Source organism: Suricata suricatta, chromosome 1 (genome assembly GCF_006229205.1).
Source record: "Suricata suricatta isolate VVHF042 chromosome 1, meerkat_22Aug2017_6uvM2_HiC, whole genome shotgun sequence".
Lineage (NCBI taxonomy): Eukaryota > Metazoa > Chordata > Mammalia > Carnivora > Herpestidae > Suricata > Suricata suricatta.
This window is the reverse complement of record NC_043700.1, coordinates 94,160,570-94,232,658: the sequence shown is the minus strand read 5'-3', so window position 1 is coordinate 94,232,658 and position 72,089 is coordinate 94,160,570. Positions and strand designations below refer to the sequence as shown.

At 37.3% G+C, this 72,089-nt stretch overlaps 1 protein-coding gene across 1 annotated transcript; it reads right to left on the bottom strand.

Annotated features, from left to right (window-relative positions):
* Window positions 1–27,154: 27,154 nt before the first annotated feature.
* On the bottom strand, window positions 27,155–59,494 carry ANKRD50 (ankyrin repeat domain 50). The gene is made up of 5 exons (XM_029941209.1): window positions 59,264–59,494; window positions 56,820–57,765; window positions 37,250–37,479; window positions 31,794–35,341; window positions 27,155–30,256 (listed from the first exon to the last, which is right to left on the bottom strand). Exons 2-4 carry the CDS (start codon window positions 57,329–57,331, stop codon window positions 31,797–31,799), a joined length of 4,287 nt encoding a protein of 1,428 aa, XP_029797069.1. The 5' UTR covers window positions 57,332–57,765; window positions 59,264–59,494; the 3' UTR covers window positions 27,155–30,256; window positions 31,794–31,796.
* Window positions 59,495–72,089: the final 12,595 nt, after the last annotated feature.

The following is a 72,089-nucleotide window of genomic DNA, read 5'->3' as shown; positions in this document are numbered from 1 at the left end:
ATTGACTACACTTGAACTAAAATTCTTAAAATGACACACATAAACGTGGTTAACGTTTCTTTTGAGGTCACATATTGCATTAAAGTCAGTGGTTAAATAACCAATCCATGAAAAAAATGACAGTTTTCTCTTGCCAAGTTTATTTTAATTGTGAGTTCCAATTTCTTCAGCATTTTTTTGTTTGCTGATTTGTAACCAACTTACGTAGCACCTTGGTTTGCTGTTCCAGGTACTGTGTTGGTTTTCCCTCTTGCCCATAATTAAATTCAAGTAAGTACAGCCCCCAACTTACCTCTTATAATAAGTAGTTAAGTTTTTGAAATTTTCCATTAGTTATTTTTCTATGTTTTTAAAATTTTAATGTAAAGTATTGGGTTAACAGTCCATATCTTAAAAGTCTAATTTATCACATGGCATATGTAATGTGAATTCAAATCTTTTTATCAATTGTTACATCTTTCACTTTATGTCGTATAAGTAATTTCAGCTCCAGGAAGAAAAATTTCATCCCGGTTTTCTTTTACATAAATGCAACTTACATCTTCCAAGTTCTCTTTTACTCTGCTCAATATAGACCAAATCCCCATGTATTTAAACAAACAGCGGTTAAGGAAACTGTTTTGAGTTTCTCTTTATTTGATTCTGCTGTGGGTAAAATATGCCTTACTAAGGAAGAATAGTTTTCTCTGCAAGTGAAATGAGTCATTCATTAAACAGTGACATAAAACTATAGATTGTTTAGTTAGCATATGTGACATGGCTGAGGCCAATGACACAGGAGGACAGCTCCCTGGAAAAGATCTATTTCCTGGTGCTGGGTCAGGTTGCTTATTCCTTGGCGCCATATGGAAATAAAAACTCCCACAGAGGGGTTGGTATATGTACCAAATAACCAGTCATTTGGCATGCTGGTTATACTTGTAAAATCACAGACCTCACCTCTAGAGTTTCTGGCTAGAATACCTGGAGTAAGGTGCAGTTAACACCACTTTCATGTCTTTGTTACTTCCCACGACATCTACTGCATTTAATTCTGAAGCAGATGATGCACGGGCCAGACCCTGAGAAAAAAATACAGTAGACCCCATGCTTCTGTGTTGCAATCTTTTTCTGCCATTCTGGTTACAATTGTCAACTAGTACCAATTTCATACAATTCAAGCTAATATTTTGCCTGTCTTATTTATTATTTCAAAGCAAAAAGTTGGATAACCCAAAGGTTGGAGAATTCAGTGCTGTGGTGAAATAATATCTTCAAGTATTAATCAACATGTGTCCCCTATATTTTATGCTACCCTGTGACCCTCTGGCATTAGAGAAGCTAAATTATAGAGCGTCTATCGACTGCTGGAAGAAATGTACTCAGAGAATCAAAGAACAGCCTGCTGAGGATCAAAAGCCGACATTTTTATGGGCAAAATCCAGCCAACATGGGAAATTCAGGGAGAAAAAATACTAGAGTATGCAAGTGAAATTTCACTGCTTCCAGTCCCTCTCTCTCATCTTTCCCAACCCCAAGATGAAAACGAACTCCAAAAAACTGGGGGGAAGAAACGAGTGAGAAAGAGTTGTAGGCATGAGTAGATACGGTGTGGTCTGAGGTAGAGATATCCATGCTCTGTTAAAGTCTTGAGGAACTTCTGTCTTGAGGGACAGAGAATTCCAGATATTTTGTGGGAAACAAGTGCAGAAGGAAACTTTGCCTCATTTTTCCTCGTGGAGATAAAGAAGAGGAAAAGTTATCAGAGGAGGACTGGATTCAAATATGTCCAGAAAGCCTCTCACATTTTCTTTCCACTAGGAGTAGATGGTTTCCTTTTTCCCTAGTAACCAGGAAGGGTGAAGAGGTGTATGAAGCCTCAGGGAGGTTCTGTGGTCTCAGCCTAGACAGGAATCATGGTGTGGTTCCTGTGCACCAAGAGGGGCCCAAGCATTAACCTGAGTCCTCACATGACCCATGGAACCTCTGGCCGAGATTCGGTGTCACAGAAGCAGCCTGCATGGGCAAACACACACCCACCAGACTGGACAAGGCTGCTTCAGACGATGCCAGGCTGGGGAGAGGGCAGCTATCGGGAACAGATGCCATCCTTGGAAGTTTGGCACTCGGCAAGCTCCTTGTAATATTACAGATACAATGGAGAAAAGAGGGAGAGGTCATTTTTTTGGGTGGGTGGAAGGATAGCCACCTAGTGAAATTAGAGTTTGTGTTGGACATACCAGTTGGGGAAAATATTTCAAAAATTTATTTCTTAAACATCTGAGTTTCAGGCTGAAAGGAAGACTTGTTCTAAAAATCCAAATTATACCCATGACAGTACATTTTAAACAAAGACAGATGATTAAAGCCTTTAACTAGCCCCCCTTCAACCCAGAGGAGCAACGCTTTCAGTCCATAAGCCTCCCTATGGGAAGAGCAGTTGTACGCGATGAGCTTTCCCTACAAGTCTGTCTTCCAGGCCAGGACTCTATGTATGGCTCGGCCACATTAGGAGCTAGAGAAATAGGTTCTCTGCTTGGCTTTGGATGACACACTCTTTCCCTCACTACTTCTGTTAGTGTCACCAAGTGCTGGTGCTCAAGAACCTGTTTAATTTCCTCCTATTGTTAGGTCTTTCTCAAAGACATTTTTATGAGCCTTTAATTCATTCCTGACTCTCTTTGTTCTGACTTTTTGTTCTGTAATAACCAGATGGTAAAATCTGCTTTGCCCTCACATTTTCACCAGAGCTTTCTGCCATCTCTCATCATTCCCTTTCTTTCCAAGCAGCATGCTTGTTTACGTTACTCTTCAATCTAAAAGTTATTGTGGCTAACATATATATTTATGTGTATATCACATTATATTTTCTAAAAGTGACTGTAACAAGAACTCCTGTCTTCTACACTCTCCTGTAATGTGATTTTTCTACATATCCATGGAGAAGTAGAGTGCATTCCTGTACCCTTTAAATCCTGGAACTGCTTTGACTAATAGAATGTCGGAGAAGTGACATCGCTTCTCTTCTGGGAGCAGACTTTAACTGGCATGACAGGTTCTGCTTCTTGCTTCTCAGAAGCCAGTTGCTTTAAGAAATGAAACTGTCTTTCTGTGCTGTCTCAGCTACCTGGAGATGCCTTGGAGGATAAAACATCATAAGGAAAGACCAAGAGGCCAAGGAGGTTAGAGGCTCCAGAATATGAGCAAAGAAGCCATCTTGGATATCTATCCATCAAACCTTCAGATTGTATTAGAGACTCCCAAAGATACCTGCCCCATTGAGCCCAGGCAACCAACACAACCACTGAGAGATAATTAGACCATGCAACTTTGAGCTGGTTTGTTATGCAGTCATAGATAACAGAAACAAAAGACAACCATCATTTGCCATAAATATTAATTTTTCATTGTGAGTGAGAGTAGGGAAGGCATTCTCTCAGGAAGTGATGATTGAGCTAGCCGTGAAAGAGGAATAGCAGCTTGCTATGAAAGAATAGATTCTCTACCTCAGAGACTCAAGGAGGGAAAAGAATCTCAGATGTGAAGGGGAAGAAAGCCCATTGCCCAGAGGGAAGAGAGCCAGAGCAAACATGGTGAGATGGTAGTTGAGGCCATGGCCCACATGCCCTTCAAAGTCTGGCACTTCCAAGGAGAAACCACCCTATCTCATGGTGTTCGTTTCCTTTCTTCATGGACCACTGTTGTTCCACTCATTTAGAATGTATTTATAGACTTTCTTGGGAAAAGCAGTATGCAGTTCTGTTGCAATCATGTTAACTTAATATCCCGTGTGTGTATATCACACTAAAGTGTAAACTGAAAATTATATTTTCTTGTATAGCAAATGATATATATAATATACGTAATGATATTATTATGGATATATCAGGTTTTCCATAAATACATGTATATTAAATACATACTTTATGAATGTCAATGAAATGAGATATATTTTCTAAACATGATATATATCACTTGTCCCTCAAAGGCTAAATCTTTTTGCATTACAGCAAAACTATTCAAAACTCTCCTTCTTATAGTCAGCAGGGAGCCTAAAAAATATAAAAATGACCCAGATATCATTTGGCAGCTTCAATAAGTTGTGGTGAGTTAGTCATCAAATCTTTAAATCACTCTACTTCTGCCACAATGTGAAGGCTCACATTTTGCAAATTCTGAAAATAGTATAATCAAATTTACCCAAATATACGTCTACTTTGATGACATTTTTTAAAATAAAGCTTCACATATTGGGCATAAGAGACATCAGATCTCCCTCAGTACTGAGGATTAGAATGATGGGGAATGAAGAATTCGTGATAACAATCCAGTGACCAAGAGGTAAAATAATGAACACAGAAATATTTGTCTGTAAATTTTGCTCCATGTGTCCTTGACCAAGTCCTGCTGTTTTGTTTCTCATCCTTGTGATCACTGATGAGAACTTCACAGCAGGAGGGACCCAGGGTGAGCAGAAAAGGGTTTTGACTCCATAGTTCTTCCACATACCTAATAAAAAACTTGACAGATGAAGAAAATAGAACTGGATGAGAATGACAAAAGACTTAAAGGAAGAGACAAAAGGAAAAAAATGTATTATCCACATTTTTTTTCAGTAAGAACTTCATAAACATTCGCCTAGTGACATTTTTGTCACTAACATGTTTCAATCTAGATTACATTCAGTAGGAAAACATAATTAAAGATGAACATAGTTTTGCAAATATTCTAATGGCAAATATATCTAAACCTAATTCTTAGTCTTCTCAGTGTTGGGAGAGCAGAAATAATCAATGGATATGAATAAATTAATAAAAGTATTAGTAAGGTTTTTTTTAAATAGAAGTCTAAACAGTGAGTGGCTCATTCACTTTTGTTACCCAATATACAGATGCATTTTCAGATCTATATCTTTTGGCCAAATTGTTATCATTCCAAAGGATTTAGAAAACATAAAAGCTATTTTATTGACCTAATATTTCTATTTTTCTGAAGTATGACATTCAAAATTACCAGTCTGTTTGGAATTAATAATTTCATCAAGAGATGCTAGAGGACCTTTAGGCAGCAGAAGTTACAGTAGCACTTCAGTATGTGAAAGGTTTATCACAGAAACTTAATTATTGCTTGATAGCGTGGTTCTATATTTAATAAAAAAGAGAACTGACTCATCTTAATTTTATGTCTAACCTCCTAAAATATATAGTATATGAAAATATATACACATATATATACACTTGATTTGCATTTTTCTATATCATATTTCTCTGTACTGCTTTACTTGGTATAAGAACATTTTTTAAAGCTGTGTAAACACAATTAAGAGAGATTCTGATTTTCAGACGAGAATATAAAAAATTCAGTTTACACATGTGTTCTGAAGAAAGTTTATGTGAAATTTTGAGTGACCTTCCTGTTGGTAATACACTGTAAAAGAACCAATTCTTGCCACTCCACTGAAAGTACTCCCCTGCACAGAAAATCATTACCTCTGAGCTTATAAAAAGGAATCCTAAATATTCCTAAAACAACTTGTTTTCTTCTGAGGAGGTACACAGAAGGGTTTTGTTTGCTTTGTTGGTGTTGTTTTAGTGTCCTTAGGAGAGCACAAGGAGCAGGTGTTGGTCGGCTCTACTTAATGCTTGAAGGAACTGGAATTCAACAAAATTAAAGGACTTCTGTTATTATAGAAGAAAAAAAGAGGCACGGAGCCACCTCCTGGAAGTCCTACTTGCTCTGCGTCAGGTCCGATATTAAATTCCACCCCTCTGTAAGACGTGGCTGTCAACACCTCTTAAGTCTATGTGGCATTAAGCTAATTATTCTAACTTCTCAAGTCTCAACTTCTCAACTGCAAAATGATTGCCACCTAGTTCATTTCTCTTTGTACCTTGGTATAGAGGTTCTAGGCTTGGTGAAGGTTTGACCATGACCTCATTTTTTCCAAACCAGAACATTTAGCGTCTAGATTTGCGGTAAGAGCTAGCTATATTGCCTGTTTATGATAGACACACATGAAAATCAAAGAAAATATTCCAAACTGTAAGCAGATCATCGTCCTTCTCACATAAAACTATTTTTAGCAGGTCTTTATAGGTATATATAATTGTCCTTGCATTACTTAAGTATTTTTATCAGGTGTTGCCTAGTGGCAAATAAACTACATGTCTAAATTAGAGCACAGAAATAACTGCACAAGCCTAGAGGGATAGTGCAAGTGCATTTTCAACACAATTAGCTCTCTAATTATAAGGTCCAGCTTAGTCAATGTATCTTGAAACATAATTAATTATGATTTATTTAAACACTGCTTAAAATACATTATTCTTGATTTCCTAAAAGTTGAATAACAGGGAAAAATGTAATTTTAAAACCAGTAGTGTTTATAAACATTATAATTTTTTAAAAGTTAATGCAATAATTAGAAAGTTATCAGCAGTTGCCCAAATGCAATTTTAAAAGGAAAACATAATACAATATAAAGGGGTATAAATTATAGGAAAGAAAAAAATATTTTTGTATCAAATCAACTCATAATAGTAACATTCTCATTTAGATCAATAATATAAATATTTTCACATCGAAAATTCTGGTCATAATTTGCATATTTATTGTGGTAAAAATCATACAATGTAAAATTTAGCATCTTAACCATTTCTAAGACTATAGTTCAGTAGCATAAAGTATGTTCAGATTGTACAATCAATCTCCTCAAGTTGTTCATCTTGCAGAATCAAAATTCTATACCCATTGAACAACTTCCGGTTTCCCTAATCTCCCCTCCCCATTCTGCTCCTGGCGACCATCATTTTCTTTCTGTTTATGAACCTGACTACTCTAGATACCTCATGTAAGTGCAGTCATACAGTATTGGTCTTTCTGTGACTGGTTTATATTACTTAGCAAGATGTCCACAAGGTTAATTCATGTTATAGCATAAGTGAGAATTTCCTTCCTTTTTAAAACTAAATAATATACTACATTTTGTTTAGCCATTCATCCAGCTGATGGCCTCTTGAGTTATTTCTACCCATTGGCTATTGTGACCAGTGCTGCTATGAATATAGATGTACAGATATTTCTTTAGGATTCTACTTTCAATTCTTTTAGATATTTACCCACAAATGGAATTTCTGGATCATAATGGTAATCTTATTTTTAATTATTTCAGGAACCATCAGACGAATTTCCATAGTAACCCTGCCATTTTACATTCCCACCAACACAAAGTTTCCCATGTCTCTGCATCCTCAACAATACTTGTTTTCTGTATTTTTGATAGTAGCCACCACAGGGGGTGTGAAGCGATACCTGATTATGGTCTTGATTTGAATTTCCTTAATGGCTAATGATGTTGAGCATCTTTCCACATACCTGTTGGCAGTACGTACACCACCTTTGGAGAAACGTCTGCTCAAGTCCTTTGGCTGGAGAAAAATTTTTTATCAGCCTCATGTATTTGATGCTTTTTCTAAACAAAAGGTTTGTTTGTTTGTTTGTTTTAAATCAGGGTTAATAAGATTCCATGTTAGAAGACAGGGAATTTGTGAAATAGTTCCCAGGAAATTTTGTTTTGCTTTGCCTTCTAGTTTGTCTTCAGACTTCACCAGTTCATAAGAGAAAAGAAAAAGAATCGTACATTGGTCAATTGAATTTGCTGAAAACAAATTTTGACCTAGGTTTGACTTGATGAGGAAAGTCTAGCACCGTCAGCCAGAAACGGTTACAAAGGTGTTTGAGCAGTGGCAGTAATCCCACAATCTAGAATACTTTTAAGACCCAGCAGAGGGCCCCATTAGCCCTGAGGCTGTGGTCCTTTGAAGACCAGTAGTGGTTTCAGAGGAAGTTCTGAATTTGAAAGCCAGAATCTCTCACTGGCCTTAACTGTATCTTTGTTGCTCTTGACCCCCCCTGCCTGGTAATTGTCTAGGCTTTTGTTCTAGTCACTTGAGCAGGATACTGCCTGATTCTCCTCCATTGGAAATATTAGTTTTGATCTTCTTCCCATATTTTACTTCCTGCTCTTGCTTCCTTTTCCTCAGTCCCTCTAGCCAAGTGTCCTCTGCTGGCTTGAGCATAACGGACCATATTTCTTATTCTCAGGAACATTATCTACATTCAGCTTTCTCTGCTGCACAAAATTAGTCCCTTTTTCTAGGAAGCTCACCCTTTTATTTTCAAAGCTATTATTTTTTTAATTTAACCTTGAATTTTTAATAACTGCTCACGTTGATTGTAGCCTACATTCCTTGTCAAAGTTGGCTTATCCAAGGGTGAGCCAATCTCAAATCTTCCCTGAGAAGAAAAGAAGTCCTTCTTTAGTGACAGCTTTATGTGATTTGAAGATTGCTGACCTCTGAAAGAAGCTGATCTACAAACAGAAGGGGGACAGTTAGGAGAGTGTCAAGTCCCAAGTTTAGCCACCTCTTAGGTCAACGGCATCTTGCAGTTCTATGGTTATGCAACACAGTTTTTCAATGAAGTCCCCTCTTGGCCAGAAATAATTTGAATGGATTTCTATTACTTGCAAACCAAAAGATTCAAAATGAATATATTTATTTCCTGTGCCCCCTGAATTCCCCCTCACTTTATGAGATCCTAAATCTGGCCTGGTCAGGGCTTAGCTTTCCTGTTACTGGCTAGCATGACCTTTCTATAAGACTTTACTGAAACCATATGGAGCAAATATACTACCATTGTACTGTGAGAGTTTCTCTTAGGTAGAAGGTTTTCAAAGATCCTTCAAGATTTAATAATTTTTCCTTTCAGAAGGCATTTATAATTAAAATTGACCCTTTATTAGCCAGGTTAGAAGGACTTATGCCTATTGGTACTTGTGTTTTCTTTCCTGTTTGTTTTTTTGGTTTTTTAAAATGTTTATTTATTTTTGAGAGAGAGAGCACATGAACATGGGGGAAGGGCAGAGAGAGAGAGGGAGACACAGAATGTAAAGTAGGCTCCAGGCTCCAAGCTGTCAGGACAAAGCCGGACAGGGGGCTAGAACGCACAAACTGTGAGATACGACCTGAGCTGAAGTCGGATGCTTAACCGACTGAGCCACCCAAGCACCCCTGTACTTGTATTCTCTGATGAAGGATCTATGAACGTCACCCTTGCCCTCTTGGCCAAACAGCAAGTGCATTTAGGTTTGGTTTGAGTGAGTCTGTCTAACCTTTTCCAGGCCCTACAACGTTGATTTGAATTTGGACTTTGATCAAAGAGGATTTATGTTCAAATGAGCTCAGGGCCTTAAAGGTAAATATACAAGAGCATTCTTAATATAATGGTTTCAGAATTGTAGAATTGGAGTGGGTTTGGGGCACAGCAGTCATTTTGGTTCATTACTAATTTTACGATGAATGTCTATCTGTGAGGGGAAGGTCAGAGTGAAGCCCAGTTCTGTAAATAAGTCATATATGAAAGTAAACCTAAAGTTTGTAATGAGGGGCTTTTAACGCTCACATCACAGAGCTCCAATCTCACAGCCTAGCCCATGCCCTGATTCTGTGTAAGGAGATAGTTCAAATATTCCATGAGAAATACAACTCTGTACATACTGAGAAAATCCTTTGTGTTCTTTGCTCCCATTAAGGGTAATCCAAAACAGATCAAAAAAAGAAAAGAAAAAGAAGAAAAAAAGAAAAAGGAAAAGAAAAAAACAAGGCAACACCTCTATTCATGAACTAATCTTTACTTTACATGTCAGTCTGTTCATGCCTGCTTCAGGCAAATTTCCATGAGAATTCTAAATGTTTTGATTGCTCAATAAACCACTAACAAAATGCAAGGGGCCCCAGCAGCCTTAGCAGGCCTCCCGGAGTATGAATTCCCAAAACCTATGTATGTGTCAGCAGATGCAATCTTCTGATCCCCAAAGTTACATTTGCTTGGAGTCCAGCCTTTGTTTAGATCAATTAAAGTGCCTTGGGCAAAATGCAGGTCTCTTCCTTTAAGTAAGGTTCTGAGTTGCCTGCAATGCATTTATTATAAAGAGATAGTTACCAGTATGAAAAGGCTTATTTGGGAGATTAAAAACAAGGCTATTTGGTTCTAGAAATTCAAGCTTCCTCTCAGGTTTTTATTCACAAATTGGAAGTATCATCCGAACCTTCTTTGGGGGGCAGGGGATATGTTCTTGAGTCCTCTGTCAATTGCTAACTGAAATATACTATTTCATAGTAAAGGAGATACATGTTTTGGAAAAACAAGGCTGTTTAAAGATCCTGGCTGTTCCTATTTTGTCTGAGCTTCTTTAAGGAACTTTTCCAGATTTATCAAAATTAGAGAGGGTTTTGAAACTCTTTGTTGGGGCCTGGTGCAGTGTGAAGGGTAGCTATGGAGCTCAAGTTTAACCTGGAAGAAAACATAGAAGTGACAAGGTTAACCATTGGGATCCAAATTATACATAGCCTTCCAAAAGGTCAAGAAATGTCAAAGTTATGGAACAGAAAATACAGGGCAACATTACCACAGTCTAGCATTATAGAGAGGCTAACCTGAACAAAATGCAGACGGATAGCCAACTACTATTATTAAGTTAAATATCTCTTGCAATATTAGAATATTGATTTCAAATTCTCTCTTTTATTGCAGCCTGCTTGATTTCTTGTTTGTAATTGTTTGAGATTTCCTATGACCTTGTTATTGTGAATATACTGGATTCATGACTACTCGAATTTAATTCTGAAGATTTTAATTTTATCAAAATTTAGAAATATTACATTGAGTCTCCAGCCTTAAAAATTGCCAGGATTTTAAATCTAGATATAATATCTCTTGTAAAATATTTTCATATCATCCTATGAAGAGCTGGAAGAACATGAATTATTATTTCTAATTTACAAATGATAAAGCAGCATCTCAGGAAGCAATATGGTACAAAGAACAGCAAAGCAGAGATAACTTTCAGGTCTCCTGGTAACTCAGTGCTCTTTCCAGCATGACACAAGCCATTAAAAAATTCTCCAAATATCATACTAGCAGTGGAACAGTTTCTATAGAAACCTATGAAACCAAGTTTCATTGTTTTGGTTTTTTGAAGTGTTCTACATACATTATCATTGATGTTAAAGATAAATTTGCCAGGAATAAAGCTTACATGTAGGTGCAAGAGACTTTCTAACTTAACCTTCGAATCCTTACTGGATGGAATTTATGTTTCATGGCAACAGAAAGCTCAATCCCATTAATCCTCAGGTTTTACTCAAAGGTAACTGACAGTACCTTATTTATCCTTGCTAATTGATGGATCTCTGTGACAAGGTAGGAACACATTTTGTTGTTGTCATAGTTTTAATGAATCAGTTGTGGACTGTTTTTTATAGACGATGTTTGTTTTGCTTTCTCAATTTGCTTAGATGAGGGCTTTTAGTTTGTATCAAGACGCTGCTTCAAAATCAATTAATATGTAGGGGCCCCCCGGGTGGCTCAGTCTGTCAAGTGCCTGACTTGGTTTTAGCTCCAGTCATGATCACAGTGGGCTCTGCACTGACAGCATGGAGCTTGCTCAGGATTCTCCCTCTCCCTCTCTCTCTGCTCCTCTTGTGCGCACATGCACTCTCACTCTCTCTCAAAAAGAAATAAATAAACTTAAAAAAAATCAGTCTGGGTACCCGGGTGGCTCAGTCAGTTAAGGGACCTACTTCGGCTCAGATCATGATCTCGTGGTTTGTGGATTTGAGCCCCACATCCCGCTCTGGGCTGACAGCTTCAGAGTCTGTATCTCCCTCTGTCTTTGTCCCTCCCCCATTCACACCTGTCTCTCTCTCTCTCTCTCTCCCTCTCTCTCTCAAAAGTAAATAAACATTAAAATAATTTTTAACAAAAATTTAAAAAATCAGTTTATATATAATAGCTAATCATATTTTCATCTTAGTTCTTTTCTATATTCAAAGGCAACCTAATGCTTATGGCCATGGTTCCTCTCTGTACACATTCAAAGTCACGCTGACAACAGCCACATCCTCACTTTCTGATGCTTGCTGAGAATCTTCCTGGATGATTTCCTGACTCCTGAAAGTCTCTGCATACAAAGTTCAGAAAACAAGAAGAAACTCATATGATCACCTGACCCTTCTTTCTCTCCCACATGCACCATCATGTCTGGCCATCTTTTCCCGTTTCATTAACAAAGAGATAATAAGAGATAATTCAGAGATCAATTCTTTTTAAATCTTCTCTATAGGCAGATCTTTTCCACCAAAATCATGTAACTTTTTATTTTTTAATATTTTCTAAGGACTATTACCCTTAACTTAAATTCTTCCTATTGCAAAGATCATTCATTAATACTAAAGATTGTTTTGAATGTGAGTTATGCCCTTTTTTCGTCCCCTATATGTAAGGTACAGCGTAACTTTTTAGCATTTTCCTGATAACTATATTGGAAATAAAATTTAAATTTTAATAAAAAAACATTTTCTTTATTGATTTCATGAATCGGGAATAATATTGAGTCACCCTTCACCTTCTATTTTCCATATTTTCCAGTCTCAGTTTCTGTGACTCATCCATAGCCTTATTTTGTCACCTATTTTTTCAGCTTTTCCTTCTACTTAATATTAAGTAATGACAAATACAAAGTCTTGGCACTGTGTCTTTACTTATTTTTTGACAGTGGACAGGTTACTTAATCTCCGTAACATGTTCATAATTGGTAAAATATGCACGGTAAAGCTTACTTCATAAAATTTTGTAAGGATTAAATGCAAAGTAATTGTATAGAATGCATTTAGCACAGTGCATATAAGCACATGGTAAGTAGTATACTCTCCATAGCTCCTAGACCGAGGGCAGGAGGGTGGGGAGGGTCTGTACCTTATGAGATATTTCTCTGTAGAAAAGAAGGAAGGAAGGAGGGAAGGAAGGAAGGAAGGAAGGAAGGAAGGGAGGAAGGAAGGGAGGGAGGGAGGGAGGGAGGGAGGAAGGAAGGGAGGGAGGGAGGGAGGAAGGATCGCTAAATTAGTCTTTACCACAATTCATGGATTCCCAGAAAAAGCATCTTCTGCCCACACTGGTCAGTTCCCAAATGCTGTCTGTCTGTTAACTGTCCACTGTGCAGGTGTTAGCAGGGACGGACAGCGTTCTTCGTTTTGCCTACGGCCTCATCTTAAGTAGGCTGTTCCTTTGCAAATGTGTACTATGATTGCTTTACACCCCTATGCCTGCCTGCTGTTCTCATTTCCCCACCTCCAGAGCTGAAGTTACTATCTTCAAGTTGAGGGCACCCTGGGGATGGAAACCTGCAGGGAAGCAGAATGAATTTAATCCCATTGTTAGTTTCTATTCTGAACTGCTCAGCAAGCAAACAGCAACTCCTTACAGAGTGTGTTGCTCTTGGGAGTGAAAGGGTAATGAACAGTAAAACCAAATGGCTCAGTCCCCTAAAGCCATTACAGGGTTAACTTCCCACAAACACAGAGAAGCAAGGGTGCTGCCTTCTGCAGATCAAGGCTGCTCACATCCCCAGTGTAACTACCTGCGTCTTAAAAGTCTCCTTTATTGGGGAAAAAGAAAATGTTCAAATTTGTTAAGATGAACAAGCAGGAACACAACTTCTCAATTCTGTGTTGTAGAAAATTGATAGGGACCCTTTACATATCCTCCCAGTGATTTCAAAGAGCTGATACTTTAATGTGGGAAGGCAGATGGAAGGTTTTGCCTGTATGTTGGGAGAGTACAAATGCAGGTCAGTTGCTCAACAGTGAGCTCTGTGAGAAGCACCGTGCCAAGGTTCCTCTTTTTCTTATGACCTTTCTGTCTATAAGTTGATGTAAAGAATTCACAGGGGCATATGGCTTCTGTAAAAAGCTACTAGCACCTGCATATGCACATCAAGGGAAGATTCTTCTCATGAAAGAAATTAGAGCTTTTACTACAAACGAAAGAATACTGAAATCTGAGCCCTGGTCCTTGTCTTTATCTCTCCATTCTAGTTTTTAAAGAATTCTTTTAGGGACAATTACAGGGGCCACATGTGATATTATTGGTCAATGCAGTTCTATTTTTTTTTAAGTTTATTTATTCTGAGAGAGTGCACAAGTGGGGGAGGAGCTGACAGGGGGTGGAGAGAGAATCCCAAGCTGACTCTTCACTGTCAAGGGGGAGCCCCATGTGGGGCTCGAACTCACTACCTAAGATCATGACCTGAGCTGAAGTCAGATGCTTAACTGACTGAGCCACCCAGGTAGCCCTGATCAATGTAGTTCTAAAGATATCTCTTTTTCTCAAAACTTACTGGAAAGTGCCTTCACCCAATAAAGGTAAGATGAGAAGAAGAGGAAGCCAGATTGTTCATTTGGTCCACTTTACAATTTTTATTGTTCTTTAGCTCTTTTTCAAATTGTAATTCTGTGACAAATCAAACACAACTACAAATCTTACAACACTATTTTTATTATAGATTGTTCTCAACTATAGCTATTTTGCTTATGACATGAAATTTCAGAAAACCCTTTCAGAAATTCATTTGTGGGACCAAATGCCATCCCTTTGATCATTAGTTTCTATAAGGCACACACAGCCTTTAATGGGAAATCCCAAATAAATCATAGGTTCCCACTGAAAGACATAACCCAGTTTAATCTTCCTACATAGAACATTTCAGAGTATTTATTTGCTTTTATCTATTTCTCATTTACCACTGCATATTTTCATTACTAACATGGTAGGCATCAGGTATAAAGTTTTATGCCACAACTAGTGGCTAAATCCAAGCATGTAGCCTTATCCGCTACCCTTAATCCTGATTAGTAAGGGAGAAAAAAGTCTGCACCCAAAAACCCATTTAGCGGTGTTCATGAAATTAATTTGTCCAAGAAATCCATGAGCCAGCAATCAGTCAACATTTATGATGGGATATGCTATTCAGTTAAACTAGCGACCTGCACCAAACACCCATGGGCTGTGCTGTATAGGCTTAGTCATAGTGCCGGAGAAAAGCAGAGCAGCTCCTATGATGCGAGAAGAAGTCGGAACTATTCATGCTAAATCAGATCAATGACCACAGAAGTTCTAAATGAATGAATAAGGGATAGTTATTTGATTGGAGTCAGTTAATGTAGAGTGTCATTTGCTAAACTTAGCAAGTCAGGTGGGAAAAAAAGAAAAAAAAAGGCAACTGGCATTTGTCCCGTGCCTCAACAGGTGTGTTACGTGAGTCAGCTCCTTTAATCTTCACGGCCTTGCATCAGAGGCATTATTATCCTCATTTTATGAAAAGGAAACTGAAGCTAGCAGGGGATAAGTCATTTGCTAGGAAATGGTAGATGCTGGATGTGAAATGAAGTCTGACTAAAAGAGTTTACACCTTATCCGTGGCCTGCTGCCCAGGCAGGAAACTGCCTGGCATCCATCGCTAATTCGTGGGGCGGCACGCAGGGAACGCTCAAGTGGTGCCTCGGGCTCATCGCACGGGAGTTCCAGCCTGCGGACAGATTGGCAAACGTGGCCCACTTCACGTGCAGGGGAGAAGATTGAATGGGCCCCTGATGAATAAATAATATTCTAAAATATTGACCTGGAAAATAAGTATTAAATTATCCCATTTCATTGGCCTTTCTTTTTGAAATGCAAATACATTCACTCGGTAAATAAATAAGAAGTATCCAATGACAAAGTGGACCTCTGCCTTGGCTCCAAGGGCCCAGTGCCCATCCTCTTTCTCTCATGTGTAAACTGTCGTTTATGCAGATCTTATTGCCATAATTCTATTGCAAAGGATAGCAGAAGATACACATTGCTGGGCGCCCAGCTTTTCTCCCATGGCCATGTGCCGTGGGGACCTCAGTGTTAGTGCCCAGGAAACTTCCTCACTTGCACTTCACAGTTGTACTGCTGCGTTGCATACATAAGCAAGAATATATTTAATGAGTCTTTTACTGAAGGCATGCGTTTCAAATTTCTTGCCATTTCAATTTTTGTTTCTTTACTGTACATTCATTTTTGTCTCTTTCAGTGAATTAACTTGTACCTTCTTTATTTCAAACATGTCCGGGCCTATCTGTAGGTAAACTATCAAAGTGGGATTTCTGGATCCAAGAGAAGATGAATTTGCAATTTTATTACATAGTGAGTAAATTGCTTCCTAGGAATTGTAGCAATCTGTATGCCCTTGTGCAGTGTATGAGCATGCCTGGTCTCGTGGGGACTTTGAAAAGAGAAGTTTTTAAACAATCAGATTTGGGGATTTTTGTTATTCTGATAGACCCCAAAAATGTCATTTTTGTATACCTCTCCCGCTCTCTGTTGCCCTTGGTTATCATTTGTATATGTGAAAACTGCTGGAATTACATGTTGATAGTATACTTCTCTGCTTTATTGAAATCTTTATTTGCTTAGGGTGGTTTCTCAAGTGATTCTCTGGGGACTTTTCCAAGTAGATGATGACAGTGTCTGCACAGAGTGAAAGTGTCACCTTCTTTACAAACTTAATCCTTGTTTTTTTTTTCTAATGGTAATGGCTACTAACTTCAGAACAATATCAAATAAAAATGGTGGTAGGGAATTTTCTTGATTTATTCTTGACTTTAGTTGGCTGTATCTCCTATTCTTTATTAAGCAACAAATGATTTTTATGATGAGAAATATACTGTATCCTATTTCTATAGTGTTTTTATCAAGAATTATTGTTGTAATTCACTAAATGTCTTTTGAGAATCCATGAAGGATATATATATATTTCTTTATAGATCTGTAATTGAAAGAAGAACTATATTAATAGCTTTCCCAATATTCAACCATGCTTGAATTCCAGGAATGACCCCACTGGTCATGACAAATATTTTTTAATGTAGTGTTGGCTTCTGGTTGCTGATACTGTTTTCTTTTGCATCAAAAATCATAAGTGAGGTAGGTCAATGGGTCCATTATTTTCTTTTTAATGTCATTTTTGCCGTGTTTTGTTCCAATTTGTACAGGAAGTCCTCATTTGGCACTGTAGTGTGAAACTGTAAATATGACCTTATGACTAAAATGACTAAACCCACACAAAGGGGTCTTAATAACCTTTGAAATCTGGGGGAACATTTCTGAGAAACATCCACAGTTGTGCTGTTTCTCCAGATAACATAATCAATCCATGCCAACTCCTAGGACAATGAAACCAACTTTTACTGGCAGTAAAAATCAGTCTCCTCATAATCACTGGATATAGTTTCAACCATAGTGACTTCCTGTCCTCAGCACATTTTAACAAAAAGATGTTGAAACAACTTTTTTAAAAAAATATCTATGAAACTTGGTTTGCACTGTAACTTCATGGAGGTGTGGATCTCACCCTGTTTCTACTTTTTTTTTAATTTTAGAGAGAAAGAGGCAGGTGCGGGAGGGGTAAAGGGAGAAACAGAGAGAGAGAAAGAGAGAGAGAGAGAATTCTAAACTGCAGAGCCTGATGTGAGGCTCGATCCCATGATCCTGGGTTCATGACCTGAGTGGAAATCAAGCGTCATACTCTCAACTGACTGAGCCATACAGGTACCCCTGTTGCTCCTTTTAAATCTTCTCCTCACATCCAATTCTACTCCAGCATCATCAACTGTCATATCTTTGCTACACTTAAATCTTTGTTGGCCAATTTCCTCTTTCAATATTCCATTCTTATAAAATCATACATGGGATTGTCATTGGAAAAACAAGGAAAAACAACACAATCTCACGTTTTGTTGTCTGTGTGTAAAGTAAGTGGCAGATGCTCAGTGACCTGTGACCAACAAACTTTGAGAGAGGAGATATGATGGACACCGGCCATAACGCACATCTGTTACGTGCGCGCTCATGTGTGGACAGAAAGCCAGCAGTGAAGTGTTTGCTTTATGCAATTACTCATGGTTAATCCATCATGGTTACTGAAATTTGAACCCAGTTGTTGAGGGACTAGTGTTATTTAAACTTGTAATAACAAGTTCATACATTATGAAGATTGCATACAAAGTATTTGAAAAGTGCTTTCCCCCCCCACAGTGTTATAGAGCAGTTTTAAAGACATTGAAGTTTTCAGCCCTATGTCAAGTAGAATTCTCCTGTGGAATTATCTACTCTTGCTTCTTTTGTTGTTTGTTTGTCTTTTTCTCCCCCAAGATAGCTATATTTCTTCTATGGAAATAAGATGTTTAGATCTTTAACAATCTTGGCTGAGGTCAGTAGTGATCATTTTTATTTTCTAAGAAAATTATCTGTTGTCTTCCAGGTTTTCAAATTTATCTGAGTAACGTGAACTAGATCTCGATGTATGCACCAAATACAGGTGGGTTACCTCAGGTTGATCTTTTACCTGAAGAAAGTGTGTTTTTGCTGCGTTCTTTTGTTGTCTGAGTTTTGCAGCTCTGGGGCCATCTTGTTGACCCTCCTTCGCCTGAAACAGTAAGAGCTGCTCTTCATCCCAAGACGCCCAGAAGATACTCTTACCTGATCACAGCACACCCTCCCCTTTCATGTGAGTCTGTGAATTATGTCTGTCTTCCGATTTCACTGAAAACGAGGCATACAGGTTTTGTTAGTGTCCATCTTGTTACTTCTGCATAAAATCCAGAAAGCAAAGGGAAATTGCTACCTTGCATTTCATGTTTATACTAGAAGTAATCACTGCCTTTTCAACACAAAGCTAAACAATTCTTTATTTGATATGTACATTTGGCCCAATAAAGTTGGATGTTTTAAAGCTAAACTGTTTGTGAATTCCTTTGTCACGGTAGCTGCCAGGGGCTTGGTTTGTGGGAAAAGTGTGATTATTAAGGGAGAGCTTGATAATGTGGTTTCAGGGGGATGATGAAACTGTTTTGTATCCTGACTGTAACAGTGGTTATATAAAGCCATGCTTGTGATAAAATTTTATAGAACTATTAAAACATTTTTTTAAAAAACATGAGGGGTACAAATAAGGCCTGTGGGGGGTTTTTTTTGAAGTATTTTTTTAAAAGTCAATATCCTGGTTTTAGTAGGTGTACTATGGTTATGTAATGTTATCACTGGGAGAATCCAGGTGAAGAATATACAAGAACCCTAAATCATTTTCGACAGTAAGATAAAAAGTTTGCTCACATTTGAGCAAATATTTGCTCTAATTCTTAGATCCATTTCTTCTTACAGAAACTTAGACCTTTCAGATGTTTAGGTATGCTACAGATAGCTAGTCAGAAACTCAATCATATTGTTTAGTCTATGCTCTCAAGGTTCATATGTGTTTCATTATGTCCTGGTTGTATTTTCATATAGCATGGTTACTTTCACTTGAAAAATTGGATAAAAAATTTCTCAAAACTAGGAGATATGCTACTGATTTCCGTACTGATCTTTGATGGGAAAACAGAGGCATCTCTGTTCAGTGGTGTGATAGGTTAAAGAAGGAAATATGATCCACTCTTCTTTGAAATCATCAAACTTCACTGTGGATTCCCTTATGGGGAAAGAAGAATGTCACAATAATTGATACAAAAAGTGAAATGTAATATCTTAGAGGTTGACATGGGAAACCACTCCACGTGGATTAAGAAGATTTGTCACATGATTGTGATTAACTCTTCTGTGTCAGTTCATTAAAGGAGGAACTTGAACTAGATAGCCCTTCACAAAGCGTGGCCAGTTTTCAGAACATACTGACAAGCTGCTAAAGTGGCCAGCTGGGTTTGGAAAGCCATCTATCCAAGGTCAAGTTTACATCAGAAATTATTGTTGTAAGCAGGACTATTAACAACATCTGTTGCAGAAATAAGTGATATCCCTATTTCACAACCAATGAATTGAAAAAGTGAGAGTTCTTAAACCAACCCATAAATGCATTTTCAGACCTTAGAGAAAGAGTTATTCCTGCTTATAATTGCTTTTTACCCATTGGAAATTCTGGATCACCTTCTATCTTTATTCTTAAGCATTCCCTTATGAGTATATTTGACTGAAATATACCTTAAATAACAGCTTTAGTGCCATGAAGGCAAAATTTTCTTTGAGATTTTCTGAAGCACATCGTTATCATGAAGGGATTCATTATGCGAATAGGGTCACTACGAAAAAAAGAGGACATACTTCAAATAAAGCTTCTATTTGACTTTATAACTGATAAAACATTTCTTTAATGTAAGCTTTGTTTTATATTCTCTCTAGCTTTTCATTACTTAAGTTTAAAAATGACTGACCCATTTTTCTTTCCCTTAAAATATATCTTTTAAATTGTTTACCACCTCCATGGAGTAACTGCTTGAAGTTCTTACTCTCCTTTCGATCTATATTAGCATACACTTCAGTAAAAATGGGGAAAAGGTTTTTTTCTTTAATGCTTATTAAAGACTGTCCCCCCCCCCCCGCACTCCTGAACACTAGTTTTTGCCCTGAAGCTCTTGACATGTTTTTAAAGCAGAATGATTCCTCTGACTATTCTTGAGAGGCGCGTTCAGGAGAACCAAATGCAGGCAGGATGACTAGAGGCTTTGCCCACATGTGCCCCTCTTCTCTTGTGAAGGTTAACGGTGTCATTCTGGGCTCCAGTCCCACAATGTCCTGTCATCGCTGCCTTGTGACAAGGACTGGTATCTACAATGACTAAGTTTGGTGTCTTTTCTTCCAGGAAGTACCTGTGAGTTTGGACAGAGAAGATGCCTCTATTATATAGAGTAAGGTTTGATGGAGAGAATATTTCCAGGCATAATGGCTACAGTCTTCTCCCTTGGGAAGCTAAGAAAGGCCCCAACACTACTCTGGGAATACCAAAGGACAGCTTGTTGAGTCAAGGGTAAGTATCCTGTCACTAAGGCAATGACATGAAGCTGATCTCTTGATTGAATTCCAAACAACTCTTCCTGATCTCTGTACGTTCTCACATCTTCTTCCTAAATACATTTGTATAATTCTTTAAGTTCCACCAAATAGATGGAGGCACAAACTAACAAAAGATCCATCCAGTTCTTGGTATTGTTGGCCTGCCTGACACATTCTAGCAACAAATGACATTCAGGGTTTGAGGACACCTCCCAACAGTAGCACCAGCATTGCTGCCTTTTTTCCCTCAGAACCTACAAAGCCTACATCTCTCAGCTCTGTGTCTCTAACTTTATTTTACCCTCTAGTCCCTTTGAACTTGAGTTCTAATGTCTTGGACATCAGTTTTTCTCTTCATTTGATTTGAATCATAATTTCGTCCATCAGGGTCTCTTTGCCCCCCTCAACTCATCCTCTGATCTTGCTGGTAGACAATTCCCCTTGAACCCCTCATGTTTCTGCCCATCTTGTGACATCATTTGTCTGGAATATCTTTTCAAAGATGTTTGTGTAGCAAACAGCATTGGAAACATAGTATTTCCCTTCAGTGCAGAGGGCAGATTTCTTTGCTGTTTAAGATAAAAAACAGTGGCTTTCTCCTGGACAAAGTTTGGGCAAGTCTGCTAGCAGCCCTTTTATAAGATCGAGCGTCCTAGGTTCCTAGTTCCTTAGTTGTACATGTAGGTCCTCCTGGGTCTGCTTCTGCATCATTCCCATAGAGCCTGGGGCAAGGAGAACTGAAGCAAACATGAATCCCATGATGCTTGCTCTTCTATGAGTAATAAACGTCTGTCCCTGACCTAGACGTCTCGTGTCTTCTGCTGGAATCCATGAAACTGCAGCAGGCTAGATCGTGGGCTTGTAAGTGGGGTAAAGTGTGATGTTACAATTCTCAATATGCTTCAGTTGACCTACGCACTCTGGCTGGCATTTTCTAGCTGGGGTTTCCTTGCATTTGTTTTCTTTTCCTAATTTCACCCTGATTCCCTCTTGAGAATTCTGTATTCCCTATTGGATACTATCTCAGGAATGTAATTTGATGTTCTGTCTTCTCCCAGCTAAGATATGGGAGCATAACCCAAGCTACCCTCGCTGAAACTTAAACAGAATGACAGAAACAATGAAAACAATTGGCATTCATTTATCCCCACTCCCTAAACAAATACTTCCTGCTATTTCTGAATATCCTTTTTCTAGAATCTATAGATAACCTGAACTCTGCCTGTGTCCAGGCAAGTTTCCTGACATTTCCCATGAATTTGTGTGTTTCTAATATTCTCCAAGTACATTTCCTTTGGCTTGAGTTAGTTCTGTCTCCTTCAACTAAAGATTTCTAGAATAATCAGCCTGGGTTTATCACCCTGCAAATCATAACGTGTTTCATATATTTTGCGGACCACTTTTTCACATAACATGGTTATCCTTCACTACAGTTTGGGAATTGGAATCAAGACAGTTCTAGACACATAAATAAAAAGAAAAAGGAATTGTAAATTTCTAGATTTTGTAGATCTTTTCTCTGGCTACAAACCTTTCTCAAAGTATTAATTTAATATTTACTGAGCACCTCCTTTATACCAAGCTGCTAGGAATATGGCAGTGAACAAAAGAGAAAATATTTCTTTTCTCATAGAGTTTACAATCTTATTCTATTTTTAAATTTATGTTTACTTTTGAGAGAAACTGAGACAGAGTGAAGTGGGCGAGAGAGAGGGACAGAGAAACACAGAATCCAAAGTGGGCTCCAGGCCCTGACTGTCAGCTCAGAGCCTGATGTGGAGCTTGAACGCAAGAACCATGAGATCATGACCTGAGCCGAAGTCAGAGGCTTAACCAACGGAGCCACCAGGTCAATCTTATTCTATTCTATGTTCTATTTTTACTCTTTTTTAAAAAGAGGCTGTTAAAATATAAATCTTGGTGGGCATAAGCCTTGTGTATTTTTTGTTTATCACTTTTATTGGTGACTAGTTATTAAGTATCCTATAAATATTTACTGATTAAATAAATAAATTTCACTTCCAATGAGAAGCTGCTAACACTGAAATATCTGCATTTTGGTCACAAATGATTGTTCAAGACAGAGATTAAGAGCATTAGAACCCAAAGGGAGAAGGGATAAATAAAGTTCTCTTTGTATTTAAGGGAGGACAATTTAACAGTCTTAAATTAGTATCAGTACAACAAATTCTTAACGTCTGAGGGACACTAAAAGTCATTCTTTATTAAATAAGAATTTAAGTAGAAACTAAATATGATTACTATTAAAGAGAACAAGTAATAAATGTGAGAAATGCAAATAATAAAATAAACGTGAACACTTAATTTACAGTTTAATGAAAGCATTTTTTGCACAAATCAAAGGAAATATAATTCAGAACTTTAAGGCAAAACCATAGTCTTCATTAATTAGTTTATACAATCTCATCTTGCTTTCCCTGTTAGAGCTTTTATTTTTGTTTTAAGATCACATTTTCGTTTGTCTTTCATTCTGGTACACATTTTAAACATTTTATGTCACCAGTTTTATTTTATTTCTATTTTCCACACATCTAACTTTTTATTGCAGCTTCTATTAAAATCTACGTCCAGTGAGTTATTACCAGGTCTCAGGTCAGATGTCTGGTATTATCGTGCCAGCAGAACTTCTGGGGGATACTCGGGGACCGACGGATCTGTGATGTGGAGCAGGGCTGACGGCCTACACTTACCCTTGTTGCTTTCCTGAAAACCACTGAGAGAAGGTTTGCTACATAATTAAAGGACAAATGGATAACTGTTCTCAATTTTAGTGACAATAACTACATTTTCCTTAAAAGAATAAACTGAATTCAACTTAACTATCTCTGGTTGCAAAGAGGTCAGGTCAGGTTATCAGCTAAAAGCAATCAGTCAGCCACATATGTTCTAATAAATGTTGAATAATTGGCTTGTTTTCCTGTCATATTCAATACAAGCTAAGTGAATGGAACAGATGGGAAAGCAGTGATAAGAGAATACATACTTTTTTTTTTTTTTTTTTTACTGAGTTTGATCACTCCTAGAGCTTGGGTAAGCTCAGTATGTTTTAACAAGTGGACCAAAATAGCAGATTTAAATATTTCTCCCACAGCTGTTTCTGAATGAAAAGAAAGTGCCATGAAAAGAATAGTAACTGAATACTTACTATGTATGAGACGATCCAAAAGATACAAAGATGAGTAAGACTCAAATCCTGTCTGAAAGATGATTGCAGTGAGAGAAAAGGAGACAATATATATTTAAATAATGCAGAAAAAGAATCATAAAATGTTTGAAATACAACAGCCACTTAAAAAGCACTTCTCTACGGTGGGGAGATGGGGACAAAGATCAATGTGAGCAGAGAAACACATCTCTGGAGGAGCACGGAGCGTTCTAGCAAAACCAACTGTGTCTGTGGGGGTTGGGGAGCAGAAAGTTTGGCTCTGGCCAGTGGAGCAGGGGTTGTGGGGTGAGTGGTGGAGGGAATGGAGGCGGGAGCAGCAGGGAAGATGGTGAAAGATAGTCTGTGCAGGGCTTTTTGTGACACACATGCCCTGTGCCATTCTGTAAGACGCGATAGATCTTGACGGTGTCCAGGAGTAAACCGTCATCAGAGTGATGTTCTCAAAAGATCACTGGTGCCTACTGGAAGGACAGACGTGCAGGAGACAGACTGACAGCTGGCTGGAGTCTGTGACCAGAAGAGAGCCATGCTTTAAGAGATGCATCTGCTGTTAGTTTGTAGGGCTGGAGAAAGCACAGCACAGAGGAGAGGAGTCCTGGGGAGGAGGGCTTCTGGCAGACCAGGTGAGGCCCTAAACAGCAGGGGTGGAAACAAGCAGGAGAATAGGAGTGTCCAGAGAGTTAGGAGGTGGAGCCCACAGTTAAGGACAACTTCCAGAGACACGATGACTCCACCATGTATTTCCTAACCCACATTTTAACAGGAATTCTTTACAAGACTGTGGAGGAGGCCACTCTTCACAATTGATTTTGGAAAACAAAAACAAAAACAAAAACATTAGTCTATACAAAGTTAAATTAACCTATTTTTACCTGAAGGACTTCTCAGATGTGAATATGATAACATGAATGATGATTGCCCCAGAGAGAACACTAGCATGCAACATTTGGGAAACCTAGTAGAACATAAAAACCCGTTTTAGGCCCAGCCACACCCTTTGGAAACAAAGTGTGATAGCGTTACTTTGGAGTTTTAAGCCTACATGCCTGGGAGAGTGATGTGGAAAGTAGAAGCCCTCTTAATGATTCAACTGGGATGGGTGTTTGGTTTTCTAGTTAAACTATGAATTATTTAAAATTTGCGGTCACAACACATTGTATATTGACTGAAAACATATAGCATTGCATCCTTTGCTTGGTTGATTTCTTGAGGAAGGACCAAAGGCTTTTCTGCCAGGAAGGGGTCCCTCATGGGCCTTTCATGTCCAATTCCATGATTCCATGCCTAAGCTGTGCCCATACAGCTCATCTACAAATCTGACTTCAGTTTCTTCAAAGTAGAATGAAGATTATATTCACAGAAGAGTTAAGAACAGGGCTGGTGTTTAGGTAAGAAAATTGATGGCTTTCGGTTTGGATATACTGAACTTACAGTGTCTTCAAAATACACATGCCGCTTTTGGGCAGGTATTCAGAAATGTATAAATTTCCTTTCCATAAAAGAATTAATCACAATTATAACATTTTTTTGGAATGCATACAAGTGTTTGTGTTTGTGTCTTTACCTAGTAAAATGTACTAATGGAGTTATTAAATTACAATCAAATCTCATAAAGTCAAATGGCTTTTTTTAACCTCTACCTTCACAATAAATATTATCTTCAGACACAGGAGGTTTATATTTAGATAGCTAGTTATGGCCTACATCTTGGTCAGAGTGATGGTAAAATAGGTATGTTCAATTTGTAAAAAGTTATAGGACTCTGCCTTAAGATTTGCATATTTTCCTGTATATGTCACCATTCAGCATTAAGTTTACAAACAAAATGGGGGGAATGTACATCAATTCTTTTGGGACCTATTGCTATATCACATTTCAACATGTAGACCAAAAATAAGTAAAAGCTGTAAGTGAAACTTCTAAACATTACAAATATATTCTTTTATGAATGTGTTTAAATTTTGTCAGTATGGGTAATGATCATGTACATTTTAAGACTAGTAATCTAGGGGCACCTGGGTGTCTCAGTCGGTTAAATCTTGATTTCGGCTCAGGTCATGATCCCATGGTTCCTGGGTTCAAGTCCTGTGTTGCGCTCTGCACTGAGGTGAGGAGCCTGCTTGGTATTCTCTCTTCTTCTCTCACTCTGCCCCTCTCCTGCTTGTGCTCTGTCTCTCAAATATAAACTTTAAAAAGAAAACACTTTAACAAAAAAAAAGGAGCATATCTTAATATGCAGTAAATTTCAAATGACTCCAGTTTAATACTGGGTAATAGCAGAGGCCTCTTGAAATAAGATTTAGCGCATATGTTTGCTTGATAATTGACAATTTCCCCCAAATCCAGGAATCTAAGTCTTCAGAGTGTAGTTCACTACTAGTAGTTGAATCCTTCCAACTACTAGGGCAAAGGAATGGAAACCTTACTCATTGCCAAGTTCTCGCAGTGTATGTCTTTGGACCTCCAGCTAGAAAACTCCATAGAAGTTTTAGTCAACCAGTCGGTTTTAAAATTCTTCTACGTACATCACCCATTTGGGTTTAAACATTGTTATTAAAATGTGAGTCAGATTCCTACTAATACAACACATTTAGAAAGAATATATGGTAATTACCACAGAACTCTGTAATTATCATAAAATTAACAAAGAATACCTTGCTGGCCTTTTCAGAAACCTCTCTTTCAAGTAATATACTGCATATATTTATACACATGCACATACATGTATAGGATGTTGTGGTCTGGTGGGAAAAGTAGACCACGAAGGGACTCAACTTTACCGAGTGAAGAATACATAGACATTTATTTAGAAAATGAATGACCACATTTGTAATAAACTCCAAAATACCAAATATGAGATGACCGTACTGTTCTGACGATCAAGGAGCATGCAACGCACACAACTGATCGGGTTACTGCGACTTCAAAGTCATGAAGCCAGCCCTGGGGAGGTACAGTAGTTACATGGTGATCAGTCGGGGGTGGGGGGGTGGGAAGAACACCAGGTCCTTACAGAAGCTTTTGGGAGACATAAAGTCTAGGTCTTTTTGTTTTTCTACCTTACTCTGCAAAGTTTTTACATCTTTTTTTTTTGGCAAAATGTTTCCAAATTCATTTTCTCCATACTCTGTATTTATTTAAAATAAGTTAACAACTTAAAACTCATAGTTGTTTGTTTTTACCATACACATGTCATGTATGTTCTAGTGGTTCAAGGGTAAAATTAAAACAAGATATCCTCTGTAGAGCAAATATATTTATTATGCACTTTCATATACATAGGGATCTTTTGCATAATATAATACAAGGAATAAAATAAAACTTTTACAATGTGAAATTCAATGTACATTTTAGGCTATTTACATACCCCAAACCAAAGAAAAAAAAAAAAACATTTGTCTGCAACTACATTTGCTGAGAGGTGTAAATGGAGCAACATTAAGCAAAACAAACATTTGCATAGCCAAACAATAGTGAGAAAATTATTTATTCCTGTTTTTAAAGTAGTGGCTTATTTTTGGTAAGGATTCCAATAGGGTTGGGGGGTGAGGAAGAAGGACAAGATACTGGCTGCACTTTGTAGTCCACGGAGTTCCAGTCAATGTTCCCTCCAAAATCTTTCCTACATACATTCAGATTTCAAATTTTTCATTGCTGTATTCTTTTGTAGTCACCTCCCTTATTATCAGCTCATGACTTCTAGGAAATGGGCTCAGGTGGAATGTTGCAAAGCTACAAGCACATGGCATCCTGTGCGTGTAGTGACATTGGGTGATTTGCAAAATTTAAGCATTTTGATTTTTACAAGAGCTCTGTAGGCATGTTAAGTTGAGGGGAGAGCTTTTATTCTTCCTCATGAAGCAAAAGCCGTTAGCAGCCATGCTATGACATCCCCGCGGAAACAAGTAAGCAAAGCCGGGCGTCTGCAGCCCCCGTAGTCTTCATCCTGACTACAGCCCGCTTCTGGCCTATTCTGAAACACGACGAATATGAAAACACCAGAGGACTACTTACTTTTGAATATCATATTTTACCAACAGGTTTCTCTTCCTACCAACTGTTTCAAGTGTACATAAAATGGATACGAAAACATTTAGCTCTTTGAAAAACATAAATCCCTTATGTAATGTGTCATATCTTTGCCCTTTGGCCACAAGGTGCATTTTTGTAAAAAACAATAAAATTAAATAAATACAATTCCAATAATTCAAGGTTAATAGAAAAACTGGCAGCTTTCAGGGTTCTCTTTCTAAAGAAAAATACACCTAATAAGAAATTAGAGCTTCATCTTCTACAGTAATGTAAATGTACTGTACTTGAGATATGAGTAACATTGGTTCTAATAATAGTATGTATTCATATTTATCAATAGAATCATTAACACTTTTAAGGCTACTTTGCAAGAGTCCTATTAAGTGTATTTAATAAATGTCCCATAGGGACAAAAATTCAATACTTGAAACATTCACATTCGAGTTATCACTATTGCCATGTCACCTTAATTATCGATTGACCTTATCTCCTATTCCTGATTATGACTGATGACGTAAACAGAATGTGTTTTGATGACTTTAGAAAATAAGAAAAAACAAAAGCCTTACAGGAAATTCAAGTGAGACAGACACTTATTACAACTAATCACACATTTCTATTTCTGTGAACAATGTATCACATGTGTCCTTCATGTATGAAGATGACATTACTGACCTCTGTTAACTAAGACATTTTCTAAAGATTTTTTTTTTCCAGTAATAGCAATGTTTTGTGCTGAATCTCCAAATTCTCTTTCCTCATTCCTCTTTCTTATCAATAGCAGATGGGAAACACAGAATTTCTGGGCTTTCTAAAATTCGCAAGGCTTATTCAAAGATCAAACCCCACACCATGGCCTCTTAACAATAAATTCTAGCCTTTCCAGACCTACACACAGCCCATTTAAGCCAGCTTCACTGGTTTAGAGTCCATCGAGAAGGCCAAGGCTGTGGGTCCAATGGTCATTTGAGTTAGTCAACTCTGTGTTCCTTGTCCCAGACTTCACCGTTAACCCTGCCATCCAGTTATTCTGTGAACAACTGTCCAAAGAAGAAAACAGGAAAGAATATGTGGACAGAAAAGTGCAAATCCATCACTATAATTTACCAAATACCAATAAAAAAATACACATGTGCTATGACTGACGGGCTCGTGGTGTCATCTGTGAAGGACGGCACACGTTACACATTCATCAAAAATATTTATCCAACTATCCACTAAACTGGTTTCAACTGATTTTGAGTTGGGGCTATTTGGGTCATGAGGTGATTTACAAGATAGAAAAGACTGAGAGAGAAGCCAGGATTAAAATTGACACTGGTAAATTGTATTTTATTTAACTGGACAGTAGAGACAAGTGTAGTCACTGAATTGTTCAGGGATCAAAAAACTACCCTCAGACAAGTGCATCTCTCTCTAAGCACACACGCCCTGCGGCATGGCTTTGTCCCTGAGAATCTTCATGCCTCAGAAATGACAGTCTTCTTGGAGGTGGAATGACAAGTGAGCGGAAGGTGAAACTGCATCCCAGTGAATAAAACAGAACTTTGTTCGGCCTCTAGTCTGTTTTCTCTCCCTTTCTTCCTTTCCTATCTTTTTCTTTCTCTTTTCCTTTTGCTCATCTTCAGCCAGATGTCAGAATTCTACTGGGAAATCCGTATTTAAACTACTTAGAGCAGCTCCCTAAAATACTAGAATTATTTTCAAAAGTCTGTCAAGAAACCATTTTTCACTTCAGTGTGGCATTAAATAGAAACACATTTTCAACCAATGCCGAAGGTGTACTGAACATAAAATAGTTGCAGGATTTATTTTATTGAGCAACATTTTTAAAGGTACAAGAAACAAGCCATACACTACAACGATGTAAATGTGACTGAAACAATATGCTTACGTTTCGTTTGCCACAAAAGAAAAAAAAATAAAATAAATACAAAGGACACTGCCTTTTTGTATATATTTGATCATGGCACATGCACATTTATCAAATCTTAACTTAAAATACTTTACGCAAAAATTTTTTTCAGCTTTTATCAGGGAACTGCAGTATACATCTGCATTTTTTTTTTCCAAAAAAGTGCTTATTCTTGTGTAGTGAATACAAAGCACACAAAATGAAATTTTTTAAGCACAGAGGGTTACATTGAGAAGGCAGCCTTACTATTTAGGCACATGACAGTAATTAAGGTAACTGTACTGCAGATATCACATTCTTCACTTTTTTTTCAGCAAATCAACAGGCATTTTATGTTTCCATCCAGTAGCTGAAGAACCACTCCAAGCACAATGTCTTCTGTTTCACAGAATAGGAAACTAATGCAAAAGTTAAAAAAAAAATTAATGTCTACATTATACTTATATACTACATATAGTTTTAAGACCCTATATAATTATATATTTATATATTTACCATATAAAGTATAAAATGGACACATTTATTAGAGATTCATTATATAACTTACAATCACTTTTAAAGAATCCACAACTGTTTACCTTCATTCATGGGTTTTACTGTTTAATATATATTTATACTTTGCCTTTACAAATGATATCATGAGAGTTAGAGGATTGTACCATCAGAACTAAGTATTTTTAAAATAAATCACACTGGAGAATGAACTAACTACTTGATACAAATTATTTTGGAATGAGATTTGACCAGTCATCCATCGATTCATATTGAAGGGTGTTTATTATTAGAAAGCATAGGAAATTTATAACTTATAATAATGTTTCACCTAAAATACTCCTAAAATACATCTCCAAAGACAAAAAAAAAAAAAAGAAAAACAAAGAAAAGAAAAAGAAGGGATACTTCAGTTTGCTAAAGAGTACAGTTTTTAAAAGGATGAAAAATGATTAAGCAAAGTGGGATAAATATACTTGCAGTATAAAGTAGCAAAGATTCCTAACGAAATCTTTGGATTTATCTCTAAGGAGAGAGATGTGCTTCTGAAAAAGTATCTATTCTATAAAATTATGTATCTATTTAGTCACTAAATTCCCCTATGTAATTAGTGAAGCATCCATTGTGGTGGAGAGAAAAAATATATTTAATAAATCTGATTTTATTTTGAGCTTGAAACATTTAATTCTTATGTCTAAATATAGTGGGCTCTAAACACTCTCTTGCCTATACATCCAACTTGTCATGTTTCCTCACCTATTCTTGGTGTGTGCAAATTTTACTTGGAAGCTTCTTAAAAGATGTCATAATAAAAATTACCTTTAGCTGATTAAATCTCTGACTTCTTCCAGGGAGAAAAAGGAAGGAAATGAACATTGACTACCTATCTACTAAGCACTACATACACTATTTTACCAAACCAAAAAGTGAATAGTACAGAAATGGTCCTCTTCTCTCCCTCTATTGCCACCAAAGAATTTCTAAAGGGGGAAATGACTACGTAAGAAGAAATTCTTACTGAGATTCAGAAGTAGTATATTCATTCATTCATTCATCCATTCACTTAATGCATTTTTACTGAAAAACTACTAAAGGCCCAAACAGTATTCCAAGTACATGGAATATAGCAGAGAGCAAACAGACAAAAATCCCTACCTTCACAGAGGTTTAGTTGGGAAGAGGCAAATCATAAACATAGTAATAAATATATAAAGTATGTGAAATGATAAGTTCTTCGGATAACAAAAAACAGGAAAGGCAAAGAGCGTGCTGGTGGCGGGACAATTCAAATTCACAAGGGCACTAAGGGAAGGTGGTGCCAAGAGAATGGTGTCTGAACCGATCAGGTGAGGAACTGGCCCCAGGGCTATTAGGGAAAAGAGTATCCTTAGTAGAGGGAACCACACTTTTGATATTTCATCTTTTATGTTGATGAAATGTTACCTTTTATAACGGTGTTTCCTTTTTATAGTTGAAGCTAGGGTCAGAACCCTCGATCTGAAGCTTCAGGGCTTGCTTAAGGCTTAACTCCGTCTCTGAGGAAGGATATCCCTCTAATAGTTCCTGATGCCCTCTGTCCTGTATTGTCCGTGGGACTGAAACCCTACCAAGAAAAACCTGGTTGCTCTGAAGATGATAATTGGGGTTTGTCATTATTCCATTTCTCTTCTTCTGCTCCCCACTTTGTTGATGAATAAGAAACTGCTGCTGAGATCGACCAATTTCTTGCTGAGTTGAAGGTACCATAATTTTGCACTGAGATTCCCCCGGCATTTGTTTCGGGGGTGCACTAGTCCCAGATTTGGCTGTAGGTCCTCTTTTATCAAACTGAGTCATTTCATATTCTAAAACCTTTGGCTGAGAATTATTTTGTTTAGCCTTTTTTCCAGCTGCTCCAGATTTGCTGGAATTTTCTGATTTCCCTCCTTTGTTTGTTTTAGTTGACTTCAAACTGGGTTTTACTTGACTCCACTCAAATTCACTACTCGGCGAATTATGGCTCTGTCCCAGGGACTGTGTTGTGGAAGACGGGGAAACAATGGACTGTCGACTTCTGCTCCGAGGCAATGAATGCTGCTGAATTTGTTCTGTAAATGAGAGGTTATGAAAGCTATCAATTGGCACTGTTTGGGCTGTTGCTGTAGATGAAGTAGTTCTCAAGGATGAATTTTTTGAGCTTTTCAGGGAATTATTTGATAAGGACGACTTTTGACGATCAACTGTAGAGTCTGGAGACTCCGAAGGAGAACTGAATGCATGAGCTGGCCCATTAGGTAACCCACGCAGTGAAGGCTGCACATCCCCTCCACCAGTACTGCCAGAACTATTTGATTTAATTGTTAATGACTGCATTTTTGAAGACACTGACTGTAGAGGTTTCTGCTCCATTGTATGAACAGGAGATGGGGAACAGCCATTCAAAGTAGATGCACCATATTTTTCTAATAATTTAATTATTTGAGAATGTCCGTTTTTGGCTGCAACACGCATAGCAGTGCGTCCAAATTGGTCCGCATGGTTTGGATCAGCACCGTGCTCTAACAAAACCTGCACAACATCGATGTGCCCTTCCTGGGCTGCAATACAGAGGGCAGTCGCACCTTGATTACAAGTATGGTCGACTCTGGCACCGTGCTCAATCAGAAGCTGAACCACTTTTACGTGGCCCTGCCAAGCTGCAGACTGCAAAGCAGAACGCTTTTCATTGTCTGCAGCATTGATGTCCGCATGGTAGGTTATCAGAACTTGCACCATTTCCAAATGGCCTTGCCAGCAGGAAACATGAAGTGCTGTCCTTCCTTCAGCATCACTTGCTTCTACATTTGCACCATTTTCTAAAAAATACTCGGCCATCGTAAGTTGGTTTTCTAAGGCCAGAATGTAAAGTGTAGGCCTACCATCAGCATCTTTGTAGTTGACGTCAGCTCCGTGGCTAAAAAGTAACTCAACAATGTCCCTATGCCCTTCTAATGCAGCGACTCGGAGTGCATTTCTTCCATCATAACCTCTCTGGTCAACGTTGGATTTATTTTCCAACAAGATCTGAACACAATCATAATGACCCTCTTGCGAGGCTAATATGAAAGGTATTCGCCCATCATTATCGATCTCATTTGTTCTAGCACCTTGTTCAATAAGTGCTTCACATATTAATCTGTGACCTTCAAAAGCTGCCATATGCAGAGGTGTCCATCCGGCATCATCTCTGTGATTTTCATCTAACCCTCTATCCAGTAGAGTGCGTACTACCTCCACATTTCCTTGGGCTGAAGCTATGCTGAGGACTGTCCTGCCCTCGCTGTCAATGCTATCCACAGCTGCACCCCAAAACAAAAGTGTGTTTACCACTGAGGCATGGCCCATAGAAGCTGCCGCTAGGAGGGGTGTGCGGCCATTGTTATCTGTATGGTCTACATCTGCTCCCCCTTCTAGAAGCAAGTCGACCACATCGACATGTCCTTCATAAGCAGCTACCAGCAATGGAGTCATGCCATCTTTATCACAATGATCCACTTCAGCACCACGGTCAATTAAAAGACTAACAACTGAGGCATGTCCTTTACTTGCAGGCACACAAAGTGCAGCTACAGAGAGTGCGGTCCTGCCATCGACATCTTCATGATTCACTTCTGCTCCGTGGTCCAGCAGGTGTTCCACAATCTCTCTATGTCCCATGTACGCTGCTGCTATCAGTGCTGTTCTACCTTCATTATCAGCTTTGTTGACTTCAGCACCATGTTGTAGCAAATTCAGTACAATATCCTCATGTCCTCCCCAAGCTGCTGCTCTCAAAGCTGTTCGGCTATCAGCATCTGCACAATCCACTTTTACGCCAGCATAAAGGAGTGCAGAAACTACCTCTGTATGGCCACCCCAAGCAGCAGATCTTAATGCTGTCCAACCATCTTGATCTGTATGATTAATGTTTGCTCCACACCCAATCAAACAATTAACCACCTTGGTATGTCCTTGCCTAGCAGCTAGGGTAAGTGGTGTATGTCCATGCGCATCTTCTATCTCTAAATCTGCTCCCCTGGAGACAAGTAAATTCACTACATCAAGATTGCCGCTGTATGCAGCATTAGCCAATAATGTTCTCCCATTTGAATCGCACTGATTTACTGAAGCTCCATTATCTAATAATGTCCGAATGGAATCCTCTCTTTCTAAGGCTTGTCGGACTATGCATGATGTGCGATCGTCTTCACTGTTGACGTGTGCACCAGCTTTAACCAACAGCTGTAGCACTTCTTGTTCCTTGGGTATTAACGTAGACAGAGAATCTCGGACAGGTGTACCATTCCATATCATCCAGAGAGCTAACTCAGCTGTCTCTAACTGCAAGTTTGAATTAATCAAATGCAATGCAAATTCTTGTGCTTCCAACGGCGTTAAATTCTTGGCTTGACAGGTATAACTCATAGCCAACATTCTGTGTCCTTCTGCTGCGTTACATAAATACTTCTGAGTGCAGTGTTTCACATCCAGAAGCCACTCAGCAAAACTATAGTGAAACAGGATTTTAGTATTTCCAAGTCCATCAACAAGAAGTTTGGAGAGGACATCTAGTTTACGCTGAAAGTCTTCCAAGGTTAATGACATATTTTTCGTCCAGACTGCATGATATAATTCCGTTATGGTCAAAGGCCGGCAGGCTGCAAGAATCACATTCAAAATAGGCTGAACTTTTGCAAACTGTTTTCTAACAAAAAGTCTCTGACACAGCCAGAGATATAGACCATTAAGAGTTCCTGGGATGTCACGAATCTCTCTTAGCATGATAAAATTTTCTACAACTCCATCTAGAACTCGTTCTAGATAAAGAAAGCATCCGCTGCTTTTAATGTGAAGTTGATTTAACATCTCTGCAGTTTCTTTTGTGAGATGTTGCCGCAAAGCTTCTTCTTGGTCTAAACGATGAAGGATGTACTGCTGAACGTCCTTAACAATGTACGCCTTCCGAAGGTCATCTAAACTTATTTTTCGAAAACCTAGAGAGAGGAAAAAGTAGATATCATCAGTTGAAAATGATTACAAAAGTTGCCATATATTCAAAGAGGATGGCTTCAAAACATAATAAATTATGAAACAAATAAATCAATAACAAATCAATTAATACTAATAAATTAACACCTATGAGTATACAAATCAGCTCTCTTTTTCTTCTGTAAAAACACATTAATGGTAGATAACCTATTTCATTTTCCTGTCCACAAATGCAACTATTTCTTATTCCCTTAGCAGTTCAGAGCTCCTCTCAACTTTAATGATAAGGGATACTAAACTCAGCATTAGGACAGTCTTAATATGTATCCATAAATGCAGCTTGGTAGATTTTCTGAAGTCCTAAATGAGCAGGAAGAAAAGCTGCCAGAGAAAACCAACAACACTTGTTTGTTTTTCCAAGCTGATTTTTTCACATGAAAAATTTATATATGTCCAACCATAGAGTATTGCCTGTCACTGCCTTTAAATTCCAACTGTAAATGCACTTTCATAAAGAATACATACAAAATGCTTATGATTTGAAAAATAAAGCTTTTCCACATCTAAATACTTAGTAATATGAATTTAGATAAATTATTTTTTTAAAGTTCATTTATTTTTGAGAGTGCGTGCACGCGGGTGCGCGCACGCGCACGCGCACACACACACACACACACACACACACACACACACACACACACACACGAATGGGGGAGGGGCAGACAGAGACGTAGAGAGAGCGAATCCCAAGCAGGATTTGTGCTACCAGTACAGAGCCCCATGCAGGGCTCGAACTCATGAATCTTGAGATCATGACTTGAGCAGAAATCAAGAGTCTGACACTTAACTGACTGAGCCATCCAGGTGCCCCTGGATAGAATAAATTATGTTCATCATTCATGATAGTTATCTGTTCACTGAAACAGAACTAAGAATATCTGTTAATCAGTAATCTGAGTATCTTGAGTTAAAGTTACTGGAAATAATTGTTTTTTTAAGATTGCAACTTCTTATCATTATACATGTAATTCCCTTGTTATGAATATGCATTATTTAATACATTGCTATCAAAATACTTTAAGAATTATTTTATAAGAAAAGACTGAAAAATGCTCAAAATTTTTAGGGGAATAAAAACATGATATACTGAAATGTTGGACCATGTCTCTGTTGAACCACATTTGTATTCTTACTGAAAATATTTCTTAGGGATGAACTTCTCAGTGCTGGTGATAGAATGACAGAGTGATAGGATGTGTGCCGATATTTATAAACTGTTATTCACTGAATAATTATGTGAGGAGAGAGCCTAGGAAAATAAAACCTAAAATGTTAAATCCTCACGAATGAGTAGATGAAACTTACTTAGACCCAGTAAAACTCTTAATGTTCTTTCCCTATAGTGATACACTTGTCAATTTAATTCTGAATACATACATTTCAATTCAAAACCCGTATTTTTCAACTTAAAACATTAGCAACAAGCAGAAAGAAATGTATAGGACATATACAAGGAAAACTGAAAAAAAAAACCTAAGAAAAAAAAGATAAAATAAAGGAAAAATATGCTATGTTCATGGATGGAAAGAAAGTGTATTTTATATTTCAAACTTCTCCCAAATTAAAAGTTTTAACCAAATTTAATAATTCTTTGGCTTATATCATTAATAGTTACAAAATTTTAAAGTATGCTATTAACATAAATCTAGAGGAATAAAGGTAAACATGTAATTTAGAATAATAATAGTGGTGACAAAGAGCACTGGGAAATAACTGAGCAACAAAAAATAGAAATATTAAATCAATGTGGCACTTTCACAAAATGCCAACAGATAGTTTAGAAGACAAGACTCATGGTTTAGTAATAGATTAGTAACACACAGAAGTACACACATGGCATTAATTACACTTACCAGTAAACATTTTAGTAACCGCCTTACTCTGTTTTCGGGCAGAACACAGAAGCAGTAGCCATGGTGGAAAGAACTCATGGTGACCGGCTAAGAGCTCCGCGACAGTCCCAGATAAGCTGGCAGATGTTTGTTCACCTTCGGTAATGTTACACCCTTCATCCACAGAGTCAACAAGTAAATACAGGCTTTGTTGGGGAGGCTTCATTCCCAAAAGAGGGAGCAGAACACACCTGTAAAATACATTCAGATGAGCATTTTCAATGTTATTGGCTATGATGTTAAGATTTATCATTCAAATATTAGTAATACAGATTATGTTTCAAGAATAAATTAAGGCTTTAGAATAAAAATAATGTGTAAGTTTCAGTTCCTTACTTTAAGAATACTTGTCCCAAAACATTTTCAGTAATAAAATTTTCCACAATAAAAGGTATGCATGAGTGTATGTCAGTGTGTGTGTGTGTATTCAGCATAATTAAAAGGAAGGACAGTAGGAACTTTAGGAAACTAAATTTCAATATTCCCTTCATGATGTTTTGAATCACCAATAAAAAGCTTGAGTTGCTTATAACCAAGTTAAAATGTGTTGCAAAGGAAAAAGAAAATATCAAGGGTCATATAGAATTTAGAAATGTTTTGTCATCATTTCTTTTACAAAATGACTGCAGGCTATACTAGCTTATCACATGTAAATTTCATTTTAAAAGATTATACAAAGATAAATTACTATAACCTAGGTCCCATTTGATATATGTTTAAATTTTGTCTATGGTCATACCACCCTGAATGTGCCAGATCTCATCTGATGTATGTTCAAATTTCAATGTAAAGAGCAGATTATGAGGTTTAATTCCAGAGAGCAATGCATTTCCTACTCATAATTTATACTGTAATTGAATATAACGGAAACAAATATTTACTTCAGCATGTCATGTGAATAAGGCGTTGAAGGGTACAACATGAAAGAGACATGATCCATCCAGTTGTGAATGCCAAAAATTTACATATAATCCTTTCTACAACTCTCTTCTTACATTTTCAATCCCATAGCAACCAAGATCTTTTTTTATCACCTTGTCCTACTGACATTTCTTTAGAAGAATCTCTCAAACCCACCTCAGTCTGTAACATCACTTCTCTCACCTGGACTACCAGAATCACCTCTATGTTCTATACGGTACATGTTTCCGACCATTTCCCCAGAGTTCCTACCGCAGCCAAAGCAGCTTTTTAAAAATATTACTCCAGCCACACTAGCCTTCTTTCAATGACTTTATTAGATACAATTACACAAGGACCTTTTCATTTACAGCTTTCTCTGTCAGAAATGTGCTTCTTTTCTCTCTTCATGTAATTAACTCCTCCTTAATCTTTAATTGTAAGCTTGAGTCACTTTCCAAAGGTTGAATCCCTATGTTTTCACTGTATTAAATATTTCTCTTTCATAGCACTATCAAATTTGCAATGTTATACTTACTAATTTAATGTCATTAATTTTTATTTCTTCCTTTACTGTGAGCATTGAGATACAATGACTATGTCAGTTTTGCTCATGAGTGTACCCCAGGACTTAGCATAGTGCTGTGCCCACAGTACATCCTAAATGAAGACTTGACACTGTTGTACTCTAGAATGGAAAACAAATAACTTCAATGCAGTATGCTCAGTACTATGATAAAAAGTAAAATTACTAATATGGTGGGTAAGAAATGACCAACTCAAGGGAAGTCGACAGGAAAGGCAGAGGATGTCAGAAAAATATTCAAACATTAGGTGCTCAAGATGAATTCAGTTTTGAAGAAACATATTATTCTCCAGGAATTGTGAAAAAATTACAATAAACAGTAATAAAAGAAAAACAGCATTCTTGGCAGAAGGAATATGCTAAATTTGGGAAATTTTACTTTATTATACCTTATGTATATATTTCCTCTATCATGAGAACAAAGAAGTTTGATGAAAAACAAGCTCTATGGTAATACATATACTATAGTACATAATATACTATGTGCTATAATATATAATCACTACCACTTGATAAATAACACACGATGCTGTTGGTGTACACAGAAGCTACTTTTGATAGGGATGGGAGTCTAGGGGAGGGAAGCCAAATAAAGAAGCTTAGTTAATAGAAAGAGCTGTGGTAAAGACAACACATAGGACCAAAAAAAAAAAAAAAATCTAGTTTAGGCAATAGCACATTCAGTCTTGTGAACAAAGTCTGGAAAAGAAGAGTTAAGAAAATAAGTAAATACTGGGTTTTATAAATGTTATTATGAAATTTGGGCTATGACTTAGGGTACTAAGGGAGTCAATTGAAATATTTTAAGCAGGAAATTGATACATTTATATCTGTGTTTAGAAAGATAACTGGCTACATTTGAAGGAAAGCCTGAAGCAGGTAAGTCGAAGAAAAGAATGAGACTGGAGGCCACTGCTTATATAAAAAAAAAGGTGATGGCGGAAAGAGGGGGAGAACCACTGCTAACTTTAATTCAGTGATTTATATGCTTTAAGTACTTTACATACCTATTAACTCATTTTATTCTCACAGTAACTCTTTAAGATGGGTACTATTATAATACCCATTTCCAGATGAGGAAATCAAGGCACATAATGGTAAGTCAAAGTTGAAGGAAGGACTTCAAGTCCAAGATGTGACTCCAGAACCTACATAAGAATGGTCCATTCATCCTGGTTTACCAAGGACTTTCCAAGTTTTAAGCACTGAGTCCTAGAAACTAGCTGCACCTCATATCCACTCCCCACCCCCAGTTCTGGGTAAACCAAGGCAGTCCGTCACACTAGCCTACACTCTTTCTTATCTACTGGGGTCTACTGATTATACTTACAGCAAATATTATAACAGAATTGAGGGAAATCTGGTGGGTGAAATTGATGATTATTTCATTGCTTCTGCTTACTGTAGGTTGTTTGCTTTTCTTTTCTTAGTTTCTTAGAAACTAAAATAACTGTTTCACACTTTTCTTTTTTTTTTTTAAAGTTTTAATGTTTATTTATTTTTGAGACAGAGAGACAGAGTGCAAACGCAGGAGGGGAAGAGAGAGAGAGAGAGGAAGACAGACTCCGAAGCAGGTTCCAGACTCTGAGCTGTCAGCACAGAACCCAATGCAGGGCTCAAACCCTTGAACTGTGAGATCATGACCTGAGCCAAAGTCCAATGCTTAACTGACTGAGCCACCAGGTGCCCCTCATACTTTCATTCTAATAATAATCCCTAATGTTTTGGATTCCTTTCTAAGTATTTCCAATATCATCTAGTTCAAAATAATTTCCCTTTGATTCCTTCTTTGAATTATAGGTTATTTAGAAGTGGGTTGTACAGCTTTCAAACATCTGGGGATTTCCAAGGCTTTTTATGTTATTGTGTTATCATTATTTAAGTCAATTGTGATAAGATAATATACTCTGTATAACCTACATACCCTTAAATCTTTTAAGATTTGTTTTATGGCCCAGAATAGATCTATCTTACTAAATGTTTTATGGGCACTTGAAAAGAATGTGTACTCTGTCTGCTATTGTTGGGTAGACTGTTCTACAAATGTCTACTATGTCAATTTGGTGATAGGGTTTTTCAACTGTTCTATGTACTCACTGATGTGCTGTTTATCTGCTCTATCATTATTGAAAGGGGAATGTTAAAATATCAGAATATAAGTGAAGTGTGGATTTGCCTATGTGTTCTTGTAATTGTATTAGTTTTTGGTATTTTGAAGCTGCGTTATTAGAGGAATAAACAATTATGACTGTTTTATCCTTAAGGAATTGACCCTACATCATACTGAAAGATCCTCTTTTATCCTGGTAATATTCTTTTCCTCAGAATTCACATGACCTAACATTAATGTAGCTATACAAGCTTTTTCTTTTGATTAGGGTTAGCATATGTATTTTCTCGTTCTTTTTCATTTAACTATGTGTATCTTTATATACAATGTATATTTGTTGTGGCCAACATATAGGTAGATCTCACATTTTTATCCAATCAAACTGTCATTTAATTAGAATATTTACCATTTACATTTAATGTGATTATTGATATAGTTCAGTTTAATATACCATGTTCTTAAACATATCATTTTGCAAAGTGGTGAGTGTCTCTGTAAGATATCTTACTAAGATTACAGGTGAAAGGTTAAGGGGCATATCTGTATACTTTGGTAGTAACTGACAAAATACTCTCCTTAAAAAATATATTAATATGCATTCCCAACAGCTGTGTAAGAGTGCCTATTTACTTCTTTCACAGATACGTAAAAAATGGCATCATCTTGGTTTTAATTTACATTTGTTTCTCATGAGTCAATCATATTTACATATGCCTAGGAGTCATATTTCTTTTTCTTTAAAATGTGTCTTTATATCTCATTACCCATTTTACCAAAGATTATCAATTTCTCTCTTTTTGGTACTCTTTAGTATCAAGAAAATACACTGTTGCTAATTTTTTCCACCATTTGTTATATTTATTTTTCACTTTTTAAGCTTTTTTTTTTTTTTTTGGACATGCAGTTTCTTTTTTTAAACAAAATGTATCAATCTTTTTTCATTAAGGACACTTGAGTTTTATGTCACATTTTTAAGGGGACTTCCCAACTCTAAACTTGAAAAACATTTCGTCACATTTTCTTCAAATGCTTTGAACACTTAACTTTTAATCAAACTAATTTTGACATAAGATGTGAACTATGGTTCAAAAAAATTTTTTCCACATGGCTCCACAGTTATCCCAAAACTATTTATCCAATTATCTTTCTCCTATTGATTTGAAATATCTCTGTTCACAGAGTAAGCCTTCATATATATTTTGGGTATGTTTCATCTCATCCTGTTATCTCATCATCTCTTCTCCAAGCACTTTTACTTCTGCCTCATGCAATTGTTTAACTCAGGCAATTTCTTATTAATTATATTTCATTTAAGGCAATATATTTGTCCACAAATTTCTTTCTGTTCCAGAGCAACATTTTTCTGGTGAGTGTTTCCTGTGTTCTGCTTCTCAGATTCCTTCCCTCTTTTGTTCTTGAGATATATTTTTATATATCTACGACAGCTCCTCTTCAATAAGATAAATTCCCTCTGGACCAACAATTGCAGTTTAGTGTATCCAGTGTCCAGGCTTGTAAGCATTCTCCTTATGACTCAGAGCTATAAGCATGAAAAATTTCTTTGAACTTCTACTTCTCCCCAGCCAATTAAGATCAGAAGCTGTGGGGAGATATATATATATATATATAAGGCAAGGTTTCTCACCACAAACCCTTCCCGGACTACCCCCAAATGTTTGACTCCTTCTTCCCTGCCTTCTTTGTTCTTCCTTTCTGCCTAATTGGGTCCAGGGAAACTTCCAGCATTAAGTTTATAACCTGTCTCCATGGTTCAGAAAAAGTACCTTTATGCTCTTGATGATATTCAGGGTACAGACTTATTTTAAAGAATAAATATTCTGCCAGTTTTGTCTGCATCTCAATTTGATATTAACTTCCACATTTTATTGAGGTATAGTTTATAGTTCTCTCATTGTTTTACTTTCTTGTTTTTGTACTATTTTCCACGCCTTCCTCAGTCATACTATAAGCCAGAAGCCAATCATGGCTTTAAAAATGTTTAGCTATTTTTTCTAGCCTTGACCTCACCCTAATCTCAAAAGTAAAAATCTCCCAAACTGTCTGCCAACTATACCTGTATGTATGCCCCACAGGCATCTCAAATTTAGTATGTTTAAGCAATTATCCTCTTTCAATTTATCCCCAAAATAAGTTCTTCCCCACCTGACTTCCCCATATCATTTAATATATCTCATCATCCCCTAGTTTCTTAGGCCAAAATCTTAGGATCCATTTCCTAGGTTCTCCTTTTTGTTCCAGCCACATTGCTCTCCTTTCAGTTTTGTTTTGTTATGTGTTAAGATCAAGGTACTTGGTACTCCCTCCTACAAGAAATTCCCCCAAGAGGAATTCTTAACCTTTATGTTTCAACACAAAGTTTCATCCTGAAAGACACCTTCCGAGAATCACAATGTCTTAAGAAGCCTTTTCATCACTTAGTGCTGTTACTCTAAAGAATCCATCTAGATTGTTTGCTTCATAGTGTTTATCATATTCTCAAATTAACTTATTGTATTACTTGTGTAACGCTGTAAGACTAAAACAAAGCTCTTCTACCTCCTTACTTCCTCCCTTAGGACTTGGTCCTCTCCTCCTACCACACTAGCTACTCTTCCTCACATCTTCCAAACCTTTCAATTTTGAAATATAAATATCTCAATATTCATATCTGAGACCTTCTCTTTCTCTATTTCCATTCATTCACCTTTTACATAGTTTATTAATGCCCTTAAGTACCATCTATATTCCACTGAAACCAAATTTATACACATAGCCAGCACCTCTTTTCTTAATCCTAACTTATGACTCTAACTGCTTACTCAACATCTCTGCCTCGGTATCTAACCTTGAACATATTAAAACCTAAACTTCATATGTCTAATCTTCATCTTGCTCCTCCCTTAGTCTTTCCTTTTCAATAAAGAGCAATCCTATACTTCCAGTTTCTCAGGCCAATAATTTAAAAATCAACCTTTAATCCTTCCCCACCCCCTCATACTCCACATCCAATGTGCTATCAGCTAAATCTTAAAAATAATCAACCACTTTACCCAAATCCAAACACCGTTGCCTCTTACCTCCATTACTGCACTAGTCAGGTACTGATTCCCTTGTTTCCACCTTCACCGACTCAATTCTCAACAAAGTAAACAGTGTGATCCTTTAAAATGTTAAACCAGATGATGTTATTACTACTCTGTTTAAAAGACTTGAAGTCTTCAAATCTACCAAAGTAAAATAAATGTGCTTACAACAGCCTCAAAGTCCATACATTGTATGAATCCTGTTTCTCTACCTGTCCCCTACACACACTCCTTTGCTCACTCTGTCCAGCCACACAGGCTCTCCTACTTGTCCTGGATTATATTAAGCCAATTCCCACATAAGCGTTTTTCATTTAGTACTTCCTCAGGCTGGAAATTCTTGTCAGAAACTTCCTTCAGAATACTCTAACCTCCCCTATATAAAATAACAACTCTTTCCCCACAATGTACCCAATACATCACTACTACCCTCCTTACTCTGGCTTGATCTTCCATACAGGATTTATTGTCAACTGGTATGCTATATATTGTTAACATTTTATTTTCTACCAGCCACATACTCCAATCTTCAAAACATATAAACACATTTGACATTTCCACTGTTACTTACTAATATATATATATATACCAGTATTAAGCATGGCATCTGGTACATTCCCAGTATCCAATATATACTTGATGAATGAATGAATGAATGAATGGACCAATGTAAAAGTAAGAACTCAGAAATACATACATATGTGTGTGTATCTCCCAGGGGTAGTATTATAGATTAATAGTGAAAGACATGCCACTCAACAAATGCCAGTAGAACAATCAAGTAGAGAACAAATTTTTAAATATTAAGTCCCAAAAACGTAAAACATAAAGGAAATAATTAAAAAAACAGTCACTTTTTACATTTCAAAGCAAAATTTTCACAAATAAAATGACGAAGTACCACAGGAGCAAAGATATTTAAAATAAGTTATCATTTCACATTCACTTTCTAAAACATAAAGATACAGCATGTATTGATGACCTACACACTTCTATAAGAGGATAAACTGATACAATGTTAAAGCTTTAGTGCTAGCCTACAGAGCTGAACATGAATATACATATCCTATGATTCCAAATTTCTCTTCTAACTATGCAATTTGGAGTCACCCTTCACTGCTTTACTCCTAGTACTCTGCCCAAGAGAGTAACCAAGAATGTTCTTAGTAGCACTGTCTTTTTTTGGGGAGAGGGGAGGGAGAAAGAAAGAGAATATTAAGCAGGCTTCAAGCTCAGCCCAGAGCTGAACATAGGGCTCAGTCCCATGACCCTGGGATCATGACCTGAGCAGAAATCAAGAATCAGAAGCTCAACTGACTGAGCTACCCAGGAGTCCAGCAGTACTGTTTCATAAAAGTTAAAATGCTAAATACATCTTAAATGAGTATCAACAGGACAACAAGTGAATTATAAAGACTGGAATTATATATTATATGGCAGTGAAATGAATCATGTAGAACATGTAATAGCATGAACAATATAAAAAAATGTTACATCAAAAGCAAGAACAGAATACTGTTGGCAACACAATGCCATTTATATAGAACAGTGGTTTTTAACATGTGGTGTGAGGAACCCTAAAGGTCCTCTATACCTTAGAGCATTTCAGGGTCAGAATAAAACTAAGATGTGATTTGCTTTTTCACTGTAGTTCTCTCTCAAGGATACAGTGGAGTTTTCTAGAGGCTGCATTCAAAAGCAGATATGATAATCTAATTTATTAAGCCTAATATTAAAAAGATTTGCAAAAAATGAGAAACAGTGTTCTTTTAACTTTATGTTTTTGGGGTATTTTTTTGACAATATATACTCTTTCATTAAAGTATTACTAATGTTAACATGTAATGAATTTATTAGTAAATAGTAGTTCATTATTTAAAAATTTATTAGTTCAAATTTCAAACAATTTTAATTTATATTATATTTGATAATTTAGTGTTATCAATATAATAAATATAATTTATTAAATTTGAGAGAGGGAGAGATAGAGACAGTGCGTGAGCAGGGGAGGGACAGAGAGAGCCGGAGACAGAATCTGAAGCAGGCTCCAGGCTGAGCTGTCAGCACAGAGCCCAATGTGGGGCTTGAACTCACAGGCTGTGAAATTATGACCTGAGCTGAGGTCGGATGCCCAATTGAATGAGCCACTCAGGTGCCCCATATCAGCTCAAATTTCAAATACAGCATATATTGATATATAACCCACAGAAACAAAAGTTCCTTAAGGCTGTTAATAATGTTTAAGAATTATAAAGAGAACTTAAAATTAAAGTTTTGAGAATTGCTGACATTCAATCAAAAATGTATATAAAACTAGAGCATATAACAAGTATGTGCATATACATATATATCTCCCTGTGTAGTCAAAATGCATATAAGTTAGCTAAGCCACACAGATATAAAAAGTAAATCCCATAAGACAGGTCACCTTCTGGGTGTGAGTAGATCAAAATTAGCAAGGGATACCTGGGAAGATTTCAAATGTGGATTTTTTAAAAAAATGCTTAATTATTTATTTTGAGACAGAGAGGGAGGCTGACAAGGGGGAGGAGCAGAGAGACAGGGAGAGAGAGAAGCTCAAGCAGGATCCATTCTGTTAGCACAGAGCCCAACAGGGCTCGATCTCACAAATCGTGAGACCATAACCTGAGCCGGTATCAAGAGTCATAGGTCTAACTGAGCCATCCCCGAAGATTTTAGTTTTAAGTAATTGCTACGCCGAACACAGAAACTGAATCTACAACCCTAAGATCAAGAGTGGCAGGTTCAACTGACTGAGGCAACCCTATTTTTTCTTTAAAACAAAACAGAAAACCTAGATTTAAAATAAATAAGGCAAAATAGGTAGGTAGATGCATATTTGTTTTATTTTATTTACTTTCCTCTATAACTGAAAAACTTTTGGGACAGGAACAATCATTTTCTCCAAATCCTTTTTCTGCAACCATTTCTTGTACTTGGTGCCATTAATTTTTATGTTTCAAATACTGTGAAGTCTATAGTGTGCAAGCTGTTTCTCTCACTAAATTAGCAAATAATAAACATCATAATTGAGATTTGAGCTACACACATTTTTTCTCTTTTCTAATGAATATAAATTTTAAATGGTAATCTCACAAAGATTTATAGGGATGAAACTATGAAACACAGAGGAAACTAGGGAATTATAGCAGAGAGGAAAAAGGTGACCTTATGACTCACATCATAGAACATAAATTGGGTGCTGTTTAAAAGTTCTCCATTTTACAAAAATTAATTTCAGCATGCATTGTAAGAGACTACAAATAAAATTTTAAAATACTGGTTCAAATGGATCCTTGTCTTCTATAACTATTTTATCTGTATGTATAAATTGCTCTGCAGAAAAACATTTACTATTTCAAAACTGAATGTAGTTAGAGCAACACAAATAAAAAATGTGACCAAATTTATAATGTCTCTTAATTAAAATATAGTTATTTCTCAATTCAATAGTTACTGAGTCTACTTGTAGTCTATGTCCTGGAGATAAAAAGGGAACAAGACAGGTAAGACAGGTAACTAGTCTGCTCATTCCAGCAGGCAGGCAGAAAGACAAAGTAAACACATGAGCAAAATAACTTCAGATCATGGTAGACACTGAAAATTAAGGAATAACGAAAACAAAGGGGGATGATCTGATTTAAGAAACTGACGTGGTCGGGAGACATCTCAAAGACTTGATGGAAAGGAAAGGCTCTCTGAGGAGGTACATTAAGTGACACCAGGACAAGTAGCCATATAAAAATCTTCTGGCTGGAACTTGACCTATTTCAGAACACAATAAGGGTAATGGTATGGATGAAGAGCAATGAGCAAGGATGAAAGTGATAAAAGCTGAGGTTGAAGGCTAGGCAAAGATTGGACCATGTAAAGCTTAGACTTTATTCTTAAGGTAGTAAGAAGCCACTGGCAGGTTTTAAGCAGGTAAGTAATATGATCAGATACTTCAGTATTTTGTGAAGAGAAGAACGACAATAAAGCAATAGGAAGACCATGCTGAGAGGCAACTGCAGCATAATCTAGGCAATAAAGGATAGGAGTAGCAGCAATGGGAATGCAGAGAAGTGAAAGTACTTCTGTTATCATTGAAATAAAACAAAAGAAGCTCATGGATTGAGTGTAGCAGATGAGTGAAACTGAGGAATCAATGACGATTCTTAAATTTTTGATGAAAATTATGGGTTTTGATATGAAATATTATTTCCTTAGTTTTCTTTTATTGTTAGCTATTTTTACAACAGTGGTATATCATTGGTTCCACATTTCTCTCATCTTCCTTGAACCAAGAAGCTAACCAAGACATGCCATTCTCATGGTGATGCTAGAAATAAAGAGGATAAGCCCAACTACTCATGTACATTTTAAGCCTCTGTTTGGATCATGTCTACTGACATCCCACTGGCCAAAGAAAATGACATGGTTCACCCAAACAAAAAAAGGCAGAGAAATATACTTCTCCTCTAGTAGAAGGAACTCCAACACCATATGGCAAAGACCGAGAATACATGGAGAGATGAAGAACAAAATCAAATAATTCAATATACCACAGGTTCTATGTATTCAACTCATGAGTCATAATTATAAAAGGTCAATAGTTGCTGGAAAGCTCCAAATCATTCTTCTAGATAGCCACAAGTATAATTAGTTTTCTTAATTAATAGTTATTTTTATTAAGCAATTACATGAGCCCTTAAAATTTTATCTCATTACTGATGATTATAGTTAACTGTGCATGTATCTAGTAGAAAAAATAACATCAGAATATTTCTTTTTAAAAAATTTTTTTTAATGTTTAGTTTTGAGAGACAGAGAGAGGAGACACGGAATCCAAAGCAGGCTCCAGGTTCCGAACTATCAGCACAGAGCTGGATGCAGGGCTTGAACCCACAAAGTGTGAGATCATGACCTGAGCCGTAGTCAGTGAATTAACTGACTGAGCCACCCAGATGCCCCTATTCTGAGATTAGAATAACATGAAAGAGAAATTGATTTAAAATTTAAGACAATTCTATATATTATGGTCAATGATAATGAACAACTGTAGGGTAAACAGGCAACCAATCAGAATATACTTCAAAGATACTTTTTAAAATTTTTTAAATGTTTGTTTATTTATTTTTGAGAGAGAGTGAAAGTGTGCACAAGTAGGGTAGGGGCACAGAGAGAGAGGGAGACAGAATCCAACGCAGGCTCTAGGTTCCAGGCTCTGAGCTGTCAGCACAGAGACCAACGTGGGGCTCATGAACCATGAGATCATGACCTGAGTCAAAATCAGACGCTTAACAGATTGAGCCACCTAACCACCCCAAAGATATTTTTTAATGTAAGTTCTATGCCCAACATGGGGCTTGAACTCATGACCCCAAGATCAAAAGTTGCATGCTCTACCAACTGAGCCAGGTGCCCTTTAAGATATTTTTAAGGGCAGTAAAGTATTTACTTATTTTACTTCATAAAATCAAACCATTTTACCATATAGAAAGCATCTTATTTCATATTTTTAAAGAAATAGCAAAAATGTTTTAAAAACTGAAAAAAGTCTCCAACATAGATAACAAAAAAATTCGTATTCTTATTATATATATGAAGTTCCTACTAAACACTAAGAAAAATAAGAACCCTCTTACTTCCCACATCTCCTAACATCTTTAACACTGTCTCATATGCTTAAAACGTTTCTTGAAAAAAACAAAAAGAACTTATGTGTCTGATAAAGTTTTAGAAACATGAAAAGTACTTTAAATGGAACAAAATGAAATTATCAAGAGCTTTTAATAGAGGTAAACAGAGAAATTTGAATTTGTTGTATAAGTTATCAGAGTCCTCAGAAGAAGTACCTAAAGAAAGCACTGTTTTATTATGGTCAACTGGACAACTATGAAAAAAATGAATTAGAATATATATAGGCTAAAATTACTTCCAGGAATAGATGAATAATATTCTAGGTTAGGATAAAAGATTCAAGAAACATTCCAAGATTAGGATTAAATACCTTAGAATAAACTAATATAAGAGAAAATAATCAAAGAAAAGTCTAGAAACAAGCCTAGGGCAGTGCTTATCAAACTTCAATGTACTCAGGACTCACTTAGAAAATGGGTTAAAAGGGGGACTGAGATTCAACAGACCTCAGATTCTGCATTTCTTAAAACTCCAAGTGATGTCAATAATGTTGATCTTAAGATCACATTTTTAAGCAGAGTCTAGGAAACAAGAATTAAGAAATAGTCAGTTTTCCCAGAATTCCAGATAATGATCAGGCTTCAGATTATATGCTTTTATCCTGTATACTTCCAGCTTGGCACTTGTTAAAGCTGCATTTTTACATTTATTTTTGTGATTATTTGTTCAATGTATTTCACTCTCGCCCCTAACACTTAACCCAGTGTACTGTTTGGCTCGCAACTTTAGCCCTGACACTGACCACATATCTGGCACAGAGCAGGTGCAGAAAATTTGTTTCAGAAATAAATGAATGAGCCAATGAATCAAAACGCTGAAAGAGATGTTGATTTGAAAAACACAGAAAGGTTACTGAAGACCACTCCAGTGAAAAGATACATGTTGATCAGGGCGAGGATAAAAGCTCTTAAGGCAGATTTGATTGGTATCATAATATGTTGATGCAGATTTGACTGCCATCATATTAGATATGAACAGTGGTAGCCATGTAAATAAAATTATTGAAGGAGTATGTATAGAGAGATCTAAGTAAGCTTCATTGGACAAACACCCAGAGAGTCCCTAGAGGGAGAACGACCAAAGAACAGAATCAGAAGATTTTGAAAGGAAGAAATTACAAATAATGAAAAAAGTTCTAGAATGTATCATATCAGGCTAAAAATGAGTGAACATTAAGTTCAGAAGCTACTCCGCATAAACATCTTTCTATGAATATATACATATAGAAATCAGACTTCGGTAAGTTATGAAATGAGGTGATATGTAACTAGTAGGACTTGCGTACACAAATTAGGGATAATATGAAGATTTGGTGGGAAATTAAAAAATACTATTTTTTTCAGAGTACTAGGAAATACGTTTGTGTTTGAAAATGCCAGTTGCAGCCAGGATGGCATATATGAACAGATGAAGTGTTCTTGGAATAGAATAACAGCACTGGGGGGGGATGAATCAAATTAGGGCACATGGGCCCCATGTGAAGACAGCAGCTAACAGGACTCCAATAGATTACTGATTCAAAAGAATGAGAACCTAATTTTGTCAAAATTTCTGTCTTTTTTCAGAGAAAAACCAAAAACCTTAGATGTGAGTGTGAAATCTTCTAAATTGGCTAAAAATATTCAACCTGTAGGGAATAACTTTACTCCCTCTAGTCTAAAACAAACAAGACAAAACAAAGAATTATTAAGAAGTAAATGAAAGAATGGCCAAGCAGAACTAAAACTGTCACTGAAATTAAATAACATAAATGTGAAGGAATATGTTATGCCATTATATAAGTAATTAAAGGTTGAGGAACAGTGCAGCAAATTTTATGGAGTACCAGCAACGGGAACCAAAGGAAGCAGCACTTCGATATGAAGCGAAAAAACCCATCAAGCATAGAAAGAAGAGGTTTTAGGAAGGGAAAGTCTGAATGAATGGAAGTCCATTGTAAAGTAAAAATAACATGGTCAAAAGTTGGAAACAAAAGACAATCTGTTGAAAAGGACTATGTTAGACTAAATAAGAAAAGTAGAATTTCAATTATGAAAATTACGTTAATTCATTTATTTTATTTAAAATGTGAACCATAAAGACACTTTACAATATCTTTTACTCTGATAATATCTAAGAATGGATAACGATGGTAATCTTAAGTAGTACTAGTTATACAAGACAATGGAAAGGGAATATTTTGCCTTGAAAATACCCCACAACTGAGAGTAAAAAGGAAGCACACGTTCCAATCTCATTCTGTTCTTAGTCCCTTTGTTGAATAAGCCAAAAATACATGGAGCCAATTGAGACAGAAGATAGACATCTGGCCACTTAAAACTATCTGGACCAATGCCATATTCATACATGCGAAAGAGCACACACGGCAGGTTAATAAATTAATAAACAATAAACCACTCTGGTCTGCACTGAAAACTGACCTAAATGATATAACATTTCAATTCCCTTTCCTATGCAAGAGCTTCACCTGTCCTTCAATTAGGTTCAAACATCTTCTAGATAGGTAAGTAGCATTATTCCCTCATTCAAATGATACTCATTTAGCACTTACTATATGCAAAGTGCTGTTCAAAGCACTATGGTAAATATAAAAAATTAATCAGTCATGAATAATGTCATGGAGAAGCATATGCCTAATAGTGGAGATAACATAAGATATATGCATAAGTAACTAAAGAAGCTAAAAATCTAAAGAGATGCAAGTGAAAAACTATAAATGTTCGAGGAGAAGGAAATAAAAAAGATCAGAAAAAAGATTCAACCACTTGAGGGTTCCTATTTGATATAAAAAACAAATGTCAGTTTGGCCTTTCAGTTTCCAATTCTTTTCTTAACAAGTTATGCTGCCTTTCACGACTAACACAACTTTTTTTTGGCTAGATTCTTAAAGTTTAGGGTCAGTTATCTAATTATCCATTACAATTTTATTCCACTTACACATTACACAGAACAAAATCATTTTACTCAGTTCTGAAAAGTGGACATCACACATACAAAACTCATACCTGGTCCAGCAGATTGTTAACTAAAAATAAAAATTAGAGGATAGTGTCTACCAGGAGCAAAAATTTGTATTTCTCAGTTCCATATCATTTAAATCTCCAGGAAGAGCCACGAGTGCATGAACCATTATAGTAAGATTCAGAAAAGAGTTTCTAACGGAATGAAATAATCATGTGCAGTTGTGCTTCTAAACCAGTCACAGGATCTGAAGCTACTTCACTCCTGCTCGCGTTCCCTAAACTTAGATGCCTTCATACTTCTGTCAAAAATAACTGGGATTTGTTTTATGGTTATACGACTACCAGGAAACTCTAACACTAACACCAGAAAATACACAAAATATACAAAGTTTTGCCATAAGAGTCTGAAAGGAAAGGGAGAAGGAGAAGAAATTAGCCTCTTGTTCTCAAGTAAAAATGTTAATTGTCATCAATTAGACCATCTTAGTTCCACCAATAGAAATGAGAAAAAAAAAATCTAAAGACAGTAACAGTAGCTTTGCACCTTAATCAATTAAGATAGAAAAACAGAAAAGGGAAAAAAAGAAATTAATGGGTCTTCATTCATCATTCCCTTTAGCAGATCATATAATTTCTTCCACCAGTGTTAAAACATTTATGTGTTGCATGAACACTGTTAAGGCATTTACTCCAAGTATTATTTCTCTTTATAGAAATAAGATAAATATTATAGTAAGAATTTAAGCTCCATGAAGGCAGGGTATTTTGTCTGTTCCATTCACTGATTTATCTACAACTGAACTGAACACACAGAAAGTTCTCAATAAATTTCTCCAGCTCAACTGTGTTTAAAACACAAAAGGCTCTCAAATATTTGCTGTAAGAGTTAATGAATGTCAGAAGAAATTCTGTGACAACTAAATCTAAGAATCGTGATATGTCAGAAGGGAAAGAAAGTAGCAGCGTATGACTAGATTAAAATGACATTCCTCTCATTTTTCTTATCATAGAGAAAAAGTGATTTCAATACACCAGCAATTTACAAGTTACCATGTAGATATATGACTTCATGGAAGAAGTTTTTTGTAGTACTATGTATTCTACATTTTAAACATAAAAACTAGATAAATAGTTTTCTAGGAAGTAAAACTGAAGAAAGGCTTATAAAATGTATTCATTACAAATCACTTCTCTGCAATCTTTGTTCATCTGTCAAGAACTAAGACTTCTCTTTATCAATTTTCTATTACTATTAAATTGTTTCACACATGAATATATGAAACCATTCATATTATCAAGTGTTAGATGTTAAAAAAGTAACAGAATGGGTTTTGATTTTTTTTCAAAAGTAAAAAAATGATTTTACATCTCTTTGCTTATATTTCATCTCCCATCATGTTATAATACGCTTTGATCTCTCTCTCAAAATATTGTAACTTCTTGAAAGCATGATTGTCTACCTGTTGAATTACATTTCTCCTGCCTACACAAAATAGATTCCTATTAAAATTCTCTAACGGGCTTACTTAACGAAAATTGGTCAATCACCAACAAAACCTACGATAAAATCCTGGCTATCTGTCCAAAAGTAAAGGCTTAGATTATCTCATGCCATAGATGATGCAAAAATATTTCTCTTTAACTGTAAATTATATTCTCATATTTGCATTTGACTATGGTTATTTGAAAGCTTTACAACCCTAGAGGAAATGTACTCTATGAATTATCAGAACAGCTGTTACAATATCAGAGAGTTACCTAATTTATTTAATGATTAACTACTTTAATGATGAAGAAAGAAAGTAACCCAGGCTTTTGAAAGATCCAGGAAGAGATGAAGAGCACCAAGATGGTCCAAAAAGAAAGGCTATGCTTCCTCTACCAAAGTACAGACTGGGAATACACAGTGATTAGCTCCTCTGTCAATCAGAAAATCAGCACTGGTGTGGTTTTTACAGACAGCTCTAACTGCTTCACATTTCCCTTCAATTATTTAATAACTAAAATTTATGCAGGAAAAAACAACAGGACCATCTGAGTAGAAGGGCCTGTTTCAGGAAAACCTATGATACCATACAGAAAGATCTGCTCAGGATCAGAATACAACAAAAATGTACAATTAGACATGATTTCAAATATTTAAAGGCATTAGAAATTTACATATAAATTCCAATAAAATAAACTGTATAATTACCAAATTTAGTTGGACTAAGTTCAACATCATTAGCTAAGCTCTTTGAAACTAATTTTCTAAGGTATTAAATCCAAGTAACTGCTAAGAAATGAAATTATAAGAAATGAAAATTCAGCTCTTCAACTAGTAATAGCATCTTCAGACAAAGTAGGAAGTCAACAGGAAAAGAGCTGTTTGTGCACAGAGACTTTTAAGTCTTGTAAAAAGCAAAGTTTTAGATATTGAAGACTACATTATTGAATATGCACAGTGATTCCATATTTAAAACTGTTCACTGAACCTGGTATCTCATATTTGTGCACCAGTATCACCTAATGGATTTTCTTATTTAAAAATGATCTAGTATTTTAACCCTGATATTGGTGGCTAATTGCAAAAGATAACAGAATTGCCCTGAATTTTACTGGACTGCATTTAAACATTAAAACAGATTGCAAAAATATCACACCTCTCAAAGACACACCTCTTTGGCTGACTTTAATATGTCTGGATTCCATACCACTATCCATAAAAATCATCGCAGACTACTACTTTGTCACTTACATGGGCAATCTGAAAACTATACTCAAATCACAACTGTGACACACCCCCCTGGCCTCCACAAATTCCAATCTACTCTCCCCCTCTAGTCCTTCAAAGAATTTCTATGATCATAAACCTGTATACATGCACACATTCTTCAAATCCCTACTCTGCCATATACAGAGTGGAAGTCTGTAACCTTGAACAAGTTACAAGGCTTTCTGTGTCTCAGTTTCCTCATCCATGAATTGGGCATAGTAAAAGTACCTACCTCACAGGACTGCTATGAAAATGAAATAACTTAATATTTGTAAATCTTTTAGAACCCTGACACATTGTTTGTTATTATTAATATTTTCAATACACTTAAAAATTTATATTTATCATACCATTAGATCTGAGGACATCATAAAAACAAACATCACTCATTTCATAGCAATTCAAATCCTAGTCAAAAGACTCCTAGAGACATACAGAGAAACAGACATACCATCACATATACACATGTATGCTAACCTCCACCACACAGCATCCCTGCATCTTTGGGGCACAAACTTTCACCTGCTAAAAACTACTTACTGTGCAGAGAGTAATTCAAGCAGCAGTGAGGCAAAGCAAGCACAAAAATAACAATCGGCCTGCTTCTTTTACAATGAGCAGAGGGCGGACCTGCAAAAACTTATTTTCAAGAAATCATGTCTTCTTGAATACACTCTGAATCTGCCACAACTCTGAAAAGCAATTTATTCACTTTCTAGACCACTCCATTTACCAATGGAAAAATGCTTAATTGAGGTTAGAAAAATGTTGTTTTTCATATCACTCACTAAAAGTATGAAATTTGTACCAGATTTTCATTATTTTCTAAATACCACATAGTTAAAAGTACTACTTAACTTTTTGTTTAACTTGATAGGGGAATGAATCCCAAACACAGATTTTCTTCAGATTCTCAATGGCCAATGATCTCTTTCAAAAAGAACTTGAAGAAATAATGATACTATAAGCAAAAAAGATAGTAGATTCTATGCAGAGAGTTCCTCTAAATTCAGCACCATACCTAGTTTGCCTTCCTTGAAAACGTAGCCTATTTTCCAAGCAGCTAAATGGTGTTTTCTATCATAAGAAATATCCCTCACCAGTTATAGATAATATTAGAAAAATAAATAAGGAAATAAGCAATTGTCATAAGTTTGAAATAAAGATTGTTTTCTGCTTCATATTCTGTTATTAAAGAAGTAAAAGAAAAGACATACTTTTAATTCATATCCTATGCAAACAAGCTTAAATTTTGTCTCCTTCAGGACTCAAACACATGTATTTACAAGTACAGATTATCCCCAAATGCCTAGTAGTACAGGTAACCCACAAAATTTAAACACCAGACAAAAAACTAAATAAAATAAAATAATCTTAAAAAACACGTTAATTTTTGCATAGAAACCAGAATCATGGCATTCTCATTGTTACCTTTTAAACGCTTCAGCTGGATTCCTCTCACATTCTCCGGGCTGTAACAGGCTTTGGACCGCTGGATCCCTTAGCTTATCCTCATATCCTTGGAGTAGTCCACTGCGGCAGATCTGGGCAACTAGACCTCTAATAAACCCTCCAACACACAAAGTATCAGAGTCCTGGGCTTTGCAGAAATGAAAGGCCAAAGCCTGGCGATGTAAACCTCTCTGCAAGCTTGTAGGTGAACTTGGCCACAGCAGCTCAGTACACAGGGCTGTCTTGCCACTGCCCGGCCCTCCTACCAGCAACACACCCCAGGCAGCTCCTTTTCCAGAGACAACACTAGCATTATTCCCAGAATTCATTACAAGGGATGGTGTGTTGACAGCACTATTGCAGCAGTTAGTTTTCTCCTGGAGGCAATGCTGAAGCTTGTGGAAAACCCACTCCCTACAGTAAAACTGCTTCCCCTGCAGTAAACTCGTTTGAGCCATTTTGCAGACTTTCTCTTCCCAAGGATTAGTCATAATAAGTTTCTTATCTTCAACATTTGCTAGATCCTAGATGCGTCAACACAGGTCTTTACATCCATTAGGACATAACTTGCAAATTAAGTTGACTCTGAGTGATACAGTAACCCGTTACAGTAAAACTCAACAGCCAGAGATGCCATTTGCCAATAGAATGTGCATGACTTTATTTGGCTTTTACTCTTGATTATCAGCAGAGAATATATTAGTTTAATTGTTGAATTGGTGGAAAACTGCCTGGTTCCAAAGCGTGGCAATATTTTTCCTAAATCTTGATGGGTCACATAACTCCATGGTTTTATCTGGAGTTTATGTGATTGTGGATGTTTCAAGTGTGCAGATGAGACAACACATCTGGAAAACTAAAGATAATGCCCAATCTTTCAATTTGTACAAAACGCTTCTTCGGATTCCAAGTGTTAATTCTGTATCTGAAAATTAGATGCAGAAAAGATGTCCATTATAGTAAATGCCATCAAAGAGACTCTATGTATACAGTTGATAGGTAGCTCTGTATTTCTTGTTGAAGGATAGTCACTCAAAGTATTAGACCTTGCCAGTTGCAGGCATCTGGGCAACTTCCAGGGAGGAACTCGTTCAGATTACGGTCTTTTATGTGGCAGAAATGACAGGCCACTGTTAACACATTCTTAATCCAAAGCACTGATAACATACATTTTTTAGGTGAGTAGATTCTTAATCAACCTGTTCACAGGTTTCTGGCTTTAAGATATCTGGGAAAGCAACAATTTCCACAAGTAACTAAAACAAAAATATCTTAATCCGAAATAGTATATGTTAAGAGCTTACTTACTTAAAAGCTTACAAAGGATATAACCTGCCAGTTAAAATAATCTCAAAAACCCATATGCTCAAAAAAAAATCCATGTACTTCATCTTTGACACTTTCAAAAAGTTGGACAATCACCCCCAGAATAATTGCATTTTCCTTTCTGTAGTTTACCTCCTAAATGGTTATGCTTCCAGACAGCTACATTTTAATCAACTTACCCTAGATTTAAAAAAAAAAAAGCCTTTATGCACACACAGTAACATCCTTAAGTCTAACCAAATAGGTCTTTCCGACAAGCTTGGTAGAACAGCGCCAGTTAAAGGAAGCTCTATTAAACTGCACAGTCCAGCCAGTCAAGGACTCTGCTTACTCGACTAGTCACACTTCTTTGTTGATAGTTTGCAAAATCTAGGGGATGATTACCGGGGTTGTGGCTGGATGGGAATGGGTTAAAAAAAAAGAGAGAGGGGAGGACGGGAATGACCGTACACGAATGATAAAGCCAAATACAAGTACAACGTGAATCCTTCCTTCCTTTGCGCCAAAGATAAAGCTTTCGGACGGGGGTGAGGAACGGAATCTACTACTGTGGCCGGAGAGGCGGCTGCCGGGGAGAATTCCTTCCGAGACAGCAAAGGGGTACGTCGAGCGCTTCAGGGCCGGTGGGGGTTCGCCTACAGTTCGGCCTCTAGTTTCAGCTGATAGACAAAAGGAGCTCCGGGATTCCCAGAGACGGGAACCACCTTCGGTTTGAGCACTCCAAGGAGCCACAGGGGGGCCACCTCGGAGAGGCCGCGGACTGAGGTGCAGCCTCCACACCGAGGTCTTCCCTTCCAGAGGGCTGGGAACGCCCCAACACCCCGCCCCGCCCCGCGATTTTGGGGTGTGTCTTTTGGGGGGGAGGGGGTGCCCGACGCCCTTGCCAATCCCAGATGAGGGGTCGCAAGCAGTCGGTGCCCAGTTCTGCGCCCCCACCCCTCGCGCGGCTCCCGCCCCCAGCCGACCCACGACTGAAGGAAGGGGACGGAGACTGGAAAGGGTGGGTGGGTGAGTCAGGCTCGAGCCCAGCCACAGCCCCCGAGCTTTCGAGCCGAGAAGGGGCCTCGCTTCTACCGCCTATGCCGCCCCTCGGTTACCTCGGCCGCAGCCGCCGCCGTGGCCGCCGCCGCCGCTGCGGACTCGCAGCCTCAGACACTTGCTCCTCTGAGAATCCGCGGCCGCCAGCGCTCCTCAGACTCCAACTGCAGCCCCCTCCTTCGCCCGGCCTGGGGCACGCTCTCAGCTCCAGATCCTCCTGTTAGCCCCCGGCAACTGCCAGTTCCAGCTGCCCCAGCAGCCTCGGTCGTGCTCCTCCCAACCCCCACCGGCCAACCGCCGCCGCCGCCGCCGCCGCCGCCGCCGCCGTCAGGGCAGTGACTGTCTCAGGCAGCCCGGGACTCGGCCGGCTCCGCCCCGCCCCACTCTGCGGCCCCGCCCTCAGACCCAGGCCCCGCCCCCACCGACCGCTCGGCCTTTCTTCGCCCGCCGGCTCCTCCCCTTGCTCCTCCCCGCCCCCACCGCGCCGGCCTGTCGCCGCCCGTGCCTGGGCGTGTGCGGCCGCCTGCATCCGCGGCCAGCGTCGCGGGGTAACCTTTCTTGGGGTAGCTTTCGGGCCCCGCCTTTTAGGGGGAGGAGCAAGGGGCGGGGGCTGCGTTCTCACGTCCCCGAGCTCACGCGAGTCGCTGCCCCCACCCACCCCGTCACCACTGGGCCCTGAGCCTTTCTTTGTCTTTCAGGCCGAGGACTCGCTGGGTTTGGGGGCCATATCCGCTCCTAGGAAGGGCAGTTGAGCTGGGAGAGTTGCCCCTTGTCTCTTTCTTAACCCCCTTATTCCAAAGAACACTCCAGACCCGCCCTATTCTTCAGTCGTCTGGGTTCCCTTTCAATCCATTAAATTCCGGTGATGTTTTTACTTTCACAGCCTGAGAATGAGAGAAGCAAGGAAAGGACTGGGAAGAATATTGTAAAAATAAAAACTAGTGGGGCTGTAGGGCGACATTCTCATCGGTGTCATGAAAAGGACGTGGCCTCCACCAGATGGAGGTTGAAAGCAGTCATGAATACGTCTCAGGCTCCTGCCCTTCTGGACAGTTGGATGACCTTCAGAGGCCACTCTAAGGGAAAGAGCCCATGGTCGAGGTCAGACTGTAGAATCAGATAAACTGCCCTAGAGGGCCTGACTGCAGGCAGTTTCTGTTGAACTAGACAGGCCAGTTGTTTGCACTCGCTTGGACCTGGGTTGTTTAGATTCCAGGTTTCTGCTGGGAAGGTAAATGTACTGGCAACTGACAGAATAGAAAATGTACTATCTTTATTATTTTATTATTTATGGTGTAAAGCCGTGAGCTGTTCATCTCCTATTCTCCATTAATTTGGATGTTTATTTCCCAAATATTAAACCAGCCTCCGTCTGGTTTCTCTGGAATTTCAAAGTACAGCTATCCCATTTAACTAGAAAACATATAACCAAATAGATTGTCCTTGTGCGTACTCTTCAGTTCTGTTTATTACTAGCCTATCCATGGCATTTGAAGCTTGTTGATCTTCACATTTAATTCATTTTTTTGTGTGACTTCTGAGATTCTTTTCCAAAACACAAGCAAAATGGGCAGAAGATATAAATTCTCCAGAATTATAAGATGAAAAATGATTTTTAAACTACAACTTTGATTTACATTTGCTTACATGATTTTAATTAGCTTTATAGTCGTTGACTCCTTCAGTTTCATGAATGTTATATATGTTTAGAGAAAAATTTTAAGTATGTACATTATACTATCATTTGCATTAAACTGTTTGATAGTACAATAATTAAAATAACTTTTGCCCAATAGAAGAGTTACAGAAACTTAGTTTAGAGGGCCTACGTTTTTATGATAACTCACCATCTCAGAATGCTGTTTGAAATAGCATCAGTGATAACTGAGCTGTAATTAATCTTCAGACTCACTTCGAATTTTTTTACTTTAAAGTTTATTTCACATTTTATCACTTTTGGCTCTCCGAAATAGAAAAATTTCTGAAGGGCAGGGGCTATGCCCTACACAGCCTTGCCTTCCCAACACTTAGCAAAGTTCCTTGCATGCAAAGCTTGTCTGTTTTTTCATTGACAATTACTTATTTAGAGGTTTCCAATGTACTTGGCATTATGTTGTGTTTGGTGGTAGGTTATACACAATTGTGGCAGGATGAGCACAGTTTCCTTTCTTTGTGGAATATCCATTTACCTCCCCAATTTTTGATAGGAAGCAATGATGTTTTTTTCACCTCCTCTAGACCATACTGCTACCTTTAAATCTCTCTCACCAAAATTTTGAAATCTCCATTTTTGGGGAAAAAACACATATATAAATGTATATTAGACATATGCTAGACATGTGTACCTATATATATCTAATATGTGTCAGAGAATCCCAAGCAGGATCTGAGTTGTCAGCGCAAAGGCTGACCCGGGGCTTAATCTCACAAACTGAGAGATTATGACCTGAGCCAAAAACAATAGATGGATACTTAACCAACTCAGCTATCCAGGTGCCTGGATGACCATGGTATTTTTGAACATTTTCTCTGTAAGTACTACCTAGTAAGTTCAAAGCAAACTCTAATAAATAAAATATATTCTCAATTTAAAATATTTTTATATTGAAATATAAATGTGCACAAATTTTTCAACCAAAATCGTTTCATAGGTGTGTTCTCTTTTTAACCTCAAAGTAACATCATTCAGCAAACATTTTTTTACAAGACAAAGCTCATCATGTACATTCTCTTTATGTTTACTTTGATAGTTTCAACGAAATTTAGATACTGCAAATTATAGGTCTTCTCATTTTTTGATGTACTTATTTTGAGAGAGAGCACGAGTAAGCGAAAGAGAGAGAACACACAGGTGCACGGGATGGGGGTGGGGGTCCAGAGAGAGAGGGAGAGAGAAAATCTGAAGCAGGCTCTGTGCTATCAACATGGAGCCCGATTTGGGGCTCAATCTAATGAACCAAGAGTTCATGACCTGAACCAAAATCAAGAGTGGGATGACTGACTGAGCCACCCAGGTGCCCCAAGGTCTTCTCATTTCTTAAGCCATTACAAAATATAATTTTATTCAGTCAGAAACAGAAGTTCTATGAAAAGAGTCCTCTCACAAGTTGATTGAGGTGTTCCAAAACACAATTATAAATTTGGAAATGGGTCTTTGATAATATCTGTGCTCTTTTTTTTTTTTTAACATTTATTCATCTTTGAGAGACGGACAGAGCATGAACAGAGGAGGGGCAGAGAGAGGGAGACACAGAATCCGAAACAGGCTTCAGTCTCCGAGCTGTCAGCACAGAGCCCAATGTAGGACTTGAACCCATGAACTGTGAGATCATGACCTGAGTGGAAATCAGATGCTTAACTGACTGAGCCACCCAGACACCCCTGTGCTCTTATCATGGAATACATTGAGTTCCTTCTTTGATTGATAGAGGTATGTTTCAATATTTTCCTATTTGCAACTTTTGCTTTCAATAATTACAATACCTAGAAGTTGCAAAAGTCTAATATTTTAATTTTAGAGTTTTCATTATTTTAAATGAAATGCTATGAATATTCAAAGGATTCATTTTAGTCCTCTAGTTTAACTAGTGTAGGTTATTCAGATTTGTTGACAAAGTAATTGTTTAAATAAATGTCACTGGCAATCTTCAGACAATGCCACAAATTTAAAGAAGTTTGTTTACTGCCCCAAAACATTCAGCTTATTTGCTATAGGCTGTACTACAAGGTAACTCAGTCTCTATTTCACGTATTTTAACTCTACCTTACCCTTAGTTTTCCGCATTTACCACTGATTCTCACAAGTGGCAGCCTGGTGGATTCATGCATGTCAAAGGCAGCAGCAGCTGCAGGCCAGCGCACATCTGACTGGTACACCAGACGCCTGGCAGGATCAGCAAGCTTGAAAGTGTCTCTGACAAAGACCAAGAGTTGGCTGTACCTAGCCTCCCATATCGAACTGTACTTTTTCCGCATCTGATATCCTGCACACTATCCTTGAAGGGAAGGAGTTAGTTATGTTGCATCTGGAAAGAGTCCAGAAATGAGTTATTGCTGGCAGTCTTTCAAATTTCCCCACAAATTTAAAGAACTCTGATCACTGATAATAATGCATCTCACACACTATGAAACAAGACCATAGCTGAAGTTGTGAATAAATATGAAGGTCTACCAAGCCTCACTCAGAGTATTCTAAGACTCCTGTTAGTAACAGTGCTTTCTTTACACAAACATGCACAAGTTATGTTACTTAAATTGGACCTGATATGGCCTAAGATTATAGAAATCTTTAATTGATGTAGTAAGCATAATGATAGGAATATTCAGCTGTGGCTGTCCACTTAAATACTCTTTTTAAAAGAATACTAATTTAAGCTGTACATTTTGAAAGTACTGTTGCCAGACGTATTTGCTTCTGTTCTTGAAAACAAGCCTAAAAATAGCTTTTTCTTATAAAATTTGTAAGGTATAGTCCTTTCCTTGAAGCGATTAAACAAACTCCAAAATAAGATATATTTTGCAGATTTACCAGCTAATTGGAATAAAAACTCATCAGCTGTGGTTACTGAGTAGCTGGCTGCAGTGCTCTACCTTATCCTACAGGCTCCTAGATAGAACAGCAAACTCTCAGTAGACCCTAAAATTACACATAGTACACGTGATGGTATGAATCTGAAGTTCATATCCTTGTCCACCTTCCAAAGACAGCAAGGAGCTGAAAGAAACAAATTAGAATCTTCTAAAATATGTCCCTCCCTTGGATTCTCATAATTGCTTTTTTCTACTTTTTTTCTTAAAGGCTTATACATAGTTTAAATGCCTAGGTTCAACCACAAAGTCACTAGCACCCTTTTATCAAATCTCTTATCCTGATAAAGGTCATTTGTGTATCCTCTCAACCATATCTGAAGCAGCTGAAACTGACTTAGTAATAAGTTATATTCCTGACTTTTGAGTCATATGGAAAAATAGCAATAGTTACATATAATACTTTTGAAATAATGCAAAATGTCATTTGTCAAGATGGACTTCCCTAATTTTATTTTGTCTCTGTACTATGCACTCTTTGATAAAATTTGAGGGAAATACGAGAGAGAATTCATGTCTTGATTTGCTTCCCACAATTTGTGAACTTGATAGGTCCCCAGGTCAATGAGGGAGATTATTTATTGTCCTTCGTCTCTCTACTTTTTTAGAAACCATTCCATATGTTTCCTTTGTCCAAGCCTTGGGTATTTGCTATGCCAGTATATTTTGGCATTAGCCACCTCTGGGAGGTAGGTTGAATCAATTTGGAAGACTAATATACTAGAAAGCATAAAAATAAACTGAACAAAGAGTCTGTGGGAGTAACTCATCCTAGAAAACATTTTCCTGAGGTCACAAAGGCTTCTGCAAATCCCACGCTTCCCATCCCACACACACTGCCAGGGAACTCATTTATATCTCACTGTGGTTACGATGGAGGCAGGGAGAGTAGCATAATATGGTAGTGTCAAGAGGCCTATGGCAGGGTGGTTAATTTCCCAGAAAGTTTGTTTTGTTTTTGTCTCCATTAGGCTAGATGTTAAATGACCTCCATGAGGTAATTCGTAATTTCCTTACTAGTCAGTTTTATCTAGGTGCCTATATTTCTTATTAGCACTCTTCAGTTTAGCCTGATGCATGATCATTCTTTTAGGTCATTCCTTTTATTTTCACTTAATTTTGGTGAAGCCCTCTCTATTTTTGAAAATTCATCTTATGGAAAAACACAACAAAAATCCCAAGTCTAGAACTAAATTGGTTGAAGAGCACTGAATAACAAGTCTTTTAACTATGAAACGGCTCCTGTCAGAGGTAATTGGTAAACTAAAACCATAGTGAAAATACCATCCAAAGAGTATTTTCTAAAAGACACATGTATAGATTCCCACACTGGGAAAAAAAAAAAAAGAAACAATGTTTTTATGCTTTCCTTTTAACTATCAATGCTACCTATCTTAGGTAGCCTCTAAAGATGCCCTCAACGAGACATGCTCACCGGACTCTACACCCTCAAGCAGTTGGCCTCATATTGTATCTGGTCTGGCCTGTGTCTTGCATTAACCAATGGAACGAGGCAGTAGTGACATCATACCCTCTGCCGACCTAGATTTGAAGAGGACTATCAGGTAATGTGTCATGCCTTGGAATGGTCACCTTTGGGAACCACCATTAAAGAAATCTGGCTACCCTGCTGAAGAGACTATGTAGAGATACCACAAGAGGAGGACACAGGGAAAGGCCCTGAGATCCTCTGGAGAGGCAGAGAGGCCCAGCCAGCCCATCATTCCACCTGGGACTTCTGATGACTCTAGCCCCAGCCATCAGTTACTACGACTTCATGCAGAACCCTATGTAGGTCCATTGCAAGATTTGTCCAGCTGAGCCCAGCAGAACTGGAAACTATAAGAGGCATCAACCTGATTGCTATTTTAAGCATCTAAATTATAGAGTGATTTGTTACATAGTGATAAATAAGTAAAACACTAAAGGATAGAAATAAATCTAGTATTCCACAAATACTGCCTATGATTTCTCCTGTGCCTCTCTTCATCTAGTCTCTTGGGAAATTTAAATAACTCAGGGGAATTGAAACAACACAATTTTATTTATACCATCCTACTTTTCTGTGGTGTATTCACCATCCATTTGAGAAATAATTAGAAAAATGAGACAGAAGTGAACTTTTTAAGATCATTTGAACTGAATGAGAATTTATATTACTTCCAAGTATCTTTTCTCTCCATTGCATATTTCTTATCACATTAGAAACATTTATTCAATAAGAATGTCTCTAACTCTAGCCTATCAGATAGCCATATGATATTTCTAAATATATAAAAAAAACATCAGGTTCTAACATAATACTTCATAATAAATGAGACTTAGAAGCTTCCCTCTCAATTTACCTCCACAGTTTGATTTATCACTAAGATGGTGCCTTGGGGAAAGGCAGGAGGAAATCTAAATCAGAAGTACATAATTGGGATAATGTTGGTTTAAATTCTGAGTGTTTGTAGCTAATTCAAGATTTAAGAAGAAAAAACTTTTTGTTTAGCTTTAACTTTAAGTTCTTTTGTTTAATTTTTTCTCTTTTCATAGAGGATTCTATATTTGCTAAGAACATATTATTAAGAAACTTATGCAAATAAAACATAAATCTAAATTTTGGATGATTCAGGTGAACAAGCTCATTAATAACTTATTCCAAATTTTATTTTTTAAGATAATCTTTTAAACACTTGTTTTTTTGGGAGAGTGAGAGCACACAAGTGAATGAAAGGCAGAGGAAGAGGAAGACACAGAATCAGAAGCCGGGTTCAGCTCTGAGCTACCAGCACAGAGCCCATCACAGGGCTTGAACCCATGAACTTTGAGATCATGGCCTGAGCTGAAGTGAGATGCTTAACCAACTGAGTCACCTTAGCACCCCTCCAAATTTCATTTTTTAAAAAAATTTTAAACATTTTTATTTATTATTGAGGGACAGAGAGAGACAGAGCATGAGCATGGAAGGAGCAGAGAGAGGGGGAGACACGGAATCTGAAGGAGGCTCCAGGCTCTGAGCTGTCAGCACAGAGTCTGAAACGGGGCTCGAACTCACAAACCGCGAGATCATGACCTGAACCGAAGTCAGACGCTTAACCCACTGAGCCCAGGCACCCCACAGATTTAATTTTTTTAACTAGAGTATTTAACATGGAGGTAAACTAGTTTACCTAAAGGTCATATCTCAATCTGAGAATTTCATCAAATTTATTGTTATAATCACAGAAATATAAAACTAAATATTTTTCAATCAAATCATATAAATTAAGACCCCAAAGGAGATGGGAGAGGAAGCAATCAACCTCACACTTGGAGAGGTATACTTTGAAAAGGAGAAATAATTCTTTTTTCTAAGAGATTACATAGAAGAAAGGGGATATAGTTTGGAAAAATTTCAGGAGGGAGGATATTTGAGAAACAGCATTATCTGCAAGGAAGAATCATTTTGGAACAGTGGGAGGTTTGCAGCTTTAAAAAGGTATAGCTCTGGTGCGGCATAGGCTGTGCGCTGTCCCACTGCAGAGGCCACCATTCAGATAGGCTGTCACGTGCTTCACATAAACCAAAGCGCATCAAGGAGTGAGTGCAGTTAGCGATCAGATTTGAGCTCCTTAACAAGACCCACGCCCGATGGTTTGATACACAAGAGCTTAATAAAAGCCTGGACGGATGGCATGGCTCCCGTGGTAGCTTTAGAGTGCCATCAGGAGTCACCCTTCTGTCTTTCTCTTCTTTCTCTTTTGCTATCCCAAGTATGTGTCTTTTTTTTTTTTTGAAAGTGAAGGACAATTTTTAAGTTATAAATGTGTCATTCAGATTTGTAAGAACAATATAATTATAACAAAAATGAATAGATAATAAAACATAAATATATTAAATAGCCAGCAATAATGGAATTTTTTTTGCCAAATGTTGTATTTGAGACACTGTGTGTTATGCTTTACACATATTACCTTATTCTTCCATCTATCATGAGGATAGATATTACTATTAACTTTATTTTGTCAAAGAGTGATCTGAGGAACAGATATTAATTAATTTGTTCAACATTACACACTTCAGAAATAGGATATAGATTCAAACCAAGAACTATCTGGAAAGAAAAAAAGGTTTAGGTTGCTAACAACTCTGGTAGATGACAATTCCAAAATAGGGAAGTATACAAAGGAAAAAAATACAATTCCACAAACTGTTAAAGAATGCCCCAGTCATCAATACTTCTTTTGAATAAAATTTCGAAGTGTTTATACTCTTTCTATCCAATTTCTTCCTTAATGTTTCTCTCTTTATTTTTTTAATAATAGTTTGTCAAAATGGTTTCCATATAACACCCAGTGCTTCTCCCCACAAGTGGTGCCCACCCTCCATGACCATCACCCCCTTCCCCCAGCTTCAGCCCTTGGTTCGTTTTCAGTATTCAGTAGTCTCTCATGATTTGTGTACCTCTCTCTCCTCAACTCTCTTTCCCCCTTCCCCTCCCTATGGCCCTCTGTTAGGTTTCTCCTGTTCTCCTGTTAGACCTATGAGTGCAAACGTAAGTCCTTATCTGCCTGACTTATTTCACTTAGCATGACACCCTCGAGGTCCATCCACTTTACTACAAATGGCCAGATTTCATTCTTTCTCATTGCCATGTAGTACTCCATTGTGTATATATACCACATCTTCTTGATCCACTCATCAGGTGATGGGCATTTAGGCTCTATCCATGATTTGGCTATTGTAGAAAGTGCCACTGTGAATATTGGGGTACAACATAGAACTCATAGGGGAGTTCTATCGATAGTTTTTTGAGGAACCTCCACACTGTTTTCCAGAGCGGCTGCACCAGTTTACATTCCCACCAACAGTGTAGGAGGGTGCCCGTCTCTCCACACCCTCACCAGCATCTACAGTCTCTTGATTTGTTCATTTAGCCACTCTGACTGGCGTGAGGTTGTATCTCAGTGTGGTTTTGATTTGAATTTCCCTGATGATGAGTGATGCTGAGCATCCTTTCATGTGCCTGTTGGCCATCTGGATGTCCTCTTTGGAGAAGTGTCTGCTCAGATCTTCTGCCCATTTCTTCACTGGATTATTCATTTTTCAGGTATGGAGTTTAGTGAGTTCCTTGTAGATTTTGGATACTAGCCCTTTATCCGATACACCATTTGCCACTATCTTTTCCCATTCTGTCGGTTGCCTATTTTTGATCGTTTCCTTTGCAGTGCAAAAGCTTTTTATCTTGATGAGGTCCCAATATTTCATTTTTGTTCCTGATTCCCTTGCCTTTGAGGATGTGTCGAGAGGGAAATTGCTGCGATCGAAGTCTAGGAGGCTCTAAGTATGTGTCTTTTATTTTCATTGTCATGTCACAGCAGGATGACCAAAATGTCCTGGCTTTAAAACTGGAAGTCACACATCTAAGAAACCTGTTTAGTCCCAAGTAAACCGGTTGGTCCACTTATATGGTCTCAACATGGCATTCTAGCTCTAACTTTTCATGTTCACCTCATATCTTTTTTCTATCTTGGAGACAGGAAGAAGATAAGGAGGAAGTAGAGAATAAACGGTATGTGGAAAAGTAAAAGTTTTCCAGTAATCCTCAGCACACATCTAATTTACCAGAACTACACAAGGCAAGCTAGGAAATGGATTATATTAGCTAGACACATTGCTACCTCAAAGAAACAAGGGTTCCATTTTAGGAAGAAACACAGAAAGTTCAGTAGGAAGACAATTAGCAGGATGTGCATAATTTTGTGACTTTCTCTTAGGAATGCTCAGCATTCCAGCGATAAGAACAGAGAAAGCAAGGGAGTAAGGCAAACTAGGGTTGGAGATCATCAAAGAAAGAATTTCAGAAGGATATGGAAATACATTATTTCAGGATATGCATATCATTATTGAAATGGCTCATCATGCAATGCATATTGAGGAAAAAGGTCAATAAAACTAGGAAGGGTGTCACCTATAAAGAAAAAATGATCGAAGGACTAGAAGTTTAGGATAAAATATTAAGATTCCTTCTAAATCCTGGGGAGAAAGCCTTATGAGAAAGTCAATGATTTCTTATTTTACTGGTGTCAGATTATTTGCCTTCAACTAGACATTCACTGAGTAGTTGTGCTGTGTTTATTTTAACATTCTAAATTTTAAGGAGAAAATTTTATTTAAATTTGTTTTATAATATAATATTTCTGTTACACTAATTATAAATCAATAAAGTCATTGATCATGAAAATCTATTGGAAAATCAGGTGGTAAGTTAACTGAAGTATTAAAAGAACATTTTAATGAAAATGTGTGTGTAAAGCTAAGCCAAGTATTTTAAAGTTACATAACCACTGAATAAATCATGGATTGAAAAGCAACACCATGGATCTTTAAATCATAAGTGATAACCGAATTGAGATTACCTTCTGTTTAAATTAGACCACATTTAAATTTATATGATATGCATTCAAACTGGAAATAAACAGGGCAAAGAAGATATAGAATAGGTGGTATAGATATATAATCACTGTTGAGGCAAGACATAGTGAACATAAAATGATCAGTTTCTTGGTAGCTTTTAAAAGTTCAAATTGGAAATTCCACATATTTGCATAAAGAGGGTCAGGAAATTCCACTGACAATATTCCAGGTATTGAGGTTGAAGGGAAATCAGGAGATAAGCTTACTAAACAGCTAAAGAAAGCAGTTGCCAGACTAAGAGCAATAGCTGTCTCCTGGTTTGCAGTCTGCTAAGACAGAGAACTCATGTGCAGCTCAGTCTATAGCACACGAGTTCCCAGAATTGGGCTTCATTTCCCACAGTGGTACAGGTCAATTTTACCCCAAAGGATTTCTTAATTCTCTAAGCCAATGAGAAAAAAATCAAGGAAAAGGAAAATTCAGGAGAATAATAGGGCAGAGCCAGTATTACCATGCAAAATGGCTGTCTAACCCAGAGAAATGGAACATGGATTTCAGCCCATGAGCTCTTATATTGATAACATCATCCTGAAAATGTTGACCATGTCAAAAAAATTTTATATATCATTTTTATTTAATAAAACTATTTCAAAAGTATTTTTAAAAATTACAAAAGCATTGTAGAATAATACATTTTTTTTCCTGAAAATCAATATTGCCTCCTTTTGAGATTGGAAGAAAAATATCATTAAAACATTGATAAAGAGTCTCCTTTTTTGGCACATTTGTCAAAATGTAGTAAAGGAAAAAGTATTTGAAAGTAAACTTCTTTTTGCCTCTAATCCAGCTTTTTGAGGCATATTAGGCTTTTGGTGAATCAGTTATCTGTTGTTATATCACATACCGTAACCTAAAGTCTGGTGACTTAAAACACAGGGACTTATTATTTTTCACATTTTTGTGGCTCGACTAGGTGATTCTGCTGGTCTTACCTAGCATCCCTCATATAGTTGTATTCAGCTGTATGTTTTCACTCCCATGTTTGGGTCACCAGCTGGTCGGCTGCAAAGAATGAGGTGGCGGGGCCTTCTTCCGATGGCTTTTCCACAGGAGGGTGGTCTCAACGTTCCATGAGAGCTAAGGCCTTGGTTTGAACTCACACTCTGTCACTTCTGCCATGTTACAGATCAAAGCAATTCATGAGGACAGACCAGTTTCAAGAGGGTAGAAAAATAGACTGACTTCACCTTTTGATAGGTGAAATGAAGAATATTATTGCTATGATTTTTAAGTACTACAAATAGAAAACTTTGATAGTTTGACAAATAAGTTAATCTCTCCACCAGGAAAAAAAGAGGGGGGGGGCAAATGTATGCCAAGTCTGTGTTAATTTCAAAGCAATTATGCCCTTCTATGTGACGGGAGCCCAAGTTAAGCGTCCCTGATTTAAATATTTCCTCCTAAATTCAATGTGCAACCTAACTTGAGTAAACAGGAATACAGTCAAAAGGATTTGCAAAAGGTTAAAGAAAAAATACAGCCATCTGCACTGACATTTTTCTCAGTTTTAGGTTCTATCTCCTATATCAAAAATTATGTTTTGACTTGCCATAACAGGACTTTGAAGAGTTAAGACACAAAAAACTTATAGTTGAACAGAGACTGATAATTTACTTCACTTTGAATAAAATTATTACTTACATAAATTAGTATATAACAAAACACAATATTCTGCTTTCTAGTTCTGTAAAAATCTTCTGATTTTAATCAGCTTGTCACTCTATCTGCAATTAAATTATTTTAATTTAAGGAGGTTAAAATCAGCCTATTTTTATCTTCTTTAGTTAGTGGTGGTTGAAGGATCTTCTCTCAAACAGGAAAGTGAAGTAGAGTTTTTGGGTAGTTTTAGTCAGAAAT

What these genes read in the sequence shown, in the direction of transcription:
- ANKRD50 (XM_029941209.1), bottom strand. Translation starts at nt 57,331, where the DNA reads ATGACTAATCCTTGGGAAGAGAAAGTCTGCAAAATGGCTCAAACGAGT. An exon ending in CCAGCTGAAGCGTTTAAAAG is followed by an intron (nt 37,480 to 56,819) that starts GTAACAATGAGA and finishes TGTATTTTACAG; the next exon opens with GTGTGTTCTGCTCCCTCTTT. An exon ending in GGTTACTAAAATGTTTACTG is followed by an intron (nt 35,342 to 37,249) that starts GTAAGTGTAATT and finishes TCCTCTCTCTAG; the next exon opens with GTTTTCGAAAAATAAGTTTA.